The sequence below is a fragment of the Ahaetulla prasina genome, chromosome 3 (assembly GCF_028640845.1).
Source record: "Ahaetulla prasina isolate Xishuangbanna chromosome 3, ASM2864084v1, whole genome shotgun sequence".
Taxonomy (NCBI): domain Eukaryota; kingdom Metazoa; phylum Chordata; class Lepidosauria; order Squamata; family Colubridae; genus Ahaetulla; species Ahaetulla prasina.
In genome coordinates this window covers 85366577-85431515 of record NC_080541.1, presented here as the reverse complement: position 1 = coordinate 85431515, position 64939 = coordinate 85366577, and the positions used below count along the sequence as shown (strand labels likewise).

General features: G+C 41.9%; 2 protein-coding genes across 4 annotated transcripts; one reads left to right on the top strand and one right to left on the bottom strand.

Annotated features, from left to right (window-relative positions):
* Window positions 1-12685: 12685 nt before the first annotated feature.
* LOC131194391 (serpin B3-like) lies at window positions 12686-26282 on the bottom strand. 2 transcript variants are annotated; one of them, XM_058175322.1, is made up of 8 exons: window positions 26145-26282; window positions 24951-25132; window positions 24064-24114; window positions 23078-23212; window positions 22477-22594; window positions 21199-21341; window positions 20786-20941; window positions 12686-13957 (listed from the first exon to the last, which is right to left on the bottom strand). In XM_058175322.1, the coding sequence occupies exons 2-8, from the start codon at window positions 25116-25118 to the stop codon at window positions 13553-13555; spliced, it is 1176 nt and encodes a 391-aa protein (XP_058031305.1). In that variant the 5' UTR covers window positions 25119-25132; window positions 26145-26282; the 3' UTR covers window positions 12686-13552. The 2 variants fall into 2 exon arrangements, with proteins under 2 accessions (XP_058031305.1, XP_058031306.1); XM_058175323.1 differs by lacking the exon at window positions 12686-13957 and adding an exon at window positions 15983-16465.
* Window positions 26283-27692: 1410 nt separating this feature from the next.
* On the top strand, window positions 27693-57731 carry LOC131194390 (leukocyte elastase inhibitor-like). 2 transcript variants are annotated; one of them, XM_058175321.1, is made up of 8 exons: window positions 27693-27816; window positions 44866-45045; window positions 52677-52790; window positions 53378-53512; window positions 53635-53752; window positions 54315-54457; window positions 54991-55158; window positions 57071-57731. In XM_058175321.1, exons 2-8 carry the CDS (start codon window positions 44872-44874, stop codon window positions 57473-57475), a joined length of 1257 nt encoding a protein of 418 aa, XP_058031304.1. In that variant the 5' UTR covers window positions 27693-27816; window positions 44866-44871; the 3' UTR covers window positions 57476-57731. The 2 variants fall into 2 exon arrangements, with proteins under 2 accessions (XP_058031304.1, XP_058031303.1); XM_058175320.1 differs by lacking the exon at window positions 27693-27816 and adding an exon at window positions 33244-33308.
* The last annotated feature ends 7208 nt before the right edge of the window (window positions 57732-64939 follow it).

Genomic DNA, 64939 nt, shown 5'->3' with positions numbered 1-64939 from the left:
ATATATATATATATATATATATATTTATATATATATATATATACTTTATGATATGTTGTTTTATTTATGACAATGTTTGTGTATACTGTTGTGACAAAATGAAAATTTTAAAAAATCCCTTAATATTCTTTTTAGAACTGATTCAGTGAGAAATGAAGAAGGCATTATTCTACAGTGGAAAAAGTAGCAAGTTGGGAAAAGCTAAACAGAACTGGTTCTAAGTTTTGGCCTTAACTGAAGTTGCAAAGGTGTGCTCTCAGTCCTAAAGTGTATGAGAGGCAAAAATAGCCAATTGGAAAGCATACAGGTACAACTCAGTATGAGAGGCTAATTTCCTAGCCATGACAAGATAAATTTGTGGAAGGGCAGACATTTTTATTTTTATTTATATTATTCTGAAAGAATTCCATGAGTGTGATCAGCTCCTGTAAAGAAAAACAATGATAGCTTTGAAGAAATATTTCAACAATCATTATGTAAATACCACTAGAGACGAGGAAGGAGGAAATCACTTAAGATTGTCCCATCTTGAATTCTTGATTCTGTTTTATATAACAGGGAGAAGAGAAAGAAACTCTAGAGGGCTTTCTGTTGTTATCGTTTCCAACAATAAAGGAGAGTTTTAGTAGACCTTGTCATGGTTATTTTCTGACCTGGTCTATTTGTTTTTCCAGATGTTCACTCCATATGTTAGGACTGAAGGCAGAGTTTGACAACCCAATGTTTATGTGTAAAGGGAGGCCAGGTAAATCAAAGTTTGAGGTGTGAGTTAGCAGAAAAACTGTCAACATTGTTGAAAGAAGGAGGGCTATATACAAATTTCTCTCCTGAGAAATAGCTACCTGCTGAAATCAAACCATGGGCTCTGCTGAAACATTTGTGTGTGTGTGTGTGTGTTTTAAAGTTTTGCCCCATTCCCAAAAACTTTTTCTTGCCACAGTTTTTAAGGGAACCACTGAAGGTGTCAAGTTAGTACACTGTAGTTAAACGAATTTGGCTTCTCCATTGACTTTGCTTGTCAGAAGGTTGCAAAAGGTGATCACTTGGCCCAGAAACACTGCAACTGTTATAAATTTGAATCAATTGAATCAATGAATCAGCAAAGTGTGGATTTTGTTCACATGTCCATGCAGTCCTATGCCATAAGTGTGAAAAATGGTCATGTCACTTTTTTCAGTTCCGTTGTAACTTTGAACAGTCACTAAACAAACTGTTGTAAGCTTTATCACAGCAAGAACTTTTCAGTGTCTGTATGAATTGAAGGTTCCCTTGAAAAGTTAGCAGAAATTCACTGTTTGGACTAAGCCAGGAGTCTACAAAGTTGGAAACTTTAGGATTTGTGGACTTCTACGCTCGGAATTCCTTGAATTCTAGGATAAAGTCCACACGTCTTAAAGTTGCCAAATTTGGAGATCCCTGGACTAAGTTATTGAAAGTAAAAGTCCGCTGCATGAGACAAAGAGATGGAAAAGGTGCGGCTCAGCAGATCCAAACAAGCAGGTATGAAAAATATACTGTGGAATGTGGGTATCACACCTGCTAGTTTCCTAGTGACAAGAGAGAATACATATTGTCCTTGTAAAAATTTGGCTCATGTCACAATATAGAAAATCATAATAGAAACAGAGGTTTAATAGAAATAATATTTGAGAATTTTACACAAATTTTCAATACTAAAGTCCACAGACGTCAAATTAAGCATTGATGTTTCTACTGCAATATAATGATGGTGTGGTCTTAGGTTTGCCAAAGAACAAGCATAGTTAAGTTGCCGCCAGGATTTTATCACAATGGGAAAATAATAGCCTTCCTTATAAAGCATAGGGACAATACTGCTATACTGACCTGGAGCATCCATGATTTTTTTAAATGTTCAAACACGTTTTAAAGTATTTTCTAATGCTTTTAGGGCATGTCTCATTATTATTATCACTATTAGTATTATATACAGGAGTTTCATATTTGAGAAAAACAACTGACGGATATATTATGAACTACCACCAGAGTTCCTGGAAGTAAAAGGGTTTTTCATGCTGGTTACTTTTGATCTTCTGCCTGGATAACAGTAGATCAGAAAAGATGACAAAATCTTATGTTCTAATAGCGTTGAGATTGACAGGCTTAATAGCGTTGAGATTGAAAAACTTAATTTTTGAGCTTGGACAAATCAGAGCAAATAGCATTTTGCTATTGTTAAGGGCAGGGGGCTCCAACCTTGGCAACTTTAAGCCTGGCGGGCTTCAATTCCCAGAATTCCCCAGCCAGCTTTTGCTGGCTGGGGAATTCTGAGAGCTGAAGTCCACTAGGTTTAAAGTTGCCAAGGTTGGAGACTCCTAGTTTAGGGGACATTTGGATTTTGCAGTTCAGATACAAAGGGTCTGAAATTATTTATTTATTTCTTCAGTTGTTTTACACTGCTTTTACAACACTCACTTTGGTTAAATGCTTGACTGATACAAGCAAAAATGAAAACAACAAAATCTTCATATATAGGAGTATGTTCTTTTCTCAACTTATCTGCAAGCACTCTGTGAGAAGTTCCTTTAGTTGATGGATGAAGTTATATAGATAAAGGTAAAAGTTTCCCCGCACATATGTGCTAGACGTCTCTGGCTCTAGGGATGGTGCTCATCTCCGTTTCTAAGTCAAAGAGCCAGCGCTGTCTGAAGACGTCTCCATGGTCATGTGGCCGGCATGACTAAACACCAAAGGAACACAGAGTGCTGTTACCTTCCCACCAAAGTGGTCCTTATTTTTTTACTTACATTTTTTTATATGCTTTCGAACTGCTACGGTAGCAGAAGCTGGGACAAATAACAGGAGCTCAATGCGTTATGTGGCGCTAGGGATTCGTACTGCTGAACTACCGACCTTTTGATCGACAAGCTCAGCATCAGTGGTGGGTTGCTACCAGTTCACCCTGGATTGGGTGAACTGGTAGCAGCAGCGGTGGGAGGCTCCACCAGGGGTGGGTTCTATTTACCTTTACTACCGGTTCACAATGGGAGCGCACACGTGTGCATAGAAGTTTCTGCACATGCGCAGATCATCCATGACAGCATCCAGGTCAGTGGGTGGAGCCTCCCGCCGATTTTACTACTGGTTCTCTAGAACCACACCGAACCGGGAGCAACCCACCACTGGGCTCTACCCATCCACCCGGATGTCTCTGTGCATGTGCAGAAGCATCATGCACAAGCACCCATAAGTGAACCGGTAGCAACCAAAATTGAAACCCACTACTGCTCAGTATCTCAGTATCTGAGCAACAGTGTCTAGCATCTTGACATCTTGAAACAGCATCTTGAAGCTATATATCTTTACATAAATATAGGTTTAATATTTGAGGATTGACCCTCCCATAACCTTTTCTCCTTTTCACAGCAAGATACTCACGCCTGTGCTGTTAGTGATTCATTCTAAAACTATTCAGTTACAGCCATCTATTTCTATTGTTATTATGTCATGCTTGCATTCTAGTTTAAGTGCTATTCTTGGTACATTCCAGATGTTCCATAGGGACAGGTCATCGGCAAGATATATTACATCAGATAAATGTTGAGAAACTAGTTTCTATGGGAGTGGTAAAAAGTCCTATAAAATCAGTATAATTTTCCCATGAGCTTATAGTGAAGAGACTGCCTCCTCTATTTGTTCATTTTAAAAAAGGTATGTAAAATTTCAGATTGTCAATTTCGCTTTTGTTGTTCCAGTTATGCCAGTTTACTAAGGGTATTTTATTTTACATTATGGTGATGATGACAACAAAAGATGTGCTTTATAAATGCTTATATCTACATTGATAACCATGACTCCAAATTAATCCTGTGTATGTTTATTTAGAAATCAAAAGTGGGTTAAATGGACTCATTTCCAAGGAACTATATATCAGGCTGCCATGAAAATCACATCAGAAATCGTGCTGTTGTAACTGGGGTTTAATATAGTTTTTATTCTTATTATTTATTAATAATAATAATAATCTCCCCAATAAGGTGATTCTGGATGGCTTACAGATCATAAAAAGATAAATAAAATAGCAGATAAAAATTTAAAACTATGCAAATCAAAACTTTAAAAATAAAAAAATAAATAAAACAGGAACCAAGAGATGGACAGTATAATGATGATGGTTTTTTACCCCATCAACCATCTTCAGCTCTCCCTTCAGGGCTTCAACCCAGCCAGCAAAATCAGTTTTTAATGCTCTTCTGGAAGGCTGGAAGGATGGAAGGAGTTCTCACCTCCAGTGGTAGAATGTTTCACAGGTTTGGGGCAGTGGTGGGTTGCTACCGGTGCACCCCGGATCGGGCAGACCAGTAGCAGTGGGAGGCTCCACCCACCCACCTGGATGCATGAGAGAGAGAGAGCATGCGCACGCCCACGAGCAAACTGATAGCAACGGGTTTTGAAACCCGTCCCTTGTTCAGGGACACAGTGGAAAAGGCTCTTCTCCTTGACTCCGCCCACTGGAATTCCTTAGCAGATGAGATCCATAGGAGGCCTCTTTTGCTGATACGAACGGGCCAAGCTATTCTGGTGAGATCTCTTTAGCAATTTAGCTTATGAAGTCTGTGTATCAGCCAACTTAAAGGTAGTTTGTGAAAAGTTGGGAAGAGTATATAACAGGCATGCAGATGGCATAGTAGGGCGGAACTAAACTATGAATTAGTGAAACTAAGATTATGGAGCAGATGAAAGGCAAGACCGGACTTGACAGCTTCTTAAGCATAGAGAGGTAAATCATAGCAGAAGGAATCAGCCAAAAGACAAAACATGCCAATCCAGAAGCACAATTCTCAGGTATCAATATCACAAAGAATGATTCATCTGAAACATAGGGGCAAGTTTTTATTGTCTCAGTAAATATTTGACAGCTTGAGAAATCTTACCATAATTATAATCAGTAGGCTGAAAGGGACAAATGTTTTAAATATTATTTTTTATAATAATAAAAAATTTATTATTATCTGGTGGCTCAGCAGACTAAGTCTGTCTGTTATTAACACAGCTGCTTGCTATTACTGCAAGTTCAAGTCCCACCAGGCCCAAGGTTGATTCAGCCTTCCATCCTTTATAAGGTAGGTAAAATGAGGACCCAGATTGTTGGGGGCAATAAAAAGTTGACTTTGTATATAATATACAAATGGATGAAGACTATTGCTTAACACTGTGTAAGCCGCCCTGAGTCCCTACCTACCTGTGCCTTCTGATTAAACTTCATGAAGGCAGCTTTTCTTTCTATTTCAGCTTTACTACTCCACCCGATATTTATCCTGAATCTTGTCTAAGAAAAATCTAAATTAGCATCATTCCCACAGTACAGTAATCCGCACGGGGCTGGGATTGTATAGGAAGTAGCCAATGGAGGCACAGTCAGTAAAATCAGAAAGAGAGAAGCCTTACGCTTCTGTTGCAGACAATGAGGCTTCTGCTTAACCTTGTATTAATTGGGTTTGTGTCTTTCTTGAAGGAAGAGACACAACTGAACAAGGGTTCTCCATGAATGGTTAGCTCACACTTTATTTAAGGCTCTGCTTCCTTCCTTTCCTTTTAATCTAGGACAGGGGTGCCAAACTCAAGGCCTGGGGGCCGGATTTGGCCCACGGGGTGCTTAGATCTGGCCCACAGGGCTGCCCTGTACAACAAAGGTCTGGGCCATGGTGCCACTACCAGGGAAAAAGAGCTCGGGAGGGCCGCATGCTGCTCACCACCCCACTCCCCTGCCTGAGCTCCATTTTTGCTGGCAGAGGATTGCAGGAGGCTGTCACAGCCAAAAATGGAGCTTGGGAGCTGGGAGCTGGTTTTCTCTGGCAGAGCACTCGGACCACTACAGACACCCCTGGCATGAGTGACATCAAGCTGGCCGTTCCCACCCCTGCTGCACCCAGTCTAGCCCCTGAGGTCAAACACAACCCTGATGTGGCCCTCAATGAAATCAAGTTTGATACCCCTGATCTAGGAGAATAGAAACACAGGACAAAAATAGGAGCAAGTTTTTAAAATCAGAGTTAATCAAATATGGCTTCAAACTTGTTAAAGAAATTGCACTGCAGTGTTCTATCATCTATACCAAAATAGTTTAGCTTGAACACAGAAAAAACATTTGTGATCCCTGAGTTTTAGTTAGTTTAGTTTAGTTAGGACACTGGATTGCAAATTTAACAAGCCTGGGTTTGAGTCCAAGGGAGGCTGTGGGACAGTGCGCTCTTCAAACATTGACAACCTGGCAGTTCAAAAGTGAGCAATTGCAAGTAGATAGAGAGGCACCCTTTGGTGGGCACATTAATGGGAGTGTGAAAGGAGTCCAGGGAGGAGTAAAACTCCAACTCAAAGTTGTTGGACTACAAAACAATTTTATGGAAGCCTTTGCAAAGGCTGGTGGATCTCAGTACACACACAGGCAAGAGACCTCACCCAAGTAAGGAAAAAGCATACTTTTATAAACATCCTACTCCCATCAGTTTCCACCACATCATTCCTTTCCAGGCCCAGTTGTTCCTTTTCTTCTTCTGTCAAATTTTGTTAGGCCTAAAGATCCAGAGATGCTCTTTTGGGCAGACGTCACATTAAAAAAAACCCAATAGGGTTGCCAGTCTCTAAGCACAACTCATTTTTCAGAAAAGTCATATAGACAGATCCCAAAATGAGTTTGCAGGAGATAGATGGAAGTCGTATTTATTATCTCATGCTTTTTTGCATTAAATGTAGAGTCTGCCTGAACCAAGGCAATTTTGGATAGTTAACACTTTAAAAGCAAAAATATTAAAATAAAGAAATGATATACCGTACATAGGTGGAAAGCACACATAGCTTACCACAAAACAACCAACAGTGTCATGTCCATTCTACCCTTGGGAAAACTCATAGGTTTCAAGGACTTTTGTAAATATCAGGTAGAAATCATATACTGTAGATCTCCAGGGCAATGCTGTTCCAGATAGACATAATTTCATTAATATTCCATTTTAAAATGAAGAGATATTCAGGCAGATTCACTAAACACCTGATTAAGAACAGGTTTTGTTATATAAACTGAAAATTAAAATTGTATTATACCTTTCAGCTGAAATTAAACTTAGCTATTATTAATTCTGATTGTTTCCTGATTAATTATCTGTCACTCTGGAGTCCATGTGACTTAAAATGTTGAGAAAAAACAACTTAAAGCTAAGAATAGAGTATGTTGCTTGGGCTCCAGCTCATAACTACCAGTCTATAACAATGCTATTGAAATTTCAAGTCATTTAGAAAGCCTGTTGATATTTTTGGTTACTTTGACTACGGTTGTTTTCTCTTTTCTTCAGCTCATAGTCTCTGAAAATGGAAAGATCTTTAACATTTAATTCTAACTTATAATAATGAAATCACATTAATAAGATCTACACAAACCATTATAAATGCTGGGATCTGTATTTATCAGCAGGTGCGTTATGAGCCACTTGTTTGGTCATGGAGAATCAATGTCTCTGCATATGCCTCTCCTTTTTGCTACACATCACAGTCCCCCAGGTTATTGAAAATTGGCAGTGCCATTTTTGATGCCCAATGGAGGCAGGAAAGTCAGTTTAAGCTTAGCATATGTTGACAAGGAAAAGGAAACTGTCATGGAAAAGCACAACACTGAGGAGGAAGGAGGAGGAAGGACCATTTATTTCAACATTTGTTGAGTCCCAACTTTAGTAGAAAAAGCCCAAATAAGAAATCTGTCTTGTGGAAACTAGGTGGGTCCTTGTCCCTTTACCTGGGGGTTATTTCTGTTGTTAGGCAAAGCAGCCCTTTCAGTAGAGGCAGCAGAGCTGGGGAAGCCCATCATGAAGGGGATGGAATGTTGAGGTAATCAGGGCCGTGACACTGATTAAAGTTGGAAGGTTGGAGTTTTTCTACAGTATGTTGCAATTCCCTTGTTTAGGTTGCCTTTGGGGTGTGCTGTGAACTGTTAGGAGGCTTCTATCTTTTGGTCTGGATAGTATTCCAATGCGGGGGGCTTCATCGGTGGGGATGTCTAATGAAATTAGGCAAAGAGATGACTGAGTTTCTCTCTCATCATGTGCAAAAGATTGAAAAAAAGGTACACCCTTCAAGTTCTTTGTTAGATCTACTTTCTCCAATACACAAACATCTTCTCCTCGACCCGAAATGAACATCATCATCCCGTTAGCCGCATCACCAATCTACCCAGTGCATCCCTCAGCCCTCGATGTAGTTTTCAACAACTGCAATAGATCAATGGAATATAATCAAACAACTCTTCAGGTGTTGCTTAACTAGAGCTTCTGGTGGTTTTGGCAAGGGCTGTATTGGCTAAGGTTTCATTGGCCAAGGTTGTATCTGGAGGAACGTATGAGTGAAAGAGGCATTAAAGTTAAGGGAGAGTAGTGTCTGTTATGGTTCTATAGGAACATTTAGAATTGAGGAAGGAAATTAATGCTGAGCCAATAAGGATGTTACAAGAGTGATATAATTGACCACAACACCCATTTCCTGTCATTCATCAATTGTGTTGTAAATGTTGTACCTTGATGAACGTATCTTTTCTTTTATGTACACTGAGAGCATATGCACCAAGACAAATTCCTTGTGTGTCCAATCACACTTGGCCAATAAAAAATTCTATCCTATTCTATTCTGTCCTTGCTTCACCATGCTATACTTCTACAGTTTCAACTGATATCTAATTATAGGAAGAGATCATACTTTGTGGAATTGTTGGTATATTTACTATGGTTTTTTTTTAATTAAAAGCTTCTATGTCACTAGATCATCTAAACTTCTCTTTATTCGATTACCTCAGTTTAGTATATTTGACTCTGATGGTGTATACTTTTTGAGCGAGAGGGCTGAGACTTTGCTTCAGACATTAAGTGGCACTGACTTTTCTTTCTCAAAACCAGAGAGACATTTTTCAAGCATATCAAACTGTCCGCAGTTCTGCACAAGTCCTGGCTTCTAAATTCTAAGCTCCATTTTCAGACAACGAAGGGGTAACCCAGGGAGAATGTCACCATTCATTTTGTGAATGTGTTCATTTGCACAGGCTTCTTTTCTTTTGTGTCAAGGGTAAGTAAGAATAGTCCCAGAGCTATGGTGCATCAAGAAGCCCGAGTCACAAAGTATTCTTTGCCTGGTCTCCCTGCAGCATTCCCAAACCTCACACCTGGTCTGTGCTGGGCCTCCCCCAGCTGCTATGGGAACCCTGTGTTCCATATGTGGGACTCCCTCTGCTTCCCATTAAATGACCTATGCATCTTACAACAGCAAGCATACATGCCAGAATTGTGGTCACCAAGTCATATGGTCATGTAAGGTCACACTTTACAACTGCATTGAAATCCCAATCCCAACTGCAGTCATGAATCAAGGACTTCCTGTACAGCCAATGCAAAGGACAATAGGAATTGTGATTTATTTATTTATTTATTTATTATTCACACTTTTATACCGCCCTATCTCCCTAGGGACTCAGGGCGGTTTACAGCCATATAAAAAAACATAAATATATACAGAGTAAAAACATTAATTTAAAAAACTTATTACATAGGCCGAATATTTAAAATAGAGATATAAATAATAAAACCCCATTTAAAACCAGATTTAAAATTTAAACATTTAAAAATTTAAAATTCTAGTCCAGTCCTGTGCAGATAAATAGATGTGTCTTAAGCTCGCGGTGGAAGGCTCGAAGGTCAGGAAGTTGGCAAAGTCCTGGGGGAAGCTCGTTCCAGAGGGTGGGAGCCCCCACAGAAAAGGCCCTTCCCCTGGGTGTCGCCAGTCGGCACTGCCTGGCCGACGGGACCCTGAGGAGTCCCTCTCTGTGAGAGCGCACGGGTCGGTGAGAGGCATTCGGTGGCAGCAGACGGTCCCGTAAGTAGCCCGGCCCTATGCCATGGAGCGCTTTGAAGATCATTACCAAAACCTTGAAGCGCACCCGGAAGGCCACTGGCAGCCAGTGCAGTCTGCGCAGGAGAGGTGTTACGTGTTACGTCCCTCTATCACCCGCACAGCCGCATTCTGAACTACCTGGAGTCTCCCGGTGCTCCTCAAGGGGAGCCCCATGTAGAGAGCATTACAGTAATCCAGACGAGATGTCACGAGAGCATGAGTGACCGTGCATAGGGCATCCCGGTCTAGAAAGGGGCGCAACTGGCGAGGCAGGTGAACCTGGTAAAAAGCTCTCCTAGCGACGGCCGTCAAATGGTCTTCGAAAGACAGCCGTCCATCCAGGAGGACGCCCAAGTTGCGCACCCTCTCCATTGGGGCCAATGACTTGCCCCCAACAGTCAGCCGCGGCTGCAGCTGACTGTACCGGGATGCCGGCATCCACAGCCACTCCGTCTTGGAGGGATTGAGCTTGAGCCTGTTTCTCCCCATCCAGACCCGTACGGCTTCCAGACACCGGGACAACACCTCGATAGCTTTGTTGGGGTGGTCCGGTGTGGAAAAGTACAGCTGAGTATCGTCAGCATACAGCTGGTACCTCACACCGAAACCACTGATGATCTCACCCAGCGGCTTCATATAGATGTTGAACAAGAGGGGCGAAAGAATCGACCCCTGAGGCACCCCACAAGTGAGGCGTCTCGGGGCCGACCTCTGCCCCCCCGTCAACACCGTCTGCGACCAATCGGAGAGATAGGAGGAGAACCACCGATAAACGGTGCCTCCCACTCCCAATCCCTCCAACCGGTGCAGCAGGATACCATGGTCGATGGTATCAAAAGCCGCTGGGAGGTCTAATAGGACCAAGGCAGAGGAATAACCCCTATCCCTGGCCCTCCAGAGATCATCCACCAACGCGACCAAAGCCGTCTCAGTGCTGTAACTGGGCCGAAAACCGGACTGGAACGGGTCTAGATAGATGGTTTCCTCCAGGTACTGGGGTAGCTGATATGCCACCACACTCTCTACAACCTTCACCGCGAAGCGAAGGTTGGAGACCGGACGATAATTACCTAAAACAGCTGGGTCCAGGGAAGGCTTCTTGAGGGGAGGCCGCACCACCGCCTCTTTCAAGGCGGCCGGAAAGACCCCCTCCAACAAAGAAGCATTCGTAATCCCCTGGAGCCAGCCTCGTGTCACCTCCTGTGCGGCCAGCACCAACCAGGAGGGACACGGGTCCAGTAAACATGTGGTGGCGTTCAACCTACCCAGCAACCTGTCCATGTCCTCGGGAGCCACAGGGTCAAACTCATCCCAAATAGTCTCAACAAGACAGCTCTTTGACATCCCGCCTGAATCTACCCAATTTTGGTCCAGGCCGTCCCAAAGCTGAATGATTTTGTTGTATAGATAACCACTAAACTCCTCAGCATGTCCCTGCAACGGGTCATCCCGCTCCCCCTGTTGAAGGAGAGAGCGAGTTACCTGAAACAGGGCGGCCGGGCGGTTATCTGCCGACGCAATGAAGGAGGAGACGTAGCAACGTTTCGCTTCCCTCATTGCCACTAGGTAGGTCCTAGTATAGGACCTAACTAGTGTCCGATCAGCCTCCGAACGACTGGACCTCCAGGAACTGGACTGGACCTCCAGGAACTGGACTGGACCTCCAGGAACTCTCTAGGCGTCTTCTCCGGCATTTCATCCCCCTTAGCTCCTCGGAGAAAGAAGGGAGCTGGTTGAGACCTACGCCGGGTCAGAGGCCGCAAAGGCACGACACGGTCCAAGGCCCCTGCCGCGGCCCGTTCCCAAGCCGCGACAAGTTCCTCGGCTGTGCCGTGAGCCAGACCCTCAGGAAACGGCCCAAGCTCCGTCTGGAACCTCTCCGGGTCCATCAGGTGCCTGGGACGGAACCAACGTATTGGTTCCGTCTCCCTGCGGTGTTGAGTGGCGGTCAGAAAGTCCAGGCGAAGGAGAGAGCGATCTGACCATGACAAAGGTTCGATGACTAAATCCCTCAAATCCAGATCCTTCAACCACTGACCAGAGATGAAAATCAAATCCAGTGTGCCACCCCCACTGTGAGTAGGGCCATCAACTACTTGAGTCAGGTCCAAGGCCGTCATGGAAGCCGTGAACTCCCGAGCAACTGAAGATGACATGCCGGTCGATGGCAAGTTAAAGTCCCCCATGACAATAAGTCTGGGAGTCTCCACCACCACTCCAGGAAGCACCTCCAGGAGCTCGGGCAGGGTTGCTGTCACGCCGCAAGGAGCCAGGTACGTGACAAACAAGCCCATCTGACATCTATGACCCCACCTCACAAAGAGGGATTCACACCCGGTAATCTGAGGTACAGTGGTCTCCCTCAGCTCCAGACTCTCTCTAATCACAACCACCACCCCCCCACCCCTACCCTGGGCCCTCGGCTGATGGAATGCTTGGAAACCCGGTGGGCACATTTGAACAAGGGGCACACCCCCTTCTGCGCCCAACCAGGTCTCCGTAATGCCCATAAGGTCCGCGGCACCCCCCTGGATAAGATCATAAATTAGGGGGGCCTTATTGACCACGGACCGTGGATTCAGCAATATCTGGAAGTTCTTTGGTTCATTGTCCTCTGTCTGCTACTCTTCTGGTCAGATTGTGGATGTTGGAGCCTACAGTGAATATTTGGACCAAGTCTAATGAGAAGTGGGAGGGTGAGATGTCAAATAGGCAAGACCTAGATTGGGGGACAAGGGTTGTTTCTTTAGAAGAGTTTTGAAAGTGCAGAAATAAATATGAGTAACAAATAACCCTTAGACTATTTGATGTACTGTATATGTTTATTAAGATACTATTGTAGTTTTATACTCAAGAGATCACAAAATAACTTTAGCCTGGATAGAGGACAGAATCAGAATAAAACCAACTTGAAACATAAGTAGTAATCCTAAGTGACAGGCAATCCAAAACGTCTTTCCACTGATTTTTAGTTATGAATGGAAGACAAAGCAGTTTACTATGTACTCAAGTTTAAATTTCATAATCAGAAATCAGAAAGTACCTTAAGCAAGCCATCCACTGAAGCTTATATATTCAGAAACAACAAGGTTAGTAGTGGGTTTTACTGCACTCTTCAATTGAAATATTGGTTTCGTCTGTTTTTATTTAACAGAATGCATATCTCATATTTCTTCCATCACAAATATATTGTGTGGTGTGTGTGTGTGTGTGTGTGTGTATGCCAATTAATTATTGGGACATTGATGAGATCCAGGCCTACTTTATGAGATTTCAAACTTTAAATGGGATATTTCTATTGTTAAAAAAATACACATTATCAATCTCAAAGAGGTTGTAAGGTTCTCTGCTTGAGGCTTAATTTGTGGGAGTTAGTTTTAGGAGTCGCTAAACCCCCACTCCCCATTTCCTTTGCTTCCTGTATGTCAGGCTCTCTATAGTTAAGGGCCCTATGTCACAAGGAACATACAGATTTGTATACTTTGGATTCCGCACACATATCAATGTAAAGTGGATTTTAGCTCAGTAAGCAAATAAAAACTGTAGCTCACAATTTCCTCTTTCTTAAGAGGAAATAACTTATTAGCCAAGTTGAGAATGGAATTTGGAATGCAGAAGCCTTGGTTGCTTACAACAGATGCTATATTTTTAATGTAGCAGCACTTAGTATTTAGGGTGAGAAAACTTTGCCAGCAAAAAGAATGCTCTTGGTGGCATTATGTCTTATCATGAACAAAAAAGGGTGATCTGCAATAACCTGGGGAAACATTTGAGCACTTACAGGAACTACAACTACACCAGTAGCAGCAGCTGCTTCAGTACCTTCTTCGTTCACGTCAACATAGGCTTTATGATGAACCTGAGATACAACCAGGTCCCGATGTCCAGATATGCCAGATAAATCAGCTTTGCCTGAATTAAACACATCCTTCATTCCCATCTCACTTAAAGTAGGTTTGAGCAAATATTTTTCTTCCAACTTGAATTTTGGCAGGAGAATCCTGATCACTGTCTTCTGCATGCTTGTTGAACTGGTCCACTCTTGAAATTTTTCATAAGTGAATTGCCTCGCAATCTGTCAGGTAAAGGAGAGCCATTGTGAAGGTGTACATGAATGAAAAAATTATTTGGAAAAAGGGATCAAGAAAGATTAAAGTATCACTTCCTGTACTTCCAATTATCAGGCAAATAGATGGGGAAGAAATGGAGGTAGTGACAGATTTTATTTTCCTGGGCTCCAAGATCACCGCAGATGGGGACTGCCGCCAAGAAATTAAAAGACGCTTGAGCTAGACAGCATACTAAAAGGCAGAGACATCACCCTGACAACAAAAGTGCATATAATCAAGGCTATGGTTTTCCCAGTTGCAATGTATAGCTGTGAAAGCTGGACCATAAGAAAGGCTGAGCGCCAAAGAATCGAGGCCTTTGAACTGTGGTGCTGGAGAAGACTCCTGCGAGTCCCTTGGACTGCAAGGAGATCAAACTGGTCAGTCCTAGATGAGATCAACCTTGACTTCTCTTTAGAAGGCCAGATCCTGAAGATGAAACTGAAATACTTTGGCCATCTAATGAGAAGGAAGGACTCACTGGAGAAGAGCCTAATGCTGGGAAAGATTGAGGTCAAAAGAAGAATGGGACAACAGAGAACAAAGTGGCTGGATGGAGTCACTGAAGCAGTAGGGGTGAGTTTAAATGGACTCCAGAGGATGATAAAAGACAGGAATGCCTGGAGGAATGTTGTCCATGGGGTTGCGATGGATCAGACATGACTTCGCAACTAACAACAACTTCCCATTATAGCATTATTTCTTCATAATAAGTAAACTGCAAATATATCTGCAGAAGTATGCCTTTTTTAAAAAAAAAATAATTTGCAGGATAGTTTTAAAGAAGGGAGCATCAGGACACTTAGCAGCACATGCCAAAGCTAAAACGAATATCTCTGTTCTGGAATCCTTATTGTACTGCCTGGGGATGGAAAATCTGCCTTCAAAACCATACATAGATGGACATCTATAGGACCAAGCCAAACTCCGAAATAGAAGAATCTCTGACTTAATTGCCTTCCTTCTCAATGAAGTTTGGGAGCCAAGAATTGCTTACATCTGTTGGGAAGCTGTATCAGAGTGGTTTTTTAAAAAAAAACAAATTTCTTAAAATGGCATTCAAATTATGGACAATTTTGTGTACTATTATTGTTATTTTCATATTTTTTGGTGGAGAAAGACTAGAAGAAAACATGGTGTGTCAGAAGCCATAGGTGCACAGACTTCTGCCTGGGTCAAAAGCTGAAGTTCAAAAATGTGTGCTTTGACTTTTGCTTGGTAATGGTTCGGATGGTATCTGGACAAGAATATTAACGCTGTTGGCATTCAGGAAAGCCATTTCAGAGCCCAATTCCTGGAGAGCTTTCTTTAAGCCAAATGTAATAGGATTAACTATTGGTCCAGGTTTGGATGACAAACTCTAGCTAGTCAAAGGCAGAAGAAAATATTCCAAAAATCCTTATTCGGAAGCAGAAGGAAGGGACATGAAGAAGATGATAAAGGGCTGTTGCATGATAAGCAAACATTGCTAGTAAGCAACTGAATTTTTAAACATTGGGCTAAATACTTGCAAAACTTTCTTCAATATCAAATTCTATCCTCAGAAAATTATCAAGGGATGAAAATTGGTCATAATAAGCCTGTTTCTGCTCCGTAGCTCCAAAATTGTGCCAGTATTAATGGCTAGGTCTGCCTGATATAGAAAAACAATGGAAAAATAGTGGACTGGAACTGGAGAGACCTGAATTCAATGGTCACATTCACACCAAAATACCTCAGTGGGACGCATTCTCTCTCTCTCCCTCTCTCCCTCTCTCTCTCTCTGAAATATATATATATCAGCAAATATATATTTGAGATGTATGTATGTATGTATATATCAGTGGTGAAATCCAATTTTTTTTACTACTAGTTCTGTGGGCATGGCTTGGTGGGCGTGGCAGGGGAAGGATATTGCAAAATCTCCATTCCCTCCCCACTCTGGGGACAGCCAGAGGTGGTATTTGCCGGTTCCCTGATGTTATGTTCGGAAAGTAACGAGGCTGGAGACCAGGGTAGTGACAACAGCTCTTTAATATAGGGTGAACCCAGCAGCCTGGCTGGGGAAAAACCTCTCCTTATATACTGTTCAACCGGCGGCTTCAACCAATCAGCAACGTGCTTGTTTCCCGCCAAAATATTTAAAGATACATAACACTCCTCCCCTCCCAGAAAACACTTTACCTCTATTTACATATTATTTACATGTTATTTTTCGACGTAGTCACGCAAATAACCTGGGCGTCTCCTGATTCTTTCGGACCTGCGCGGTTCAGTCCTTGGGAGTGGGTTGAGCTGGTCGGAGGGGCTGTTTGCTCCTCCTAGCTCTTTCTCTAGGCCATCCGGCCCTGGATTACTTGCAGACTCTTTTTCTAGGCCATCCGGCCTTGGATTACTTGCAGAGTTTTCCCTGCTGTTTCCATCGGGAGCCTGATGGCGTCGCTGGACCTCCGGGAACTCAGCTAAGTCTTGCGCCTCCCCCGGGTTGTGGTCAGCTGTGGGTTCAAATAATGAGTGGTCATGATCTGCCTCATTTAGCTCGGGTTTTTCGGCTATTCGTTTCCTTATCTGATCTATGTGGCGCCTCCATACTCGGTTGTCTTTTAACTCAACTAAGTATGATTTTGGACCGGTTGCTTTTATGATTTGCCCTGCTAGCCAACTTGGGCCGTCCCCATAGTTGCGGGCCCACACTCGGTCGCCTATGCCCATTTCTCTAGTTTTTTCCAGTTCCCCCTTGTAACCCTCTGGTGTGTAATGGGATTTAAGCGGTCAAGTGGGCACCGAGCTTCCGTCCCATCAATAACTCGGCTGGGCTTCTGCCTGTAGCAGTGCTGGGGGTCCTATGCTGAACGGCCAAAAAGAAATCTATCTTTGTTTGCCAGTCGCCTGGGTTGAGCCTGGTCGATGCTTCCTTAGCGCTCGGACGGAGCGCTCTGCAAGGCCATTCGGCGCAGGGTGGAAAGGCGCAGAGGGCATGTCGGATGCCCTCATCTGCCAAGTATTCCTCAAACTGGGTTGCCGTGGAATTGCGGGCGTTATCGGATACTAGCGTGTCGGGCAGCCCGTGGGTTGCAAACAGGTGCCATAGGGCTGCGATTACCGCCTCGGCTGTCATGGATCTCATGAGAATGATTTCCAGCCATTTAGAGAAGGCGTCGACTACCACTAAGAAGGTTTGGCCGTGGAAGGGGCCGGCAAAATCAATGTGGATTCTTGACCAGGGCCCTTGGGGTTTGTCCCATTCTCTGACTGGGGCCGTCGGGGGTAGAGGTCTGGACTCTTGGCAAGCCTGGCATTTCCCTACCCTTTCAGCAATTTCTGAGTCCATTAAGGGCCACCACACATAGCTTCTCGCTAGCCCCTTCATCCTTACGATCCTGGGTGACCCTCGTGGAGGTCCAATACCCTTTCCTTCAATTTCTCCGGGATCACCACTCGATCGCCCCATAGCAGGCACCCCTTGAGCCGAGAGTTCCCCACGTTTTTACAAATTCCTTAAACGCCGCCCGGCGCGGCCACCCTCTTGTACCCAACCGAGTACAGTCCTCAAAGTAATGTCCCGGTATGATGCCGAGCCACTTCCTTAGATGTGACTGGGCCAGAGTCCAAAGAGTCAATTAGCAGGATGGGCGTCCCGGAGTGGGGTCTTGATCGCCCTGGTAGTGGGCATCTGCTTAACGCGTCCGCATGCCCCACTTCTTTTCCCGGTCGATGCTGCAGCTTGTAGGAATAAGCGGCTAAGAAGATAGTCCATCGGGTCAATCGTGGCGAAAGTGCCACAGGCGTTGGGCGGTCGCCAGCCAGTATCCCTAACAGCGGTCTATGGTCAGTCACAATTTCAAAGTCTCTACCAAAAACGTATTCATGAAACTTTTTTACCCCTGACACAATTGCTAGCGCTTCCTTATCCAACTGGCTATAGTTCCTCTCTGTCGAGGACATCGTTCTGGAGTAGAAGGCTATTGGGGCTTCTGTGCCGTTTGGAAGTCTGTGGCTGAGCACAGCCCCCACCCCGTAAGGGGAGGCATCGCAAACCAGTAATAATGGCAATGAGCTATGATACTGGATCAGTAGGCTATCGCTCGAGAGTAGGTTTTTTACTGCTTCGAAAGCCCTAGCTTCCGACTTTCCCCAAGACCAAACAGTATTCTTTCCCAGAAGCTTATGCAGCGGCTCAGCAACGGTCGCCTTGTTTTTTAAAAAGACCGCGTAAAAATTCACTAGCCCCAGGAATGCCTGTAGCTCTGTTTTGTTTTTGGGCGCTGGAGCCTTTCTGATTGCCTTGACCTTGCTCTCAGTGGGGTGAATTCCTTTCTTGTCTATTCGGTAGCCCAAGAATTCTACGGATTCTACCCCGATCTGGCATTTGTTCACTTTAACCTTTAGTCCGGCTGACCGGAAAATGCCCAGAACTTTTCTCAAGCGCTCCCCCAATTCCTCTAAATTTTCCCCTGATATCAATACATCATCGAAGTATTGGACAACCCCTGGGAGCCCTTGCAGAAGTCGTTCCATCAAATTTTGGAACAGCCCCGGTGCCACACTTACCCCAAATTGTAATCGGGTACACTTGAACGCACCTCTGTGAGTTACAATCGTTTGGGCTTCGGCTGTGTTGGCGTCTACGGGCAGTTGTTGATAGGCTTGAGCCAAGTCTAACTTTGCAAAGACTTGCCCTTGCCCCAACGAGTGCAGCAAGTGTTGCACCACGGGAACCGGGTAAGCGCTTTTCTGTAAGGCTTTGTTTAACGTCGCCTTGTAGTCAGCGCAGATTCTAACTGACCCATCTGGTTTTACTGGGGTGACGATTGGCGTCTCCCACTTTGCGTGATCGACTGGCACCAGAATCCCCTGATTTATGAGCTTATCTAGCTCCTTGTCAATCTTAGGTTTAAGGGCAAAAGGGACTCTCCTTGCCTTTAACCTAATGGGGGCTACCTGGGGGTCTAAGTTGAAGGAAATAGGGGTCCCCTTGTACTTGCCCAGGCAGTCCTTGAAGACATCTTCGAACTCGTTCATGAGTGTGTCTTTTAGGTTACAGTCACTTCTGTAGATGCCAGTCACTCCCATGCCCAACGCACGGAACCAGTCTAGTCCCAACAAGCTAGGCAGGGTCCCTTCGACGATCGTGATGGGCAGGGTCTTCTTGTGTGGTCCGTACTCGACTCGGACGGCGGTGGTCCCTCGAACAGGGATGCGATTCCCTTGGTAGTTGTGGACTCGTAGCCGTTGAGTTTGCAGGTGGCGCTTCGCGACTGATGGCAACGCCTTTGCCAAAGTGTCCCAGGACATGATGGTGATTGCTGACCCGGTGTCCACTTCGAGTCGGCACCGTACTCCTTCTATTTTGGGCTTGGTGAAGATTTTCTTCTCCACCCGGGTTGTGGCGCGGCCTATGATCACAGTCGTTTGATTCGAGTTCGCGCCTTTTTTGTTTGAGCCAATCGCGGGTCGCCTTGCCGATCCCGCGCTCTGATTGGTCGGTTTGAATTTTCGGCGGGAAGGTTGAGGTGTTCGACAGACTTGAGCCAGGTGCCCCTTCTTCTCGCATCGCCGACATGTAGCGTCCTTAAATTTGCAATGTTGGCGCTGGTGTTGCCCACCGCAACTTCCGCATTCCTCCCGGTCTTCTTTGCCCCGTCTCTTGGTACGACAAACCCCTTCCTCATCCTCACCGTCTGAATCGGTCTGGGCCTCCTCACGTACGTCGTGTACTGGGGTTGGTTTCGTGCTCGCCTTCGGTGTGAGTGGCTTTTGCAGGGTCTCCGCCGCTTGGGTAGACATCTCATGGGCTCTGGCTTCGTCCAGAGCGTTTGCCAGCGTTAGGTTGCTCTTTGATAGCAGCCGCCTTCGCAAACGGATGTCTCTGACCCCACGGATGAGTTGCTCTAGCAGCGCCTCGTCCAAATCTCGGTACCCACAGTCCTTGGAGGCTCTCCTCAGGGCGGCCATGTAGTCGCTGAGGGATTCGCCCTCTAGCTGTCTGCGCTCACCAAATTCAAAACGCCGCACGTATTTGGACGGCGTTGGCGCGAAATGGTTTTTTAGCAGGGTTTGCAGGGTTTGCCACGATACCGATTGTACCGGCGTCGGTTCTGCCAGGGCTTCCGCGATGTCGATGACCTCGGGACCGCAGTGGCTCAAGAAATAAGCCCTTTTGCGGTTGTCTGGAACTCCTTGCAGTTCGTTTGCTTCTAGGAAGCTTTCGAAACGGGTCATGTACGTTCCCCATTTCTCTCTGGCCGGGTCAAACGGCGCGGGCGGAGTGTAGCTGGCCATCTCCGCGTTTTCTGCCCGGGGTTGCTGGGTTCGGTTCTATTGTGCTTCAGCTCGGTTCTGGTGCTCCTTAGCCTCGAGATCCCATCCTCGTCGCCAGTGTTATGTTCGGGAAGTAACGAGGCTGGAGACCAGGGTAGTGACAACAGCTCTTTAATATAGGGTGAACCCAGCAGCCTGGCTGGGGAAAAACCTCTCCTTATATACTGTTCAACCGGCGGCTTCAACCAATCAGCAACGTGCTTGTTTCCCGCCAAAATATTTAAAGATACATAACACCTGAACTACCCAAATTTCCACTACTGGTTCTCCAGAGCCTGTCAGAACCTGCTGGATTTCATCCCTGATATATATAAATACATTTGTGTGTGTAAAAATAAGAAATGAATGAGAAAAATAGAGAAAAATCATAATTAACATTTGGTAACCTCTTAAGAATATGTGATCAGAGGCCTTTCTTAGCAATAAAATTATTCAAAAGATACATATCAAGTTCATTTGAATCTCTTTCTAAATGATTTCAGAACTCAAATTACCTCTTTTGTGGTCCCATTCTTGTCCGGTAGAAAGATGAACATGCTTAGGTCTCCCTTATCATAGAGAAGCTCAAGCACTTCCATTGGTGGATTTGTTATTTTAGCATAGTTAAATTTGTCAATTTGAGCCATCATTTGCACTTTTTTGCTGTGCTCCTATAACAAATAAAGTAATGCTCAATATAAAGCAATAATAATAATATGAGAACTTATAACATGAAATATTGATTGCAATTGCCAGCTATTATATCAGATTTCCATTTCAGACCCTATTGGTGCAGGACAAAACTCATTGTATAAACAAGGATTTTACGTTTCCATGATGTTTAACAAAATTATTATTTTTAGTTGTTTAATTCAATTGTGCAGCAATTGATACATTTCCATTCTCATGGATTTTTCAGGTACTATACCTTACTGGTCCAAAAGTCTGCTTCGTGTGTATCCTTGGGATTAAATTGCCTCATCCACTTTCCTTTGAAATATATAGCATTTACCAAGACCAATGCAGTATTTTGGTCAAGCGAGTTAAGAGGAAGCAGGTCCTTGATTTTACCTTTTAAAAAAGTAATAACATTAAAAATGTTATCGGTAGGTGACAGACATTTATCAACAATACATGCCTTTCTACAAAACATTTTTTTGAGTAAGAATACTGGGGAAAAAATTAAAATACCAATGTAATCCAAACACCTATCAGCAAACAAAAAATGAATGAAAGTTTAAAACAAGCTGAAATCTTTACTACCTTCATACATTTTAAAGTTTGATGGGTACAAAACCTTCATCCTAAAGTTATAGAATCAGTGATAATTCTGATCCTGTGTAAGCAGAAAAATACAATTTTGGATACACTGCAAAAACTGCACTGCACAACTTTGGATACACTGCACATCAAAAAAAACCTTCAAGTCTTGAGCTTCCCATTGTTTAATAGTAAATTGCTTTTCCAGGCAGAAAAGCTATTGATACTATTATATTTTTATTATTCAACTAATAATAAAAATACAATAGCATGAATAACATACAAGATCTAACAGCAGAGGTCAATTTGCAAGATAGTAAATAAAAATGGCTGTCAAATATAGATTGTTGATTGTAGATTAAATGGACCTACAGTATATAAAATTTGGCATTAAACTGTAGTATTAACATAGGAGGTTGCTTGTTTTCTATCCAGATCAAGCACTTACATGAGGCCACATAATTGTAATCCAATCCAGTCCAGTCCTCCTGCAGCACTTTGCCAGCCAAAAACGGGCAAAGCAGAGCCCCTGCACGGCCCATTTTGGGCTGATAGAGTGTTGCTGGAGGTCAGGGAGGCCAAAACGGGTGTGTGTGGGGTGTGGGGCCTTTGTGTGGTCCTTTTTCGGTCGGTAGACTGCTGCAGGAAGCTGTGGAGGCTGAAAACAGGCCTTTTGGCTGGCAGAGGCACTGTAGGCCGGTCCTTTGATATTTCCAGGATGGCCTCATGGGCCAGATTTAAGCACCCCATGGGCCGAATCCGGCCCATGGGCCTTGAGTTTGACACCCCTGAACTATGTGATCACATGCAATCTTCATGATGTAATATTCAAGGAGACACATAGAGCTAAAAATTCTGCTTTTCTGCCATTCACTATGGGAAACCCAATGAGCCTTCCTAACTGATTAATGGCAAAGAAAATGAAGATTAACCTATGCCTTCTTACCATTTGTTTGGCTTTCAACCCAGGAATTAATTTTCTTTCTAGCTTCCTCAACGGCATTCTCAAAGTCAACTCTTTCCAATTCGGCATTATAAAGTTCTTTAATGCACCCTAGGTATTGCTACACAGAATGAAAGAAAATGTTTCAGTATATTAATTCCCTCATTATCATCATATACGGTCAATCAGGAATTGCAGTTGGTACTGGTTATTTGCCAGATTGGACCCTAACCAACTCTGACCGATCCCAAAAAAACTAATTAGGATCAGAATCAGTAGGGCATACTGGGAACTTGAAAATAAACACTGAGAAACTGCATTGTTGTTTACAAAACTGCATTGATGTCAGTTGCATGCAACTCAAAGAAAGCATCATTGCTAATGTGATCGCTCTTTTGAGCACCCACTATTTTAACTATTTAATAATGTCAAAATGGAAATTTCCATGAAAAAGGAAGGGAGAACAAGATTTTGTCCTAACACCCCACCCATCTAATTTGGCTATCTATGCTTACTTCTAAGGATAGAGAAATAAATTTTACTTGCACCCTCAATAGGTCAGAGTTTCACATAGAGTGGAAAGGATGGGAAGTTTCTTGCTCACCTCGAGAAATTCATAAACGTTCGATCCATACAGCCGATTGGCTATGCTCAATGTATAGTTTTTAGCAGGTTGGTTAATGGCTGATAGGAGTTCCTTGAACTGGTTGTGAGGTCCACCAGGTTTGTCACATTGAACCTTCAAGGACCAAAGGACAGGACATTACATCGAAGACTACTTCAGCTTCAATCGCAACACTACACGAGCACACAATAGATTTAAGCTTAATCTTGATTGCAGAAAATATGACTTCAGTAACAGAGTTGTTAATGCTTGGAATACACTACCTGACTCTGTGGTCTCTTCCCAAAATCCCCAAAGCTTCAACCAAAAACTATCTACCATTGACCTCACCCCATTCCTAAGAGGTCTGTAAGGGGTGTGCATAAGAGCACAAGAGTGCCTACCGTTCCTGTCCTATTGTTTCCTTTTGTTATATCCAATTAATATAGTTATTACATACCCATACTCATATATATGCTTATATATTGTATAATTATTTCATGCTTCTGCTTATATATACTGTGTGACAAAATAATTAATAAAATAAAATAAATAAATTCATAGGCACATATCTTGCCCACAATTCCAAGGCATTTACACCAAATGCTGACACACATACAGCCCTCCCCCTGCTCTGTATGGAGAACTAGGCAAGAATAGATGAAGGCTTGGGTAATATAACATAACACCTCATTTCTAACTACAACAATAACTAACGGAACAAGGCAAGCTCCATGCCAGCTAACACACTGACAAACTAGTTGCCGTCTGACAGCTGTTTAAATAGGGAGCTGTCAGATGGTTGGAACTAATAATCGCACTGTGTTTTCCTGCTATTTGGCTGCATGCATCTCAGCCAATCAGGGACAGCAGGAACTGGGCCGGCTGGGCGGAGTCATAACTGCGAGGACTTAACACCCCCTATATGTGGGTGTATATGTGTGTAGAATTAGCAATAATATGAAATTTAATAAAAATTCTCTTACAAGCAAGTTTGTAGACGTCCTGGATTCTGTGATTTTATCAAAATGAAGGACCTGCAATACAAAATAGATGGGAGGTTGTGAACTATGTCACCATTTCCTTCTGTCATGATTCAGTTTCCTTGGAAGCTGCTAGAACAAAGGCATCCTTTTTTCCCCAGGGCCACCGAGAAACATGGAAGGGACTATCTTTAAGAGTGATTCTAATAGATACCACATAGACCAGCATTCTTTCACATGTTATTGTCCAAATGTTTGAGTCACAATCTCTATCACCCCAATTAATCCTACTTATCAGCAATAGCAATAGCAACAGCATTTAGAGGTTGGGGGTGGGTGGGTCTAGTCTAAGTGATCTGAGAAAATTAAAATAAAATAAAATAAAAATTATGAGCTGTTTTTCTGACTTTTTTTTTTTTTTTTTTAGAAATGTCACTTTAGTTTAGCTTATCAATTACATTTATGAGTTCTGGATTTGCCTTCACTTTAAGTACTCCTGATTTCCTGATTGCTAACTCTCAATCTTCTCTGAATAGCATTGGTGGGTTTCAAATTTTTTTACTACCGGTTCTGTGGGAGTGGCTTGGTGGGCGCGGCAGGGGAAGGATACTGTAAAATCTCCATTCCCTCCCACTCCAGGGGAAGCTTACTGCAAAATCCCCATTTCCTCCCAATCATCTGGGACTCGGGAGGCAGTGAATAGATGGGGGTGGGACCAGTCAGAGATGGCATTTACCGGTTCTCCGAACTACTCAAAATTTCCGCTACTGCTTCTCCAGAACTAGTCAGAACCTGCTGAAACCCACCTCTGCTGAATAGAGAACAGACAGGTTCTCTAAAAGGAAAGTCGTAAGTAGAAAATACTTCCTGATTAACATGAAGATTCCTACCTTTCTCATTTCAGCAGCAGTGTTACCTTTGGCACCATAACTGACCATACCTAAAGCTGCTGAGATACTAAGTGGAGAGAAAAAGATGTTCTTATTGGGTTGCTCTTCTTCTATCCTTTTTAAGAAGTCCACAGTGAAGTTGATGTTTGCTTCAGCAAGACTGTCCATGGTGGAACGAGTACCTAGAAAATTTTGAAATCATTGTAATGGCTTCTATAACTTTATTTAGTATTTTATATATTATATCTTGGTGGAATGATTGAATAGGAAAAGAAAAACAACTATCAGTAATTAACCAGTAATGCTGTTCTCTCACTGCATAAACACTGTAACTGTGATTTCAAAGAATTTTTGTATGGCTTAGCACAGTGAGCAACCTCAGCCAATTGAGAATTATGTTTATCTGCTGTCACACTAAATGTAAAATAAGGTTACAGAGATGAATCTTTAAGTTACACACCATGGTCCCTATATTTGGGGTCATTAATACAAAGGGGAAATTTGAAGAGTCAGCTCTAAACACAGTTTACATCTGAAGCATTCAACACTGTTGTCTACAATCCCAATTTGTCATTAGATTTGAACTAGCAAGCAACCACTTGTTTAAACCCTTTTTAACTTTAAAAAGATACATGATTTCTTGCAGATTTCAGTAGTAAAATTTATTAGTAAATTTTTGATGCTATAAGTATTCTGCCAGAATTTTAAAAAGTTTTTTTTAAATAAATAAAAAAAATTGAAATAATTGATCTTGCTCATTGTAGAACTCCTGTGAAATTGAAGATGAAATTTTTGTCTTACTATAACATGAATTCCAGGAAGAATCACATTGCCTATTGCTGAGTGCGCCGTAATTTATGAGTCTACAATCACATTATTTTTTCCCAGTGGTGGGATTCAAGTAATTTAACAACTGGTTCTATACCCTAATGATTTCTTCAAACAACCAGTTTGCCAAACTGCTCAGAAAGTTAACAACCGGTTCTCCCGAAGTGGTGCGAACTGGCTGAATCCCACCACTGTTTTTTCCCCATGGGAGCAGTTTACACTCAAGTAACATTCTTCATACTAAGCCAGTCAATCAATCATGCCATGTATTTTCTTACTTACCTCATCTTACGGGAACCATTACACACACACACACAAACATGGTTACCTATACAATTGAAAGATGGATGGAAAAGAGGATCCTACCTCACTATATTTTGTCCAAGGGGAACAGCAATTTGTTAAAAAGATCTGTTGAACAGCAGATCTGAAATGGAAACAAAATAATTCCATCCCACTTTTTATTCTATATATATAGTCAACACCCTTTACTTTAACTTCCTGGTGTTAGTTGTGTATAGATGGAGAAATAATAGGATTTTGAAAGTTCTTCTGGTATTTTTTTAAAAAAATTTTCATGTCACAATGAATCTTGGTTGAGTAATCCAAGATATTGCTTGTAAATTGTGCAACTTTGTCTTGGGAAAGGTTCAGGTACTTTCCTAACCAGGAATGCCTTATTTTGTTTTGGCTTTTTGAAACTCTTCCTTTTCCTTTTCCTTTGGTGACCACAGCCTGATTTATAGTGGAAGGGCAAATCAGCATGAACACTTGCCTTGCTGAGGAACCCAAGCAGAAATGATTTTGTTTATTATCGGGGGGGTTTTTCCCTATACATTCATTGGTATAAAAAAAGAGAAATGTATTAAAAAACACTTTGAAATGCCAATGGATATGGGTCTGGAAATCATAATGGGATATGCTATCAATAGTGCATATAATGAAATACTGGAACATTTTCATTTTAATGTTCAAATACTTTTACATTATGCAATCAGTTTACAACAATCTTAGACAAGGCAAGAAAACTTTAGCTTAATTTCCCATTTTTTCTAAACTAGGAAACAAGATAGTCTACCAAAACCAAGATTAGTTTCAACCACCTTCAAGTCAGAATTTAATATACTAGATTATTACAAAGCTGGTAATTCCGTTTTCCCAGTTGCAATGAACAGAACATTCAAGAGATCCAATATTACTGGAACTGGAAGCTATAAGTTATTGAACAGACTTATCCATTCAGAAAACAAACAAAGAGAAGAGACCTAGACTCTTAATTTTACCATCCAGTGATATCTAAGAACATGGTTATAACTGGTTTTGTTGCTCTGTTAACATACTGCTGAATGGTTTATGAAATGGTACTAACTGCTTAGTCTGTCATTTTTATTATCTTTTTTTTTTAAAAATCACATGGACAATATGTTGAGAAGCTCCGTTGTGTTGAAGGTGGTAAAACATTTGGGAAATAAATACAGAAATTGTATTTAGAAACCTGGAACTAATCTTGTATTTAGAAACCTGGAACTAATTTTGGAACTCATTACCTGACTCCATAGTCTCTACTTAAAATCCCAAAATCTTCAACCAAAAACTGTCTACTATTGACCTCACCCCATTCCTAAGAGGACTATAAGGGGCGTGCATAAGAGCACAAAAGTGCCTACCGTTCCTGTCCTATTGTTCCCTTCATTATATCAAATTAATAGCTGATGCATATTTTTACACACACACACACACACACACACACACACACACACACACACACATATATTCTTCATGATACGTTGTTTTATTTATGACAATGTTTGTGTATACTGTTGTGACAAAATGAAATTTTAAAAAATCCCTTAATATTCTTTTTAGAACTGATTCAGTGAGAAATGAAGAAGGCATTATTCTACAGTGGAAAAAGTAGCAAGTTGGGAAAAGCTAAACAGAACTGGTTCTAAGTTTTGGCCTTAACTGAAGTTGCAAAGGTGTGGTCTCAATCCTAAAGTGGGTGAGAGGCAAAAATAGCCAATTGGAAAGCATACAGGTACAACTCAGTATGAGAGGCTAATTTCCTAGCTATGACAAGATAAATTTGTGGAAGGGCAGACATTTTTATTTATATTTATATTATTCTGAAAGAATTCCATGAGTGTGATCAGCTCCTGTAAAGAAAAACAATGATAGCTTTGAAGAAATATTTCAACAATCATTATGTAAATACCACAAGAGACGAGGAAGGGAGGAAATCACTTAAGATTGTCCCATCTTGAATTCTTGATTCTGTTTTATATAACAGGGAGAAGAGAAAGAAACTCTAGCGGGCTTTCTGTTGTTATCGTTTCCAACAATAAAGGAGAGTTTTAGTAGACCTTGTCATGGTTATTTTCTGACCTGGTCTATTTGTTTTTCCAGATGTTCACTCCATATGTTAGGACTGAAGGCAGAGTTTGACAACCCAATGTTTATGTGTAAAGGGAGGCCAGGTAAATCAAAGTTTGAGGTGTGAGTTAGCAGAAAAACTGTCAACATTGTTGAAAGAAGGAGGGCTATGTACAAATTTCTCTCCTGAGAAATAATAATAATAATAATAATAATAATAATAATAATAATAATAATAATAATAATAATAATAATAATAATAATAATAATAATAATATTTTAATTTGTATACCGCCCTTCTCCCGAAGGACTCAGGGTGGTGAACAGGCAGATAAAATATAAATACACACAATAATTAAAAACATCCCTTAAAAAACTAATTTAAATGCCCAAAATGTTAAAAAACGTACTCCCCCGTAAAATAACAAAATTTTAAAAACCCATCCAATAAACATAAAAATCAGGCTAGTCCAGCCATACGAAATAAATAAGTTTTAAGTTCGCGGCGAAAGGTCCTAAGGTCAGGTAATTGTCGAAGTCCGAGGGGAAGTTCGTTCCACAGGGTCGGAGCTCCCACAGAGAAGGCCCTCCCCTGGGGGCCGCCAGTCGACACTGTTTGGCTGACGGCACCCTGAGGAGTCCCTCTCTGTGGGAGCGTACCGGACGATGGGAGATAGAAGCCGGCAGTAGGCGGTCCCGTAGATAACCCGGTCCTAAGCCATGGAGCGCTTTAAAGGTGGTAACCAATACCTTGAAGCGCACCCGGAAAACAACAGGTAGCCAGTGCAGTCTGCGCAGGATAGGTGTTATGTGGGAGCTCCGAGACACTCCCTCAATAACCCGCGCAGCCGCGTTCTGAACTAGCTGAAGTCTCCGGGTGCTCTTCAAGGGGAGCCCCATGTAGAGAGCATTGCAGTAGTCCAGGCGAGAGGTAACGAGAGCATGAGTGACTGTGCATAAGGCATCCCGGTCCAGGAAGGGACGCAACTGGCGGATCAGGCGAACCTGATAAAATGCTCTCCTGGAGACGGTCGCCAAATGGTCTTCAAAGGACAACCGACCATCCAGGAGCACGCCCAAGTTGCGTACCTTCTCCATCGGGGCCAATGATTCACCCCCGACAGACAGCCACATCTGCAGCTGACTGTACCGAGGTGCCGGCATCCACAGCCACTCCGTCTTGGAGGGATTAAGTTTGAGCCTGTTCCTCCCCATCCAGACCCGTACGGCTTCCAGACACCGGGACAGCACTTTGACAGCTTCACTGGGGTGGCCCGGGGTGGAAAAGTACAGCTGGGTGTCATCAGCGTACAGTTGGTATCTCACCCCAAAGCCACTGATGATCTCACCCAGCGGCTTCATATAGATGTTGAACAGGAGGGGTGAGAGAATCAACCCCTGCGGCACCCCACACATGAGGCACCTTGGAGTCGATCTCTGCCCCCCTGTCAACACCGTCTGCGTCCGATCAGAGAGGTAGGAGGAGAACCACCGATAAACGGTGCCTCCCACTCCCAACCCCTCCAACCGGCGCAGCAGGATACCATGGTCGATGGTATCAAAAGCCGCTGAGAGGTCTAATAGGACCAGGGGAGAGGAGTAACCCTATCCCTGGCCCTCCAGAGATCATCCACCAGTGCGACCAAAGCTGTCTCCGTACTGTATCCGGGCCGGAAGCCGGACTGGAATGGGTCTAGATAGACAGCTTCATCCAGGTACTGGGGTAGCTGACATGCCACCACACTCTCTACAACCTTCGCCGTAAAGCGAAGATTGGAGACTGGCCAGTAGTTCCCTAAAACAGCTGGGTCCAGGGAAGGCTTCTTGAGGAGGGGTCTCACCACCGCCTCTTTCAAGGCCGCGGGAAAGACCCCCTCCCACAAAGAAGCATTTGTAATCCCTGAGCCAGCTCGTGTCACCTCCTGAGTAGCCAGTACTAACCAGGAGGGGCACGGATCCAGTAAACATGTGGTGGCGTTCAGCCTACCCAGCAACCTGTCCATGTCCTCGGGAGTCACAGGATCAAAGTCATCCCAAACCACCTCAACAAGACGGGCCTCAGAACCCTCGCCTGGATCTACCCAATTTTGATCCAATCCGTCCCGAAGCTGAACGATTTTGTCGTATAGATAACCGTTAAACTCCTCGGCACGCCCTTGTAGGGGGTCCTCCCGCCCCTCCTGTTGAAGGAGCGAGCGGGTCACCCGAAACAGGGCGGCCGGGCGGTTATCTGCCGATGCAATGAGGGAGGAAACGTAGGAACGCAATAGAAAAATAGCTTCCTGCTGAAATCAAACCATGGGCTTTGCTGAAACATTTGTGTGTGTGTGTGTGTGTGTGTGTGTGTGTGTGTGTGTGTGTGTGTGTGTGTTTTAAAGTTTTGCCCCATTCCCAAAAACTCTTTCTTGCCACAGTTGTTAAGTGAACCACTGAAGCTGTCAAGTTAGTACACTGTAGTTAAACGAATCTGGCTTCTCCATTGACTTTGCTTGTCAGAAGGTTGCAAAAGGTAATCACTTGGCCCAGAAACACTGCAAATGTTATAAATATGAATCAATTGAATCAATGAATCAGCAAAGTGTGGATTTTGTTCACATGTCCATGCAGTCCTATGCCATAAGTGTGAAAAATGGTCATGTCACTTTTTTCAGTTCCGTTGTAACTTTGAACAGTCACTAAACAAACTGTTGTAAGCTTTATCACAGCAAGAACTTTTCAGTGTCTGTATGAATTGAAGGTTCCCTTGAAAAGTTAGCAGAAATTCACTGTTTGGACTAAGCCAGGAGTCTACAAAGTTGGAAACTTTAGGATTTGTGGACTTCAACGCTCAGAATTCCTTGAATTCTAGGATAAAGTCCACACGTCTTAAAGTTGCCAAATTTGGAGATCCCTGGACTAAGTTATTCAAAGTTAAAGTCCGCTGCATGAGACAAAGAGATGAAAAAGGTGCGGCTCAGCAGATCCAAACAAGCAGGTATGAAAAATATACTGTGGAATGTGGGTATCACACCTGCTAGTTTCCTAGTGACAAGAGAGAATACATATTGTCCTTGTAAAAATTTGGCTCATGTCACAATATAGAAAATCATAATAGAAACAGAGGTTTAATAGAAAGAGGTTTAATAGAAATAACATTTAAGAATTTTACACAAAGCTTCATTACTAAAGTCCACAGACGTCAAATTACGCATTGATGTTTCTACTGCAATATAATGATGGTGTGGTCTTAGGTTTGCCAAAGAACAAGCATAGTTAAGTTGCCGCCAGGATTTTATCACAATGGGAAAATAATAGCCTTCCTTATAAAGCATAGGGACAATACTGCTATACTGACCTGAAGCATCCATGATTTTTTTAAATGTTCAAATACGTTTTAAAGTATTTTCTAATGCTTTTAGGGCATGTCTCATTATTATTATCACTATTAGTATTATATACAGGAGTTTCGTATTTGAGAAAAACAACTGACGGATATATTATGAACTACCACCAGAGTTCCTGGAAGTAAAAGGGTTTTTCATGCTGGTTACTTTTGATCTTCTGCCTGAATAACAGTAGATCAGAAAAGATGACAAACTCTTATGTTCTAATAACGTTGAGATTGACAAGCTTAATAGCGTTGAGATTGAAAAACTTAATTTTTGAGCTTGGATAAATCAGAGCAAATAGCATTTTGCTATTGTTAAGGGCAGGGGTCTCCAACCTTGGCAACTTTAAGCCTGGCGGACTTCAACTCCCAGAATTCCCCAGCCAGCTTTTGTTGGCTGGGGAATTCTGAGAGCTGAAGTCCACTAGGTTTAAAGTTGCCAAGGTTGGAGACCTCTGGTTTAGGGGACATTTGGATTTTGCAGTTCAGATACAAAGGGTTTGAAATTATTTATTTATTTCTTCAGTTGTTTTACACTGCTTTTACAACACTCACTTTGGTTAAATGCTTGACTGATACAAGCAAAAATGAAAACAACAAAATCTTCATATATAGGAGTATGTTCTTTTCTCAACTTATCTGCAAGCACTCTGTGAAAAGTTCCTTTAGTTGATGGATGAAGTTATATAGATAAAGGTAAAAGTTTTCCTGCACATATGTGCTAGATGTTTCTGGCTCTAGGGATGGTGTTCATCTCCGTTTCTAAGTCAAAGAACCAGCGCTGTCTGAAGACGTCTCCATGGTCATGTGGCCGGCATGACTAAACACGAAAGGAACACAGAGTGCTGTTACCTTCCCACCAAAGTGGTCCTTATTTTTTTACTTGCATTTTTTTATATGCTTTCGAACTGCTAGGGTAGCAGAAGCTGGGACAAATAACAGGAGCTCAATGCGTTATGCGGCGCTAGGGATTCGAACTGCTGAACTACCGACCTTCTGATCGACAAGCTCAGCATCAGTGGTGGGTTGCTACCAGTTCACCCTGGATTGGGTGAACTGGTAGCAGCAGCAGTGGGAGGTTCCACCAGGGGTGGGTTCTATTTACCTTTACTACCGGTTCACAATGGGAGCGCACATGTGTGCATAGAAGTTTCTGCACATGCGCAGATCATCCATGACAGCATCCAGGTCAGTGGGTGGAGCCTCCCGCCGATTTTACTACTGGTTCTCTAGAACCAGACCGAACCGGGAGCAACCCACCACTGGGCTCTACCCATCCACCCGGATGTCTCTGCGCATGTGCAGAAGCATCATGCACAAGCACCCATAAGTGAACCAGTAGCAACCAAAATTGAAACCCACTACTGCTCAGTATCTCAGTATCTGAGCTACAGTGTCTAGCATTTTGACATCTTGAAACAGCATCTTGAAGCTATATATCTGTACATAAATATAGGTTTAATATTTGAGGATTGACCCTCCCATAACCTTTTCTCCTTTTCACAGCAAGATACTCATGCCTGTGCTGTTAGTGATTCATTCTAAAACACTTAGTTACAGCCATCTATTTCTATTGTTATTATGTCATGCTTGCATTCTAGTTTAAGTGCTATTCTTGGTACATTCCAGATGTTCCATAGGGACAGGTCATCGGCAAGATATATTACATCAGATAAATGTTGAGAAACTAGTTTCTACGGGAGTGGTAAAAAGTCCTATAAAATCAGTATAATTTCTCCATGAGCTTATAGTGAAGAGACTGCCTCCTCTATTTGTTCATTTTAAAAAAGGTATGTAAAATTTCAGATTGTCAATTTCGCTTTTGTTGTTCCAGTTATGCCAGTTTACTAAGGGTATTTTATTTTACATTATGGTGATGATGACAACAAAAGATATGCTTTATAAATGCTTATATCTACATTGATAACCATGACTCTAAATTAATCCTGTGTATGTTTATTTAGAAATCAAAAGTGGGTTAAATGGACTCATTTCCAAGGAACTATATATCAGGCTGCCATGAAAATCACATCAGAAATCGTGCTGTTGTAACTGGGGTTTAATATATTTATTTATTTATTTATTTATTTGATTTCTATACCGCCCTTCTCCCGAAGGACTCAGGGTGGTGTACAGGCAAGAATAAAACAAACGGTACAATATACAAATTTAAAATGCAGTTAAAAAACTTATTTTAAAATTGGCCTGAGAAGTAAAATATATAATAAACTAAAAAACCCCATTTAAAATTAATTTCTAAGAATTTAAAAATTTGTTAAAATCAATTTAAGCCAGCCCCGCGCGAATAAAAAGATGTGTCTTCAGTTCGCGACGGAATGTCCGAAGGTCAGGTATTTGGCGTAAACCCGGGGGAAGTTCGTTCCAGAGGGTGGGAGCCCCCACAGAGAAGGACCTTCCCCTGGGGGCCGCCAGCCGACATTGCTTGGCGGACGGCACCCTGAGAAGTCCCTCTCTGTGAGAGCGTACGGGTCGGTGGGAGGCATGTGGTAACAGCAGGCGGTCCCGTAAGTACCCAGGCCCTAAGCCATGGAGCGCTTTAAAGGTAGTAACCAACACCTTAAAGTGCACTCGAAAGGCCACAGGTAGCCAGTGCAGTCTGCGCAGGAGCGGTGTTATATGGGAGCTACGTGGAGCTCCTTCTATCACCCGCGCAGCTGCATTCTGGACTAACTGAAGCCTCCGAGTGCACTTCAAGGGGAGCCCCATGTAGAGAGCATTACAATAATCCAAGCAAGAGGTAACGAGCGCATGAGTGACCGTGCACAAGGCATCCCGATCAAGGAAGGGGCGCAACTGCCGAACCAGGCGAACCTGGTGGAAGGCCCCCTGGAGACGGCCGTCAAATGATCTTCAAACGACAGCCGTTCATCCAGGAGGACACCTAAGTTGCGCACCCTATCCTTTGGGGCCAATAACTGCCTCCAACAGTCAGCCGCGGCTGCAGCTGACTGAATCGGGTGCCGGCATCCACAGCCACTCCGTCTTGGAGGATTAAGCTTGAGCCTGTTTCTCCCCATCCAGACCCGCACGGCTTCCACACACGGGACAGCACTTCAACAGCTTCATTGGGGTGGCCTGGGTGGAGAAGTACAGCTGGGTGTCATCAGCGCACAGCTGGTATCTCACCCCAAAGCCACTGATGATCTCACCCAACGGCTTCATATAGATGTTGAACAGGAGGTGAGAGAATCAACCCCGCGGCACCCACACATGAGGCACCTTGGGTCGATCTCTGCCCCCTGTCAACACCGTCTGCGTCCGATCAGAGAGGTAGGAGGAGAACCACCGATAACGGTGCCTCCCACTCCCAACCCTCCAACCGGCGCAGCAGGATACCATGGTCGATGGTATCAAAAGCCGCTGAGAGGTCTAATAGGACCAGGGAGAGGAATAACCCTGTCCCTGGCCCTCCAGAGATCATCCACCAATGCGACCAAAGCTGTCTCCGTGCTGTACCCGGGTCGGAAGCCGGACTGGAACGGGTCTAGATAGACGGCTTCATCCAGGTATTGGGGTAGCTGTTGCGCCACAGCACTCTCTACAACCTTCGCAACAAAGCGAAGGTTGGAGACTGGACGATAATTACCCAAAATAGCTGGGTCCAGGGAGGGCTTCTTGAGGAGGGGTCTCACCACCGCCTCTTTCAAGGCGGCAGGGAAAACCCCTTCCAACAAAGAAGCGTTGATAATCTCCTGGAGCCAGCCTCGTGTCACCTCCTGAGTGGCCAGTACCAGCCAGGAAGGACACGGGTCCAGTAAACATGTAGTGGCGTGAAGTCTCCCCAACAACCTGTCCACGTCCTCGGGAGCCACAGGGTCAAACTCATCCCAAATGGACTCAACAAGACGTGTCTCCTCTCCCTCGCTTGGATCATCCCAATTTCGGTCCAGACCATCCCGGAGCTGAGCGATTTTATCGTATAGATAACCACTAAACTCCTCAGCACGTTCCTGCAACGGGTCATCCCGCACCTCCTGATGAAGGAGGGACCGGGTCACCCGAAACAGGGCGGCCGGGCGGTTATCTGCCGACGCAATGAGGGTGGAGGCATATGAGCGCCTCGCCTCCCTAATTGCCACTAGGTAGGTCCTAGAATAGGACCTAACTAGTGTCCGATCAGCTTCGGAACGGCTGGACCTCCAGGTGCTCTCTAGACGTCTTCTCCAGCGTTTCATCTCCCTCAGCCCCTCGGAGAACCAAGGGGCCAAACGAGATCTGCGCCGGGTCAGAGGTCGCAAAGGCACGACACGGTCCAAGGCCCCAGCCGCGGCCCGCTCCCAGGCCGCAACTAGTTCCTCAGTCGTGCCGTGGGCCAGATCATCAGGGAATGGCCCAAGCTCCGTCCGGAACCTCTCAGGGTCCATCAGGCGCCTGGGACGGAACCACCATATAGGTTCCGTCTCCCTGCGATGGTGGATGGCGGTTCGGAAGTCTAGTCGAAGGAGAAAATGATCGGACCATGACATCGGTTCTGTTGCTAAATCATCTAATTCCAGATCATTTAACCACTGACCAGAGATATAAATCAGGTCCAGTGTGCCTCCCCCCATGTGCGTGGGGCCATCATTTACCCGAATCAGGTCTGCAGTCGATAGCAAGCCAGCCGATGGCAAGTTGAAATCCCCCATGACTATAAGTCTGGGGGTCTCAACCGCCACAGAGGCAAGTACCTCCAATAGCTCGGGCAGGGCTGTGGTCACGCAGCAAGGAGCTGCGTATAGTTTTTATTCTTATTATTTATTAATAATAATAATAATCTCCCCAATAAGGTGACTCTGGATGGCTTACAGATCATAAAAAGATAAATAAAATAGCAGATAAAAATTTAAAACTATGCAAATCAAAACTTTAAAAATAAATAAATAAATAAAACAGGAACCAAGAGATGGACAGTATAATGATGATGGTTTTTTACCCCATCAACCATCTTCAGCTCTCCCTTCAGGGCTTCAACCCAGCCAGCAAAATCAGTTTTTAATGCTCTTCTGGAAGGCTGGAAGGATGGAAGCAGTTCTCACCTCCAGTGGTAGAATGTTTCACAGGTTTGGGGCAGTGGTGGGTTGCTACCGGTGCACCCCGGATCGGGCAGACCAATAGCAGTGGGAGGCTCCGCCCACCCACCTGGATGCATGAGAGAGAGAGCATGTGCACGCCCACGAGCAAACTGGTAGCAACGGGTTTTGAAACCCGTCCCTTGTTCAGGGACACAGTGGAAAAGGCTCTTCTCCTTTATTTATTTATTTATTTTTATTTATTTATTTATTTGTCATAACAATATATACAAGCGTTACATAAAAGGTTATAAATATATGAACGTATATATGAGGAGAAATGAGGTACTAAAAAACGTGTATATACATAGGGAAAGAAACAGTAGGACAGGAACGGTAGGCACGTTTGTGCTCTTATGCACGCCCCTTTAGAGTCCTCTTAGGAAAGTGGTGAGGTCAACCGTGGACAGTTTTTGAGTGAAACCTTTGGGGTTATGAGAAGAAACCACAGAGTCAGGTAATGCATTCCAAGTATATACAATTCTGTTACAGAAATCGTGTTTTCTGCAATCTAAACTGGAACGGTTGACATTGAGTTTGAATCTGTTTGTAGCTCTTGTGATATTGTTATTGAAACTAAAAAGTCATTGACAGGAAGGACATTACAACGGATGATTTTATATGCTAAACCCAGATCCAGTCGAAGGCGACGAAGTTCCAAGTTTTCTAGACCCAAGATATCAAGTCTGGTGGAATAAGGTATTTTATTAGTTTCAGAGGAATGGAGAATTCTTCTCGTAAAATACCTTTGGACACGCTCAACTGTGTTGATGTCAGATATATGGTAAGGGTTCCAGACAGGAGAGCAGTAATCAAGAATTGGCCTAACAAATGTTTTATATGCTCTGGTCAGTAGCATGGTGTTTTTTGAAAAGAAGCTACGTAAAATTAAGTTGACAACTCTTAGAGCCTTCTTAGCTATGTAGTTGCAGTGGGCTTTGGAACTTAAATCGTTAGATGTAAAAACTCCAAGGTCTTTGACAGGGTGGGGGTCATCTGTGAGGCAATGTCCATCAAGCATGTACTTTGTGATTGGGTTCTTTCTTCCAATGTGCAAGACTGAGCATTTACTGGTTGAAATTTGTAGTTGCCAAATTTTAGACCAGGCAGATAGATGATCAAGGTCCTTTTGAATTGTGGATGCATTGTCAGTGGTGTTGAAAAGTTTGACATCATCAGCAAAGAGAACACAGTTACTTGAAATATCAATACAAAGATCATTTATATATATTATAAAGAGAGTAGGTCCAAGAACGCTGCCTTGAGGAACACCACTCTTGACAGGAACAGGATTTGAAAGAGCATTACCAATTTTAACTATTTGTTGTCTGTTTGACAAAAAAGCAGATATCCAGTGGTGTAAGGGTCCTGAAATGCCATAGGATTTTAATTTTAGGAGAAGTTTATCATGTACTACTGAGTCAAAAGCTTTGCAGAAGTCTATGTATATTGCATCTATTGATTTACCTAGATCAAGATTAGTAGTCCATAGGTTTTTACAGTAGAGAAGTTGTAGATTGCATGATAATTTTTCCTGAAGCCAAATTGTTTATTTGAGAGAAGGTTGTGCATTTCTAAGTGTAAGGTAATGGATTGGTTGATGATGGATTCCATAACCTTGCAGGCGACGCAACATAGGGAGATAGGTCTATAATTATCAACTAAGCTGGGGTCGCCTTTTTTGAAAACTGGAATGACTGTGGCTAGCGACCAGAGACTGGGAAGGGAACTGGTTCTAAAGGCTATATTAAAGATTATACTTAGGGGTTCTGCTAGATTACTAGAGAGTTTTTTTAAAAAGTAAGCACAAAGACCATCAGGTCCAATGGATAGAGATGGCTTCAATTTACTTAGAGCTTTACCAACATTTTCTTCTGTAAAATCAACAATTGTTAAGTTGTCATGCTCATTGATTGTACAAATTTGGAATGTTGGATGAGTGCCATCACTGTTGACAAAAACTGATGCAAAGAATTTATTAAAGAGGTTTGCTCTAGATTCTTCAGCATTGTATTCATTGCCATCAGGATCTTTTAGAGGTGGCATGCGTCTAGAGTTTTTAAGCTTGTTGTTGACAAAATTATAGAAGGCACGATTGAATTTGTGCGCAGAAGATCCTCTTCTTGCTTGGTGTGGTAATTTGTGCATTCAGTTTTTATTTGGTTGCATATAGTTCTGTAGCGTTTTTTAAAATTAGCTACATAGCCCTTTTTGTTTCTTTTCCAGAGGGATCTTTTTTTAGATTGAAGCTTTTTTATTGATATGGGTAGTTTGCTTTTCCTAATCTTGATGGTAGTTAGTGGTACATATAGTTCGATGACTCTGTTGATTTCGAGTAGAAAAACTCTATAGTGGTCTTCAGCAGTTATACAGGTTGAGAACAGATTTTGCCAGTCTAGAAATGAAAGATCATTGTTTATAGAGTCATAATTGGCTTTTTTGAAGTTGTAAATGGGAATGCTATTGATATGATGGTTAAAGTCACAACGTATATTAAGATGGAAGTCAATCATGCAATGATCACTGTTGGAAAAGGGTTCTCTTATTTGTAGTCCATAAATGGTATTGTTATTGTTGCAGAAGATGAGGTCAAGGCAGTTGTTTAGTCTTGTATTATTGGTTACAAGTTGTTCAAGACCTAGGTTAGTAACAGCGTTGTATATTGTTGTGTGGATTGGATCAGTTGTACTTTCGTTAGTTATCCAGTTGATGAGAGGTAAATTTAGGTCACCCAGGAAGATGAGTGGATATGGGCAAGAGGCAGCCCAAGTTAGTAATGAGGTTAAAATATTAGCATGAGTAATATCGTAGTCGGGGCTCTGTAGCATAGAATGAATCAAGTGCGGTATTAGATGATAGATCACATACAATAGTTTCAGGAAGAGAAAGTTTGTGGGCAACTTGTATGTTTTTAGATTAAGTGACTTTTATAGAAAATAGCCACTCCACCACCTCTTCGGTTTTCACGATCTGAACGGTGAACTTGATATTCTTTGTTTAAAATGATGGAATCAGGGATGGAAGAGATTAGCCATGTTTCGCAAATAAATATAATGTCAAATGTACCACTGTTTAGCAGGAGGATAAATTCAGGTAATTTGTTAAGAATACTTCTTGCATTCATCAATTTACATTTAAAATCTGTAGAAAGAGGTGTTAAAGAGGTAAGAGGCGTGCATACCTAGTTTTGAATGTTAGTTGGTTGAGGATATGTATAACTGGTGGTTGTATTGGAGGTTGGATGGGTGGATGGAAGTTTTGGGTAGTGAGTGCTTGGATGTTGGGTACTAGACTGTTTGTTGATAAGGTTTGTTGGATGGATGGTTGAAAGGCTGGTTGGAAGGTTGGTTGGATGGATGAACGGATGGCTGGTTGAATAGTTTGTTGGATAGCTGTACGGATGGCTGGTTGAATGGTTTGTTCGATGGCTGATTGGATGACAGTTTCGATGGATGGTTGGCTGATGGGTACTTGATTGGTTGTTGGGATGGCTGGTTGGATGTTATGGGTGATGGGGGGTTTGGTGGTGAATTTTGATTGAAGGATTTAATTTTAATGCAATTGGCACGGTAATCAATATATAGGTTTGATTCACCATTATCTTGTCTTCGTTTAAGCTCAGTGCGGAGTTCACGAGAACGTATCCGCTGCAGGAAAGATAGATCAGGGCGTGATCTAAGTTTACTGTAGGCAGGATTAGATTTAGCAATAGAGTTGATGGTATATATGAACTTACGTTTGCTGTTCTCGTTTATGCAGATGACTCTGCAGAATCTTGGTGCTATTGATCCGTCACTGTTTTTATATTCAGGACCATCTCTGGAGACTGAAATAATTTCATTTGGGGAGATGGATGATGAATTATAATTTCCAATTAAGTTTTGAATTTTGGTGATATCGGATTCATTTGTGTTATCTAGACCAAATAATATTGCATTATTTATTTTTTGGCCTCTCTAAGGCATCTCTAATTAGTTGGTCAGTAGTAAATTGTTGTTTAGGTAGGGTTGAAGGATCAGTATTATGTAAAGGTAGATGAGTTGGGAAGAGATTTAGATCAGTCGAGAAATCATTTTTTTGTGTTGTAATTTGTTTTATCAGATTGGTGAAGCTTTGTTCTATAACTGATAGGATTTTTTTCTAAGTTTTGTTCAATGGCTAGTATTCTTTTTTCTAGGTTTTGTTCAATAGCAAGTATTCTTTTTTCCAAGTTTAGTTCAATTGTAGCTATTATTCTTGCTTCTAAGTTTTTATCAGAGTTGGATTTTTTGGCTGGCATAGTGATAGATAGATAGATATATTTAATATTATTATTTTAAATAAATTATGTGATAAGTAATGAAGAAGTATCTTTCTTATTATTTCTATTTTAATTATTGAATAATTTTATAATTATTTTAATTATTGAATAATTTTATAATTATTCGATAATTGAGGAAGTATCTTTTCTAAAACAATCTTTCTCAATTACTATTCCACTCTCTTTCACTTACACTGGAATAAATTTGGACTAGGGATACTGGAGGTGCAGAGAAGGAAGTGATGTGAAAATGGAGTAAGCAGGATAGCAATTGTGGATGCTGTGATCCACTATGTTTATGGTGGAGATTGGTGGAGATTTAAAAGACCTTTGGGTATGGAGGAGGAAGTAGAGTGGGCGGTGGCGGCTGTTAGAATCGCTGCTTGAATAGCTGTTTGCGGTCGTGTGTACACCGGCAGCTGAGGGGCGGCGGCAGCAGCCTCACTAATCCGGATCTCCTGAGTCCACTGGGCCACCAGAGAAGAATCAGTGGGGCCAGGGGGTGGTCTGACGGCTGTCAGAATGCGGATGCGGCGTGGGTCAGCGGCGGGCGGCGGCAGCGGCTGTTTGGATCAGCTGGTTGGCGGTCGTGTGCCCACCGGCAGCGGAGGGGGCGGCAGCAGCAGCCCTCAAATCAGATCTTCTGAGTTCACCGGGCCACCAGAGAAGAATCAGCGGGCCAGGCGGTGGTCCGACGGCTGTCAGAATGCGGATGCGGCGTGGGTCAGCGGTGGGCGGCGGCGGTTGTTTGAATCAGCTGTTTGGCGGTCGAGTGCCCACCGGCAGCGGAGGGGCGGCTGCAGCAGCAGCCCTCAAACCGGATCTTCTGAGTTCACCGGCCACCAGAGGTGAATAGCGGGCCGGCGGTTGACCAACGGTCGTCCGTATCCCGGCAGCAGTGAGGGATGGGCGGCAGACGCCAAATCAGGATCTACTGAATCCACTAAGGTCGTCTGAGTCCTGGTAGCGGTGAGGGGGGCGGCGGCAGTGGCAGCCGCACAGATCAGGTCTCCTGAATCCACTCGGTCAATTATTTAAGCGGTTATTTGATCACTCAGATTTAGGTTAGATTTCTGAGAGCAGCCGTTACAAGATGGAAGTGGTAACGGCAGTTGAGTGGTAGTTGCCGGTGGTTTTGGAGGAGCGGTAAGCTAAAATTATCACTCTTGAAATATATCGTAGGGATCCTCAGGACCTCGTTTAATTGGGGATACCTGTTTATCCTGGTAGCGAGGGATATTTAAGCAAAAGATGTCATTTGACAATAGGTCTCAGAGGAGCTTCCCTCTTTATCAGCTGCTCTCGTACTCACCGGAACCGGTAAGTTGACTCCGCCCACTGGAATTCCTTAGCAGATGAGATCCATAGCAGGCCCCTTTTGCTGATACGAATGGGCCAAGCTATTCTGGTGAGATCTCTTTAGCAATTTAGCTTATGAAGTCTGTGTATCAGCCAACTTAAAGGTAGTTTGTGAAAAGTTGGGAAGAGTATATAACAGGCATGTAGATGGCATAGTAGGGCAGAACTAAACTATGAATTAGTGAAACTAAGATTATGGAGCAGGTGAAAGGCAAGACCGGACTTGACAGCTTCTTAAGCATAGAGAGGTAAATCATAGCAGAAGGAATCAGCCAAAAGACAAAACATGCCAATCCAGAAGCACAATTCTCAGGTATCAATATCACAAAGAATGATTTATCTGAAACATAGGGGCAAGTTTTTATTGTCTCAGTAAATATTTGACAGTTTGAGAAATCTTACCATAATTATAATCAGTAGGCTGAAAGGGACAAATGTTTTAAATATTATTTTTTATAATAATAAAAAATTTATTATTATCTGGTGGCTCAGCAGACTAAGTCTGTCTGTTATTAACACAGTTGCTTGCTATTACTGCAAGTTCAAGTCCCACCAGGCCCAAGGTTGACTCAGCCTTCCATCCTTTATAAGGTAGGTAAAATGAGGACCCAGATTGTTGGGGGCAATAAAAAGTTGACTTTGTATATAATATACAAATGGATGAAGACTATTGCTTAACACTGTGTAAGCCGCCCTGAGTCTTCGGAGAAGGGCAGGATATAAATTCAAAAAAAAATAAATTAAATAAATTAAAAAATATATTTGAATATTACCAATATTACTGTTTGGAGTGATTTCAGACGTAATTATGTTAAGCTTGCTGGAAATTTACAATAAGCAATTATTCTCTTGTCCATTAAGGGCTAACATGCAGGGCAAAATTCTATGGTCACCTCCCAGCATTACATGACATGTATAGGGGAACAATAATGGCCAGACAGTGCTACCATTAACTTTTGCTAGCATATAAAGAACAGAAATAGGTTTTTGGAAATAGGCCTTAGACCATTAATCTTTTGTCTCAAAGTTGGTATGCCATTCAAGATGGGCATGGATGTGCAGTTCCTAAGACTCAAGCTCACTAACGGGGACTTTTCTATAGCTGTCTTCCCTATTCCCCTAACAATATATGGGCAGAGAGTTGGAAAAGGATCTTCACGGAAATATGCAACTGTTTTGCCAAGCTAGGGCGGTGATCAGGTGGTCAGGCAATTGATTCTTTTGGATCCAGAGACAATGAGTTCCAGGAAATAAAGAGATTTTGCACTTTATTATTAGCTAAAGCAAGTAGAATGAAAAGCATATGTACTAAGATGATACCCATTTTTTTTTATAAGCTGCCAGGGACACCTTAATGATGACAGAAAGCATACCCCAAGGGAGGCCAATTTCTAGTGCTAGGTGAAGAAGCTCCCAACAAACAACAACCCCAAAGTTTTTATCAAAACCTGGCACCCTGACCTCACGGCCCTCTTATGGTATGGAGACTGCCAGACTTGACCGTGGTAGGAATGGAAAATCTTGAGATTTTCACAGCAAGGAAAGCTTTGAAGCTTCATGAAGAGTCCCATCCCTGCCCCTTTCCCTTATTCAGGAAACAAGAGTAAAAAAAAAAACCCCAAGCAGATTAGTTCAAAATGTTTTGTAAAACTTTTTGGGGAAAAAAAAAGAGCTCTAAACTTCTAGAAATTTTACTAATTTATAGAAGAATTCAAAATGCATTGCTAAACTCCTTGAAATAACAATGGTCTTCTGCCTTGCCACCAGCCTTCTTGTGGAATTGATTTCTTGGCCTGGTCTATCTAGTGAGGCTGACATTTCAGAACTGGTAAACAATATGGCATCCAAGGACAATGAGACATAATGAGAAATGATTGCCCCCCTGAAACTGAAATTTGCTCAGTTTTTTTCCAAATAATTTTTATTTAGTACTATAAATGGAAAGAATAAAAGTTACTTTTTGTTCTTTCTTTTTCCTTTCTATGGTCTTTTCTCTGTTCCTTTTCTCTGCTTGTCTTGTTCTAGTGTTTAATTAGACTTATCTATCTATCCATCCGCCACTACATCTTATCTTTCCACAACCATTGAACTTGCAAGCTTTTCCCAAAGCTCATTCAGCCTGGAGGGTTCTTTTTCCTTTTTATATTACCAACCTGCAGTTTGTAAGTAATTCCAACAGCTAATTAAAACCAGTTGGAAGACAGGAGGGATTGTTGCCCAATCCAACAACTGAGGATACACACATTTCTTATCCTTACTGGTGCAGAAGATGGAGAAAGGGAAAAAAACAACAACAACCCTTGCTTCCCAAGGCTGCAGAAGGTTTGGGCTGCTTGCCAAGTGCCATCTAAATACTGCCTAGTTGTCACCCGTTTGCACGTCACAAGCTTCTCCAGCAATTAACGTAAAGAATAATTCTTCAGTGGCAGAGTTTAATCAATGTCCCCAAACCATGCAGCTGTAGAGATAAATTTGTGGACCAAATAGATATTTTCCGGAAATTTTGTTTTCATGCCTATTTATCAGAAGTTTCCAGTGTTTCCTCAAAGGGCTTGAGTGGTCTCCAGAGATCTTAAATATAGACCTGAATGCATTTTTCTTGTTTATATATACTAGGTTTAAATGGCGATGGAAACACTAAGTGCAGCGAACACTAGTCTTGCTGTTGATTTTTTCAAACATTTATGCAAGACTCAAACCGACACAAATGTACTGTTTTCACCTTGGAGCATTTCATCAGTTATGGCCGCTCTCTACCTTGGGGCTAAAGGCCACACTGCACAGCAGATAGCAAAGGTAAGTTTTGACTTAATTATGTTTGAAAGGTTTGAAATGAAGACTGGTTTTGCTGTGTATTCTGTTCTCTCCCAAAGTGATGCTCTGCAGATTGTGTTTGAATGCCAATAACTATCATTTCCGGTCAGCATATTGATTGGTAAATCCAGGTTTATAGACCCAATACATTGAGAAACCACCAGATTGGGGAAGACAAAGGTATGAACTATGGAAGGATCTTATTATTCATTGTATTTGCATTCTATAAAGTGGCTGGAAACACTAAGGGCTAAGAAGGGCTATGTTTTTGAGTGAGAATATGGTTTTCCTGACAAGATGAAGCAAATCTGACTGATCACAAGATGATCACAAAACTCTAAGTGGAGTTTCCAACCAAGAAAGTTTAACATACCCTTAACTGATGTTCTGTATCTGTAGACCTGGAATTGCCATCTCAAAATAGTGAATGGCACTTCAGGAGCAATAATACACACTGCCTCATCTTTGAATGAGTGAATCAAGTCAAATCAAATCAAATTAATATAGATTTTATCTGTTATTTATTATTTAATTCTAGAATTTTAATCTGGATATTCCTTGAGTGTTTTTATTTGTTCTGGTCTCTGGTCTTTGACTGTAATAATAAACTTGATTTGATTTAACATAACATAACATCAGAGTTGGAAGGGACCTTGGAGGCCTTCTAGTCCAACCCCCTGCCCAGGCAGGAAACCCTACACCATCTCAGTCAGATGGTTATCCAACATTTTCTTAAAAATTTCCAGTGTTGGAGCATTCACAACTTCTGAAGGCAAGTCGTTCCACTTATTAATTGTTCTAACTGTCAGGAAATTTCTCCTTAGTTCTAAGTTGCTTCTTTCCTTGATCAGTTTCCACCCATTGCTTCTTGTTCTACCCTCAGGTGCTCTGGAGAACAGCCCAACTCCCACTTCTCTGTGGCAGCCCCTGAGATATTGGAACACTGCTATCATGTCTCCCCTAGTCCTTCTTTTTGTTAAACTAGACATACCCAGTTCCTGCAACCGTTCTTCATATGTTTTATGAATTTTATGAATTTTATGAATTTTATGATTTGATTTGAATGAGTGGCTTGTGGTCTCATTGTTTTTTTAAAAAAAATTATTTTTATTTTTCAAACAAGACATGACAAACATATACACAAAACAAATACTTCCTTTTTACAACAGTTTTGTAACAGTAGTCTTCTATTATTTACATTTTTCCTCTACTCTTCATTTAATATATTTATTCTTATTGTCCCATTATCCCTTATTTCTATATATATTCCTTCACATATAATATTAAAGCTATAGATTGTTTTACAAATATTTTTCATTTGTGACTTTTTCCCATTCATTCTTATTTACTATTTCTTGTCTCCAGCCAGTTGTACCATTTGTTCCATACTGCATAATAGAATAGAATAGAATAGAATTTTTTATTGGCCAAGTGTGATTGGAAACATAAGGAATTTGTCTTGGTGCATATGCTCTCAGTGTACATAAAAGAAAAGATACGTTCATCAAGGTACAACATTTACAACACAATTGATGATCAATATATCAATATAAATCATAAGGATTGCCAGCAACAAGTTATAGTCATACAGTCATAAATGGAAAGAGATTGGTGATGGGAACTATGGAACGATTAATAGTAGTGCAGATTCAGTAAATACTCTGACAGTGTTGAGGGAATTATTTGTTTAGCAGAGTGATGGCCTTCGGGAAAAAACTGTTCTTGTGTCTAGTTGTTCTGGTGTGCAGTGCTCTATAGCGTCGTTTTGAGGGTAGGAGTTGAAACAGTTTATGTTCAGGATGCGAGGGATCTGCAAATATTTTCACGGCCCTCTTCTTGATTCGTGCAGTATACAGGTCCTCAATGGAAGGCAAGTTGGTAGCAATTATTTTTTCTGCAGTTCTAATTATCCTCTGAAGTCTGTGTTTTTCTTGTTGGGTTGCAGAACCGAACCAGACAGTTATAGAGGTGCAAATGACAGACTCAATAATTCCTCTGTAGAATTGGATCAGCAGCTCCTTGGGCAGTTTGAGCTTACTGAGTTGGCAGAAAGAACATTCTTTGTTGTCCTTTTTTAATGATGTTTATGATGTTAGCTGTCCATTTGAGATCTTGCGATATGATAGAACCCAGAAATTTGAAGGTTTCTACTGTTGATACTGTGTTGTCAAGTATTGTGAGAGGTGGAAGTATGGAAGGGTTTCTCCTAAAGTCTACCACCATTTCTACGGTTTTGAGTGTGTTCAGTTCCAGATTGTTTTGGTTGCACCACAAGGCTAGTCGTTCGACCTCTCGTCTATATGCGGATTCGTCATTGTCTCGAATGAGACCAATCACTGTTGTGTCATCTGCGAACTTCAGTAGCTTAACAGATGGATCATTGGAGATGCAGTCATTGGTATACAGAGAGAAGAGAAGTGGGGAGAGCACACAGCCTTGGGGGGCCCCTGTGCTAATTGTACAGGTATTTGATGTGATCTTGCTTAGCTTCACCTGCTGCTTCCTGTTTGTTAGGAAGCTTGTGATCCACTTACAAGTCTGTTCCGGTACCTGTAGCTGGTTTAGCTTAGTTAGAAGAATGTCTGGAATGATGGTATTGAATGCCGAACTAAAGTCTACAAAAAGGACCCTTGCATAGGTCTTTGGAGACTCAAGATGTTGTAGGATGTAGTGCAGAGCCATATTAACAGCATCATCTGTTGATCTATTTGCTCGGTATGCAAATTGCAAGGGGTCTAACAGCGGATCCGTGATGGTTTTCAGGTAGGAAAGCACTAGCCTTTCAAAGGTTTTCATGACTACAGATGTTAAAGCAACTGGTCTGTAGTCATTCAGTTCCTTGATGGTGGGCTTCTTCAGCACTGGGATGATGGTAGAGCGTTTGAAGCAAGAAGGAACATAACACATCTCTAGTATATTCTGTATCTTCCTTTTCTTTAATCTCCTTCGTTAATTTGTCCATCTCGGCACAGTTCAGAATTTTCTTTATCAATTCTTTCTCGGTTGGTATATTATCTTTTTTCCAGTTCTGTGCATATGATATTCTTGCAGCCTTTATTATATGTAAAATTTAGTATTTTATTTCTTTAGTATATTTCCTAGTAAATATTCCCAGCAAAAATGCCTCTGGTTTCCAATCTATGGGTTGGTTGATTATCTCTTCTAACTATTTTCTGACTTTAGCCCAATACTTCTTTGCAGATGGGCACGTCCACCAAAGATGATAATATATTCCATAAGCCTTTTTACACTTCCAGCATGTTGGTTAATTGTTCGGGAACATCTTAGCAAGCCTTGCCAGAGGAAGATGCCATCTGTAAAACATCTTAAACTAGTTTCCTTGAATGCTGCTGACAGAGTTAATTTTATGTTTGTTTGCCACATTTTTTCCTCATCTCTCCAGTTCTAATTATATCTGATTTTTTTTGCCCATTTAATCATTATTTCCTTAATGACCTTGTCTTCCATCTTATATCACAATAGATACTTATATATTTTACTAATTAGTTTTTCCTCTGTTCCTTGTATAATTTTATCCAATTCTTGCTGGTCTGTTTGTATTTCGTATAGTTTTATATCCTCTTTATATTTGGATTGGATTTGTGTATATGTCCACCAATCAATTTCCCTGCCTAAATCTTGTTTTAATTCTTGTTTTGTTTTCAAATTTCTTTGTTCATTTAACAAATCTTTATATCTAATTTTCTTGTCTATATCCATTAAATGTGGATGTTTCAATGCTTCCATTGTGGATATCCACACTGGGATTTTTATATAATGCTGTGTTGTTGTTTTTTAGCCAAATTTCTAAAAGTGCATTCCTTAATATATGTCTTCGAAAATAGTCATCCGTTTTATGTTTTTCATCCCGCAGGAATGCATGCCGTCCTGCTTTGTAGATCGTGTCCTTCTATAACTAGAACCTTTTTATTTCTTAATTCCATCCAATCTTTTAGCCAAGTTAAAATAGATGCATGGTAGTATATTTCCCATTCTGGAAGTGCCAATCCCCCTTTATCTTTCGTGTCTTGTAGAAGTTTTAATCTAATTCTAGGCTTTTTTCCCCTGCCATATAAATTTGGTAATTAATTTGTTTAGGGCTTCAAAAAATATTTTATTGGGATAATCTGAAACAAAAATAATATTTTTGACAGTATATTCATTTTGATCATAGCAATCCTCCCTAACAGTGAAATCTGTAAGTTTTTCCAATTTTCAAGGTCTTTCTTTATTTGCTGTAATATTTTATCATAATTATCCTCCTTAATTGAGGAGCATTTAGCTGTGAGCCAAATCCCTAAATATTTTATTTTCTTTGTTATTTGGATTTTATTCTACCTTCCAGTTCCATTTCTTGTCTCGTTGTAAGATTTTTGGTTATTAATTTGTATTTATTTTATTAATCTTAAATCCCGCTACCTCGCCAAATTTCTCTACTTTTTGAATTAGTTTAGGCCCAGTTTCTAATGGGTCTTCCAATATGAATACCAAATCATTAGCAAATGCTTGGATCTTATATTCTTCTTTTTTGATTTTTAAACCCTTTATTTCTTGATCTTCTCTAATTTTTATCAAAAGTGTGTCTCATTGTTGAAGGAATCATTACTTGCCTCACCTCTTGATTTCTGAGGTTTCATTGTAGCAACACAACTGTAGCATAATTAGATAAAGAAGCCCAAATTTAAAACACTTTGGATAATGAATATGTGAATAATGCCATAGAATATCTTCAGAAGTATGGTTTCTTCACTACCATCAAAAGGTTCGAGGCAACTAATTTTATCTTATTTATTTTAAAGAAAATGTTGTGACAAGAAAAAAGGAAAGTGGAAAAATATCAGAATGGGTCCACAAATTGAAACCATTGCTTGGATTTACCTTAAAATTTAATGAATGTGGTTGATTAACAGAATAATAAAATATTAAATGTTGAGATCATGAATTTGAAACAATGGCTTCAAATCCTGTTAAGTTTTCAAACCAGCTTGCAATATGATGCTGGAATCTCTTAGCAATATCAAGAACTTTAGGCTTGACCAAAACAATTAATCAATTTCCAGCAATGGACTGGAAATCTCACAAAGGTGAATATGTAATGATAAAAAATATTATAATAATATTGTATAAATATGATAAGCAGATTAGGCAAATTTGACTGATTAAAAGTTCACACAAATTCAATCACACAAATTTATAAACGTGAGGCTATGGATTCATCATCAAACTAGGATGAGCCTGTTCTGACCTAGGCTTCCCCCAAAAAGCACGAAGCAAAATCCTGGTCCCGACAAAACCCCCTTTTATTACACAAACAGTGAATTCCTCCCATTCACCTTCAGCAAAGTCTTTTAAGGGAGAATTTACAGTCACAGACCTTATCGGGCTTGGAGAGCTGTCAGGCCAATAGCTTCAAAACTTGGCACGGAGCCTTGGAAGGTCACAAACCAATTCGGCGAACTAATTGTCTCCTGCAAACTCCCATTTTGCTCCTCTTTTATTCCCTCTGGGAGGGGCCATTCATCGTCCACCTGTGGCCTTACTCCCAGGTTGACCCATGTTCTTTAGCTGTTCTCTTCATCTGGCAACTCTGTGCATGCGCATTCTGAAAACAGGCTTCAGCTGTTACTCTGCCTCACTGATGTCTGACTCTGAAGGCAGCTGATAACTGGCATCCAGCCCTGGCCCTCTCTCTGCCTCTCATGCAGAGCCCTCATCAGAGCCTTCCCCAGACTCCTGGACTGGCCCATGTTCCTCCCCAACCTCCGCACTGTCCGAATGTGCTGCCAACTCCACTGGTGGGCCACAACAGAGCCTCCTCCCCTGTATTTCTAGAATGCGATCAATAGTAAACACTTGCTTGAAGCAGGAAAAAGTTGTAATGCTTGGGGCAACTGAAGGATCATTTCACTGGATTGTGGGTTTAACATCTCCATCAGGAGGAGGGAGGGAGGGAGGGAGGGAGGAAGGGAGTTCAGATGACATGGATAGCTCTCATCCAGGTCTTTAGAAGTCTGTTCTTTTGTGCCAATTTAATCCAAGAGTAAATTTTTCTGCCCGGTATGTTTTGCAAAACTGAGTTGTACTGGATTGATGAAACAGCAGCTTCCAACCTATTTACGTATTTACGGGACCGCCTACTGCTACCAAATACCTCTCACCGACCCGCGCGCTCCCACAGAGAGGGACTCCTCAGGGTGCCGTCAGCTAGGCAGTGCCGTCTGGCGACACCCAGGGGAAGGGCCTTCTCTGTGGGGGCTCCCACCCTCTGGAACGAACTCCCCCCAGGACTTCGTCAACTTCCGGACCTCCGAACCTTTCGTCGCGAGCTTAAAACGCACTTATTCATCTGTGCGGGACTGGATTAGATTTTAAAATTATTGGTTTTAAGGGGTTTTTTATTATTTATATTGTTTTTTAAATTCGGCAATAGAATAAGTTTTTTAATTGTTGTTTTTTAATTTGTATTTATATGTATTTTAACTGCCTGTGAACCGCCCTGAGTCCTTAGGGAGATAGGGCGGTATATAAATTTGAAAAATAAATAAATAAATAAAAAATAAATAAATAAATAAACCTTTTGAGCACCAGGGACCGGTTCCGTGGAGAGAGGTTTTTCTGGAGACTGGAGGGGGCTGTTGTGTCTTGCCCGCTCTCACTGCAGCCGGGGCCTTCTTATCTGCTTCCGAACGCTGAGGAATGTCCTAGTATGCCTCCCGGCCCCAGCCCTGGCTCCATGCCCAGACAGGCTGAGGAGGAGGAAGCACCTCCCGGCCCCAGCCCTGGCTCCATGCCCAGACAGGCTGAGGAGGAGGAAGCACCTCCCGGCCCCAGCCCTGGCTCCATGCCCAGACAGGCTGAGGAGAAGGAAGCACCTCCCGGCTCCAGCCCTGGCTCCATGCTCAGGCAAACGGAGCAACTAGATCCCTCCCCCTCCCCCACAGCATGTGAGCCTGAGGGAGGTCAATTACCAACAGCTGCCGACTGGAGTGACCCTCGCTTCAGAAGAATTGATAGGCGGCGGCGTCAGAAGGAAGGGAGGGGCAGGCCTGGATAAGTGCTGAGTCATGGAGCCACACCCCATGGCCTATATAAAGGATCTGCTTTCTGGCATTCTCTGAGTCAGGCAAAGTCGAACATATCTTGCTGAAGTCACTTTCTGGTCTCCTGCCTGCCTTGAGGACTTTGCTAGGATTTTGGCAGAGCTGCAGAGGCACACCTGATTCGGATTTCCCTGACCCGGCCGTCAGCGGAGGAGTGGGACACGACAGGGGCATGATTTTTGCATGCTGTCTACATCCCGCAGATGAGGCTTCACTTGTTTGTACAGCCCAGTTTCTGGCCGTAGCCAGGCTGTGGCCAGGTGCTGGTCCATGGACTGGGGGTGGAGACCCTGATCTACAGCAATAATCACTGAAGTCTTTTGGACTCCTACCTTGGTATGAATAGCATCTCCTCTTTATATAGCAAGGATAACAAAAGACATATCCAAATTAAAGAATATGATCTAATACGATCATTGTTTTAAACTGGTTTACAAGTAGTGGATGTGAGAATGTGTAATTTTATACCATTAAGATAATGGTATTACGTGTTTATAATGTCTTTCATTATAGGTGTTTCATTTTAATAATGCTGGGGGAACTGAGACTGCCTATCCTCTGAGGCACCAACGAGTATATTCCAAAATGGAACAGCTTTTGAAAAACCCATGCATCTCACTTACAAAGGTAATTTCTTAAAAATAATTCCCAATTGACTGGGATTGAATGAGTGTTTATTTGAAGCTAGGCTAAAAAATACCTCACAATCTATTCTAATTTGACTCATTTTCATTAAATGCTGACTTTATAATAATCGAAAAGCATGAGATATTGTTTATATCATTTGCACTGACTTCTTAAAATTAAACCCATTCAATTAAAAAAACCTGAAAACAAAAATGCAGAAGCAAAGCTATACCTAGAAAGAGTATAGTCTATTGTAGTGTAACAGAGAAAGCATACTGTAAGTACCGGTAGTTTTCAAATTGCTTAAATTAGAAATCATTGCTAATCGAAATTACACTATATGCAGTTATAATCTGCATATCTTTACTGCTTAACAGGTCCCAATATTTTCAAAGGCAAATAGTTACATTATAAAAACAATCAGTAGCTGCTCCAAGTGCTCCAGCTGGAAACCATACAATTAAAAGATCAAGTCATAAAGATTTAGAAATAAATTTACAGTAGCATGCAGGATATAAATATCCTACAATAGAATGCCTCCCTCTCCCCTCTCATTAATAAATTCCTGTCTTTTTTCTTTCTTTTAGCCTTCCCCTGAAATACAAAGTAACATCCATTCAAGATTCCAAGCCTTAAATCAAGAAATCAACAAACCTGCAAAAAATGCATTGCTAAGTAGTGTCAATCAACTATATGGGGATAAATCGGTGTCTTTTCAAAGAGTGAGTGTCACCTTAGTTTTAGTAGTGAGAATGTATTACGGTAATAATTATGTATCGTTAAAGTTTGGGCTTTGGGGCTAAACATATTGCTATCTTCTATTAAACTACATTTTACCTATAAGGACTTCTCAGAATCAATGAAGAAATATTATAAAGTTGAGCCACAAATAGTAAACTTTCAAGAAAATACAGACGATGCAAGAAAGAAGATCAATGCATGGGTTGAACAGCAGACAGCAGGTAAAATCCAAATAATTTGTCAGGCATTTATAAAGAAGTTAGCTTCCCTTAACTGGTTTTTCTGCATTTTACAACATGTAAGCATTATCATTTGATAGATTTCAACTAAATACAATGGGTTTACAATATGAAGAAGCAAGAAGCAAGCGTAAAGTGGAACTGGTGTAAGAGCTGCATTAGGCTACAATTTGCTTGGGGAATTGGACAGAGAATATACAAAATGCTCCCTGGAAAATAAAGATTGTGAGGAAGGATTTTGATAATACTAATTTGCTTCCATCCTGAATGATACTCAAAGGAGCTACTAGTTTTAAGTGTAAAAGTGCCACGTGAGAAAACTAAATGAAGTTGTTTTAAAGCAGAGTTTTAGTCAGCAATAAGCGCTACAACTGGAACAATGAAAGTCTGTATGCAAAGAAGTAAGGTCATAAAAATATCATGCACAGCTACGCTTAAAATTGCATTTCTTAAGTGATTGTTTTAGCTTAAATTTCCACCTTTATATTTTGTCATGTGAATAAAGATGCAGAAACATTGTTTTTCTCCTTCCTTCTGTGATAAGGTAAAATCCTCAACCTGTTGAATGAGGGCTCCCTAAATCCCCTCACTCGGCTGATCATGGTGAATGTACTGTACTTCAAAGGCAACTGGTTAAACACCTTTAAGAAAGAGGACACCACAGAACAACCTTTCAGGTTGAACAAGGTAAATCATTGTGTAATTTTGCATGAAACAAAAGCAAGCTTTGAAGATCACAGTAGCCACTACCTTCTCCAACTGAATGATCAGTGCACTATTGCTACCCATCAGCTTAAAAGCGTTAGGAGGCATTGTGTGACGTGTCAAGGGGTGTAAGTCCGAAAGTAAGTGGGACCAAGATATATTTAGGCAATATTCCAAACGTTGCCAAACAACACTATGAGCCACGGTGGCGCAGTGGTTAGAATTCAGTTTTGCAGGCTCACTCTGCATTCCACTGCCAGGAGTTCAATCCTGAATGGCTCAGGGTTGACTCAGCCAATCATCCTTCTGAGGTAAGTGAAATGAGGATCCAGAGCCAATATGCTGGCTCTGTAAACTGCTGAGAAAGTTCTGAAAACAACTCTGGAGTAGTATATAAGTCTAAGTGCAATTGCTATTGCTAAAAGTTTTGGCCCCATTCACTCTGAAAGCTGTAAAAATGTTGGAGGTCAGCATGCAAATCCTATTCATAACAAAATATCTCTACCTCTTTTCAGAGCACAAGTCGGCCAATAAAGATGATGTTCCAGCATGACAAATTTAACTGGAAGTATATAGATGAATTACAGACCCAGATTCTTGAACTCCAGTACATCGGTAATGACTTCAGCATGTTTATAATGCTTCCTGATGACATCAATGATGACAGCACTGGCTTGGAAATGGTAAACTGCTTACATTAAAGGGAAAATATGTTTTGAGATTTTTATCCCAGGTGTTTACTGTGTTATCTTTAATGCTTCCTTTTGACCTATTCTGTATTTGAAATCATTGAATTATTTAAAGTTTATTACATTGTTCGGTCAGATATTAGACTTGTTTTTAAACAGATAATGACCCTTAATCATTTGGAGGAAGAAATTATTATCACTTGGTTAACTTACATATAAGAACCAAAAGGAGAAAAGAAAAGAAAAAATCTAATCCATCAAAAGTCCAAGATCCTTAATGGAAAAACAAAGTATTCTGTCTTTGGAGCATTTTTGAGTACATTTCACTGAAAAACAGTATTTCTACTTATCTAAATGTAATAAATCTGTATGAATGCTGCATACAGGCCATAGAGCTTTTATAAGTGAGATTTTTGTTATAGGAAAACAAACAAACTAACAAACAAATAAACAAACAGCATGGGTCCTAATAACACTGGTCTGCTGCTAGCTGGATGGCAAATATGCTACTCATTTCTTTGGGGAAAGCATTTGTGATTAACTTCCACCCTCCTCGTTTGATTATTTGACTAATACCCCATACATACATACGCTGCAAAACATCTCCTGAGTGCACAAACTGCAAAAAACCCTATTAGAAATTGTGAAAGAATGAGTTCTGTAATACAGCCAAAGGAAAATCAATAAGCACTACACATCCAGTTAACACAATAAAATGTAGTAGAAGAACCAGTAATGTAAAAGTAATGAGACCTGGTAAGGTATTAGCACTGTGAGAGGTGGATTAAGACTTTTGCCAGGAAAATTATCTGCTGCCATATTCACAGTCCCACAAAAGTTTTCTCTCTTCTAGGCGGTAGCAGGCATTCTGTCCCATGTAAAAGGAATGAGATGGTATTCACTGAGATGACTTGGAAATTTTGAATAATACCCTAACAATTCACAATATAGCAGGACACACTTTATTAATAGTAATACAAAAATGAATTATTACCTAGTAGTGAAACGGCAGAATAACTAGATTCCTTATAATGTCTGAACCAATGGCTTAGTCTCTCACTTGGACAGTGTTTGCAATCTGCCTCCATTTGAACCAAAGAAGTTTAGCATAGTTGCAGCCCTATATTTTAGAAATAGATTCCATCATATTTGAAACAAACTTCACTTAATTGGGACAACCTAAGGACAGATTCCAGCCCAACTCCTACAAAGAAACATTTGTATGTGTAATGTGTCTTTGGTTTTTATCACCCATAATTTCTTCAAGAAAAAGCATAGGTTTGGATGAGAACGTTCAGATAGTTTTATTCTTAATTTAAATAGGCTTCAGTTGAAATATCCCTTATTAGTACTTATGATATTCTGAAACATCTCTTGTTTAATGACAGTTTGCTTCTTTAAGTACTCTCAGAAAACTAGTAAACTAGTCAACATGCTATTTTTGAATTACATACTGAAGTTATGGCTTAAATTCAATGGTCTGTAACCTTCATTAGTCTTGTTCATTTGATTTATAGGTATGCTGGGTATTTATAAATCAAGTTTCATTTTTTTTAAGCCCCATTTGTGACTTTGCTGGTAACATTTGAAAAGCTTGGATTTTATACTAAATACTAACAGCATTTATTCCGCATAGTTTAAGGCAGGGATGTCAAATTCATGTCCTTATGGCAGCATCACGTGATGTATCGGGACTTTTTTCCCTTTTGCTAAACTGGGCATGGGCGTGGCCAACATGTGACGCATATGGCCTGTGGGCCGAGAGTTTGACAGCCCTGTCTTAAGGGATCTGTACTTCAGCATAAACAGAAAGCTTTCACTATTTAGCATGCAATTACGGAGTGAGGCCTTTCCAAAGTGGTAACTATCTGGTTTTCTTTGTGTATCTTTTTCAAAATTATTCTAGTTGGAAAACAAATTAACTTACGAGGCCTTCTCCAAGTGGACAAGCCCAAAAGAAATGGAAGAAGTTGAAGCAAATGTTCATCTTCCTAAGATGCAATTAAATATCCAGTATGAACTGAAATCATTGCTGACCAACATGGGAATAACAGATGCCTTCAACGCAGAAACGGCTGATTTCACTGGGATGTCTGTAGAAAGCAACCTGGGTGTATCCCAGATTTTTCATAAGTGCTTTGTTGACATCAGTGAAGAAGGAACAGAAGCAGCTGCTTCAGCTGCTGGTACCATAGATGGCCGAAGTGACCAAGGTTCAATTTTATTTGCAGCTGATCACCCGTTCCTTTTTTTCATCCGGCATAACAAAACTAGAACCATCCTCTTTTGGGGAAGGTTCTGCTCCCCCTGAAAGATTTCAACCCAATGTTAGCAAATAGAAAGGAAGTTACAGCAGAAGCAGTGAGCAAAACCCAGGCTCTGTTTTGTCAACTATGTCTAAATATGGTGGCTTCTTTTCGTTTTCCGGTATCTTTAGTAACTGTAGCATATGGTTTTTACTGATATTTCAGAAAAAAGTCAAGTCATATTTACTGCTCCTGCTAAGGAAACGTAAGAAATTGGAAGCAACGGTTTGTTTTTATTATGTCCTTTTGTAAACAGATTTTTTTTTAATGTAAGTTAAACAAAGGATCTAATTTGATGCAATTATTTCCTCTAACGGACTTTTTTGTAGAGATATAGGGAAATATGATGAGAAAAATAATAAAATTAACTTTGCACAATCCAGCATACAAAAAAGAATTACCTTTCATAGCCACTGAAGTGCAAACAACAGTTTGCAACCTGTCAACTAAATACAGGTAGTCCTTCACTTACAATTGTTCATTTAGTGACCATTCACTAGTGACTTATGATTTTTTTTCACACTAATAATGTTGCAGCATCTCTGTGGTCATTTGATCAGACGCTTGGCAACTGACTCATATTTATGACGGGCGCAGTGTCCCGGAGTCATGTGATCCCTTTTTACGACCTTCTGACAAGCAAAGTCAATGAGGAAGCCAGATTCACTTAACAATTGTGTGACTAATTTAACAACTGCACTGATTTACTTAACAATTGTGGCAAGACAGGTTGTAAAATGGGGCAAAACTCACTAAACAAAATGTTTCATTCAGCCACAGAAATTTTGGGCTCAAGTGCCATCGTAAGTCGAGGTCTACCTGTAGTTTCTGAAAAGATTAGGATGGGGCAGGGGTCTGCAACCTTAAATACTCAAAGAGCCATTTGGGCCCGTTTCCCACAGAAAACAAAACACCGGAAGCCACAAAACCTAGGTGGGCATGACCAGCTCGATATCTCTCAGGCCCACCGAGTCACATGACCCTCCCCCAACTATGCCTACCCAGGTTTTGTGACTCTCTAGGTTTTCTTTTCTATGGGAAACAGGTATATATCTCTCTTTCTCCCTCCCTCTCTCTGTCTCTGTGTCCCTCCCCAATCTCTCTTTCTCCCTCTCTATCTCCCTACCTCTGTCTCATCTTTCTTTATTCCTCTCTCTCCCTCTCTCTCTCCCATCTTTCTCCCTCCCTCTCATCTCTCTCTCTCCTCCTCTCTCTCCCATCTCTCTTCTCCCTCCCTCTCATCTCTCTCTCTCCCTCTTGCATCTCTCTTTCTCCCTCCCTCCTTCTCATCACTCTTTCTTCCTCTCCCTCCCTCTCTCATTTCTCTCCCTCTCCCTCTCCCCATCTCTTTCTCCCTATCTCCCTCTCCCGTCCTCTCTCTGTGTATCACTCTGTTTGTATCTCTCTCTCTCCTCCCTTCTGTATCTCTCTCTGTGTGTGTGTGTGTGTGTGTGTATGCATGCGCATGCACATGCGTGTTTGTCTGTCCGTCTCTTGCACACGGCAACTGGTCACTCACTTAAGGAGGGTTTTAACAGGACACAAAAGGACATGGCTTCTCTCCTGCACTAAGGCTCCGGTCAGGCTCCGGTCATCGCCTTGCCATGTTTCCCCCCACCCTAGCTCTTCAATCAAGTGCAGAGGACATGAGTTTCAGCACAAAGGGGCAGGAAGCAAAGGCTGTCTTACACGCAAATGTGGCACAAAGGCAGGTACAGGGCCGCTTCGCTCCTGCACTCTCCGGCAACCCTACTCCTCTTCCTCTTGTGCAGTGGGGGGACATGGCAAGGCAACAGCCAGCCAGGGGGATCACGAGAATGAGAAGTAGGGGGAGGAGGAGGAGGAGGAGGGTTGCCTGAAGGAAGCCAGCCCAGATTTCCCAAAAGAAGATATAAAAGTAGCAAAGCACCCAAAGGAGAGCTTGCTGGTGTCATCTTGCTAAGCTTGGCCAGAGAGAGAAAGAGAGGGGGGGGAGAGAGAGAGAAAGAGAAGAAACGCAGAGACAAAGATAGAGCATGAGAGAGATACACACAGAGAGAGAAAGAGAGACATAGAGATGGGGGAGGAGATTGGCTGATGACTGAGCATCTTTGGGGAAGGCTTTCTCCGAGCCTGACCCCCAGGGTGGACATGTGAGGTTCAGTGCAGCCAGCTCCCTTTTCCTGCTGCCCTGAACCTCTTAAAGTCATGGCTGGGCGCTGCAGACCCATCCCCTTTTCCGATGTCCCATCCTTCCAGATCCCATTCCCACCCTGCCAGCCCTCATGTTAGCGAGGCCAGCTTCAGTCGTCACGGGATCATGCCAGTGTCTCGGACGGAGAGCAGGTGGTGCACCTCCTCAAGCGACTGAGGCACGCCCAGCACCAACAAAGGCCAGAAGAAACTCCACAAGAGTGAGGTGCCGGAGAATCAGCCCCAGCTGCTTCTCCATCCCTCGCCCTTATCTTCTCAGGCCAGGCAAGAGAGGGAAGGGCAATGGGCAGAGCCAGGAAGCCGCAGCAGAGGGCCCAAAGAGCCGCATGCGACTCCGGAGCCATGGGTTGCCGACACCCAGGCTGGGGGGCATCACGCCTATCTCTCTTTAGGTTTATTGAATGCTAGCTCTTGGAATATGAAGTTGCAATATGCTAGACAAAGGATTAATAAAGCGCCGGGTTTTCAGATTTGTCTTATGAATGATTGAAATTAATTTTGCATCGTAAGCTTTAATTGTAATCTTTAAACTTCCTGAACCTGAAGGAAGTTTGAACTCAGTTTTGAAACTTGAATTTACACATCTAAAAAGCAATTCAAAACAATTAGGAAAAGAAAAGTTTCACAACATCAAAGCATACAACAAAAAAAACCCACTTCCCATTACCAACAGATATTGTGTCATTGTAGAGGAAATTGTCAACAAGCATTTTTAATGGGAACAGAATGGCAATTGTACAAAAAGAATCCTACATGGGTGAGGTCTGACGTGATCTGAATCTTTAGAATAGCAAGGATCTGGGGAAGAATGATAAGAATAATATATATATTATATATTACAAGCTGTGTTGTACATTAATTTGTTTCTTGCAGTAAGCTGGCGTTTATATTTGGTATAATTGTTATTAGATATGAGAGATAGTGGCAAAAACATTTCAAAAATTTTATAAAGAAATAAATTTCATAAATAAATAAATAAATAAATATTATAAATAAATTACAGTTTTGGCATCTTTATTACCTGTGCTGGTATTTCTTTGTTACGGGATTCAATGCCAGAAGCCTTATTTGTTTTTGTACTATTCTAGAATGCTCAGTTATTCTTTGTTTCAATTCATTTTGTTTTTTACGATGTAAAAAAGATGTTAAGACTCTAGAAAGAGTGCAGAGAAGAGCAACAAAGATGATTAGGGGACTGGAGGCAAAAACATATGAAGAACGGTTGCAGGAACTAGTTATGTCTAGTTTAATGAAAAGAAGGACTAGGGGAGACATGATAGCAGTATTCCAATATCTCAGGGGTTGCCACAAAGAAGAGGGAGTCAAACTATTTGCCAAAGCACCTGAGGGTAGAACAAGAAGCAATGGGTGGAAACTAATCAAGGAGAGGAGCAACTTAGAACTAAGGAGAAATTTCTTGACAGTTAGAAAAATTAATCAGTGGACAACTTGCCTCCAGAAGTTATGAATGCTCCAACACTGGAAATTTTTAAGAAGATGTTGGATAACCATTTGTTTTATGTGGTGTAGGGTTTCCTGCCTAAGCAGGGGGAAGATCTCCAAGGTCCCTTCCAACTCTGTTATTCTATTCTATTCTACTGGTATAAATTCACTTTAGTTAGAGGGCAAAGAAGAGGGTGCCTGGTTTGGGGATGAAAACAATTCAATAACTGCGGGTAATCCTCAATTTACAAATATTCATTTAGTGATGGTTGAAGTTACAATAGCAGTGAAAAAAGTGACTTACATCGCAACATGTCCGCAAGCTTATGACAGCTGCTTGAGACCCTATGGTCTCATGATCAAAATTCAGACACATGGCAACTGATATGGAGTTATGGCAATTGCGGTATCCTCAGGTCCTATGATCACCATTTCTAATCTTCCTAGCTGGCCACTGAGAAGCTGAATCAAGAGAGGAAGCCATATTTCCTTAACCAGTGCTTTGGTGGCTCAATGGTTAGAATGCAGTATTGCAGGCTGACTTTGTCCACTGCCAGGAGTTCGATCCTGACCAACTCAAGGTTGACTCAGTCTTCCATCCTTCCGAAGTCAGTAAAATGAGGAATCAGATTGTTGGGGGCAATAGGCTGATTTTGTGAACTGCTTAGAGAGTGTATGAAGCAGTATATACTCTAAGTACAATCATATGATTCACTTAACAACTGCAGCAATTCACTTAACAACCTGGGAAAGGAGGACATAAATAAAATGGGACTCACTTCACTGCCTTCCTTAACAATGGAAATTCTGGACCTAATTGAGATTGTAAATCGAGGACTACCTACAGTATATGCTGGCTTCCTCTATTGTGCTCCCCCCCTATTTTTATATTGTATAACTTACAGAACTGAAAAAGTTTCTTGGATGAGAAGCGAAACATCTCATTTGAAAAAGCACCTTTGGGGAATACTAAGAATATTATGGGATGCTGTGGTATTGTAGGTTATATGCTACATATTAGAGTTATGGAGCATGTGTGCTCCATCAGAGATATGTCAAATGATATTAAACAATGAAACAACTCACTCTAAACTCAATATGTTTGAATTGTATATTAAGTGATTTTCTATCTTTTTAAGCTACTCCTCTCTTGGATGAGGTGCCCTCTTTGCTTGTGTATATACTACACTTGGTCTTTGCCAAAAGGCCAAGAAGCGTGTGTGTATAAATAAAGAATACGGTCCAGTGGTGTTATTCAGCTGGTTCTATCCGGTTCAGAAAAACCGGTATCAGCAGCTGCGAGAGGCTCCACCCACCAACCCGGATGTCATCACGTCCCATTTTTGATGCTCTGCGCATGCACAGAAAGTCCTGCGGAGATGGCGTGTGCAAGCGAAGTAAATGGCCAGGCATGCTCACATTTGTGAACCAGTAATGAAGGTAAGTGAATGCCACCCCTGGTAGAGTCTACTTTTCTGGCTTAGCTTCTGTTTGTGCTAGGCACAGCATACTAATGGATCTGCTGACATTTATGGCTAACATGTGCATGTGCTGTTACTTGTGTACGTGCATCTGAGCATAAACAAAATATTCATTCAAATTCAACTGAGAGTATGAAGGCCAACACTGTCTCTGTGCGAAGGAGTCAAACTTTAGCCAAGATGAAATCTTCTGCGTTCCAGGAACAGATCTCTGAAATCAATCAATCCCATAGCACTTACTTGCTTAAAACTGCTAGTAGCATCTATGGAAAAAAAGCATTTTCATGTATTATTGTGAGTAGCATATTTTTCTGTAAGCTGTATTATTTCATTTTAAATGTATTCAGAAGACTAACCTCCAAGATTATTGGGGAAATCATTCTAAACTGCAAAAGGGGTTTTTAAAGGAATTTGGGATATTGCAAATCAGATTAGTGGCCTCTTCTAACCTCCTAATCAAAATTAGAAACACATTAAAAACAAGAAGACAAAGGATGCTTTGGAAAGGGCTTAGATACAGGCCTTTATGTTCTCATTTTCCTTCCTCTACCTGTATATGAGCAGTCTAAAGTGTCTGCATCTGATTACTATGGAATGAGAGGCAGAATTGACTGTCCTGACTTCTCAGTCTGCTTAATTGTTTAGGAATGGGAATTACAACACCCAGGAAGAATAGCAGGTGCATGAATGAACAGGGCTGGGAATCACAAGAAGGTTGCTTGCATTAGTGAACTGGTGTAACTCTCTGCTTTCAGGAGGAATTCCATCTTCTGAATGCTGATCTAATTGATTTGGGCACACCCATATTCAGTGAACAGTCTACTGCATATAAGTAATATATTTTTAGATTCGGCTTCTGCATCACTCAAGCTGTCTCTTACATTAGTTGCCTCCAAAATATTCAGGGAAACAATGGGCTCATTTAACAGATAAGATCTGGGGAAACTCTTATGGGTGTAGCAACCGCTGATTCAGTCTAAAGAGGGAAAGGTGTAATCAATCTTGAAATAATCTTTGCACATAGATCAGGAGTGTCAAACTGAATTTCATTGAGGGCCACATCAGGGTTGTAATTGACTTGGGGGGGCCAGGGGTGTGTGGCCAACTGGGTGAATGTGGCTGAGTAGACAGGTGCCACCGAGTGGGTGGGTGTTGCTGAGTGGGTGGGTGTGGCCAACTGGATGGGTGTGGCCAACTGGATGTCTGGCCAGCTTGATGCCATTCCCCAAACTGCTGGCATGTTTTCTCTTTGCACTGGATAGACCGGGTCAAACCCGTGCTGGTCCGATGTTTCCTCTTCGCATTGTGGGGCTGGGCTGATGTGGCCCAGTGGGTGGGTGTGACCAACTGGGTGGGCGTGACCAGCTTGATGCCATTCCCCACACTGCTTGCATGTTTCCGCTTCACTGTGGATAGACCAGGCCAAACCCGTGCTGGTCCGATGTTTCCTCTTCGCATTAGTTAGACTGGGCCAAAGCCACGGTGGCCCAATATTTCCTCTTCATGTTGGGTAGACGGGGCCGAAGCCATACAGGCCAAATGTTTCCTCTTCGCAGTGATTAGACGGGACCAAAATGACATGGGCCAGCCCCTTACATTTTCCAGGCTGTCCCTGTGGGCCAGATCCAACCACATTGTGGGCCGAATGTTCTACTTGGTAGAACATTCTACCAAGAAACAGGCTATAGGAACTGCAGCAATAGCATTTACTTTGTTTTCTGCAACTACTTAGGAGGATGTTTGTTTGTTTTTTAGAAAAATGTATTAAGATTACCGTATTTTTCGACCTATAAGATGCACCTAGGCTTAGAGGAGCACAAAAGTGCCTACCGTTCCTGTCCTATTGTTCCCTTCATTATATCCAATTAATATGGTTGATGCACATTTTTAATTATATATATATATATATTTTCTTCAAGATATGCTGTTTTATCTATGACATTTGTTTGTGTATACTGTTGTGACAAAAAGAAATAAAAAAAACAAGATAAGAAATATTATGAACCAAATGGTGTAGTAATAAATTTAATAAAATATAGCAGAATAATATTTCATTTAAAAGATGAGGTCTGGTGAAACTCTACTGAGTGCGGCAAGCACCGATTCAGCCTAAAGAGGGAATGGGGCAATCGATCTTGAAATAATCCTTGCACATAGACCATCATTTGCAAATATCTAAATTATTCTGGGCTTCCATTCTACCAAGAAACAGGCTATAGGAACTGCTGCAATAGCACTTACTTTGTTTTCCACAACTACTTAGGAGGGTGGTTTTTTTTTTGAAAAATGTATTAAGATTAAATGATTTAGGAGGAGAAAAAAAGTTATTCACCATCTGATTTGCCACAGCCC

Coding starts and splice junctions, on each gene's coding strand:
- LOC131194391 (XM_058175322.1), bottom strand. CDS start 25,118: ATGGACAGTCTTGCTGAAGCAAACATCAACTTCACTGTGGACTTCTTA. Junction 23,213..24,063: donor GGACGTCTACAAACTTGCTT/GTAAGAGAATTT, acceptor TGGTCCTTGAAG/GTTCAATGTGACAAACCTGG. Junction 21,342..22,476: donor GGTTGAAAGCCAAACAAATG/GTAAGAAGGCAT, acceptor CTTTTTTAAAAG/GTAAAATCAAGGACCTGCTT.
- LOC131194390 (XM_058175321.1), top strand. CDS start 44,872: ATGGCGATGGAAACACTAAGTGCAGCGAACACTAGTCTTGCTGTTGAT. Junction 52,791..53,377: donor CATGCATCTCACTTACAAAG/GTAATTTCTTAA, acceptor TCTTTCTTTTAG/CCTTCCCCTGAAATACAAAG. Junction 53,513..53,634: donor AATCGGTGTCTTTTCAAAGA/GTGAGTGTCACC, acceptor TTTACCTATAAG/GACTTCTCAGAATCAATGAA.